General features: G+C 46.9%; 1 protein-coding gene and 1 long non-coding RNA gene across 4 annotated transcripts; both read right to left on the reverse strand.

Moving 5' to 3' along the window:
* Positions 1–1,045: 1,045 nt before the first annotated feature.
* Positions 1,046–28,394, reverse strand: EIF4B (eukaryotic translation initiation factor 4B). Of its 3 annotated transcripts, none has more exons than XM_075551646.1 (15): positions 28,272–28,394; positions 18,553–18,690; positions 16,924–17,132; positions 14,254–14,370; positions 12,295–12,349; positions 11,599–11,733; positions 10,103–10,231; positions 9,830–10,003; positions 7,849–8,077; positions 5,987–6,084; positions 5,012–5,225; positions 4,541–4,596; positions 3,793–3,895; positions 3,496–3,568; positions 1,046–2,958 (listed from the first exon to the last, which is right to left on the reverse strand). In XM_075551646.1, the coding sequence occupies exons 1-15, from the start codon at positions 28,282–28,284 to the stop codon at positions 2,878–2,880; spliced, it is 1,824 nt and encodes a 607-aa protein (XP_075407761.1). In that variant the 5' UTR covers positions 28,285–28,394; the 3' UTR covers positions 1,046–2,877. The 3 variants fall into 3 exon arrangements, with proteins under 3 accessions (XP_075407761.1, XP_075407762.1, XP_075407760.1); XM_075551647.1 differs by having other exon boundaries at positions 1,046–2,955; positions 18,553–18,693; positions 28,272–28,389; XM_075551645.1 differs by having other exon boundaries at positions 18,553–18,693; positions 28,272–28,389.
* A 28,624-nt stretch (positions 28,395–57,018) lies between these two features.
* LOC142450106 (uncharacterized) lies at positions 57,019–65,397 on the reverse strand. Its single transcript, XR_012784911.1, has 3 exons — positions 65,304–65,397; positions 64,791–64,929; positions 57,019–59,879 (listed from the first exon to the last, which is right to left on the reverse strand). It is a non-coding gene; the product is annotated as an uncharacterized LOC142450106 (long non-coding RNA).
* Positions 65,398–71,799: the final 6,402 nt, after the last annotated feature.

A 71,799-nucleotide genomic window follows, 5' to 3' on the forward strand; every position in this document is an offset into this window, starting at 1 on the left:
GTTCTGTCAGGGCTGGCCTGACTGGAAATGTTTCCGTGCTTTGGCCTCCTAGGAGGTCCACAAGTCTGTCTGTGTGCCCCTGCCAAGGGTCACACACAGCTGATTTTGCCTGGGCCTGAGGAGCTCCTGAGTGGCACAAAGGAGAAAGAGGTGCCAGCTCTCGGCAAACTTGGTCTTGGAGTTCCTTCTGCGCGTCACAGTGGCAAGAAGGGAGCTGCAACAGGGGGTGCATGGCGCAGACTGTTGGACTCTGGGGGTTGGACCTACCCAGAAAGAAGCTCTTTGGAAGAAAGGCTGGTGAGCTGCATCCAAGACCTGGCATCAAAGCCCTGGGGTGCCCTTCCGCTCCGACACACGCGCCGTGGCCACGAGCAGAGACGGACTCCAGGCAAACGGCAGCCATGGGTGCTTTCCTCCCTCCTGCGAACCCTGCACCAGTTTCTGCCTCCACCTGCATTGCAGAGGGCAGGAGTGGAGAATGTGCAGTGGCTCCAGGAAGGCTGGTGCTGCCTGGAGGCATCCATAGGACCCAGGGAGCTCGCAGAGCGTCCGGCACAGCTGCCTGGGTCACTGTACTCCCCTAGGGTTTCCTGGATTCCCTCCCAGGCTCCACCCTCACCCCGTGACCTGAAGGATTTTCTGCCGCTGCCCTAAGCCCTGTGCTGCAACAATGGACAATCTGCCCTGTAGTTGGGGAGATTTCTATCTACCAAGGTCTGAGGGATGGTTGTCCAGATCAGCTGGTCAGCCAGAAAGTCATCCCACCTATGGGGGCCGACTGAGGAAGATACGGGTTTGTCCAACAGTGCAGTACCCCAGATGTGAGAACTCAACCACAGAATGTCCCAGGACGCCACAAGGCTGGAAAGGGGGAGGGTGGGGTTTAAGAAGGCTGGGACATTCAGTTCTAGGGCTGCAGTAAGCACCGACGTGGACCACCTGCCCACAAAGGTGCCCACAGCTGCGAGCACAAGTGGGGCCGGGCATGGGAGGCCAGTAAGCAGCAACGGGGCAGGGAGCATGTGGCAAATAAGTCCGCATTAGATCCACTTTCAAGATCAGATTTATTCGGAGAAAACAAAAACCCCACAACCCAAAGGATGGGGATTTTACATCTCAAGATTATCTCCCAGGTATTAAGTCTACAGATTACAAATCATTTTCATAGAAGATATTTTGTACAAATTTTACATGTGTTCAGGAGCTGGACATCAATCCATCCCGGTTTCCGCTGTAACAGGAGGGCAGAGCAGTGGAATGGGAAAGTGCAGCTCTTTTGGACACAACTATTTGGAAGGAGTAGACAAGAGGATAAGCCCTACCATCTCATTCTCTGCGGCAAAGGGTTCAAAACAAAACCACCAACTTGCAACCCTGGGTATCTTTCTCTAAAAAGCCCAATTCCTAGTTAGCAGACAACCCGTGCCAGCTCAAAGTCCCTCACGTGGTAGAGCCTTGCTGTCCATCAGGTAAATGACTCATGTTCACTGCCGCAGCTAAGAAGCAAACGCCTACTCACGGCCAGGGCGCTTGCTTAGGTATGATGGGGGCAGAGCTTGCAAACAAGAAGCCAAAGTGTCACACCTCTGCAGACACCAGGGGAAGGACAGACACCACCTAGCAAGCTGATGCGTACTGAGTGAGGTGCACAAGAGCACATGGAGGCAGGCAGGCTACGAGAGAAGCCAAGACCCTGGTGAATAGTTCGCCATCATTTATCCCCTCAAGGGAAGCTCAAGAGAAAAAGACACAACAGAATACAAAACAAAATGAAAACACGCACGCACACACACTGGTCTATGCCACGTTATAAATCAAAATGTTTGTGTGGGATTATCAGTGGACAGAAGGAAATGTCTTAAAGGAAACTAACAAAAACCAAGATGCCCTGCTGAAGTGTCATTTATCTGTTCTCATTTACTCCCGGAAAGCACGAGTTCTAGTCGAGTTTTCTGACGCATTAAGGGGTACGGGTGCGCGCATGGGCGTGAGAGAAGAGAAAAGGAGCCAGTCGGTGGGTAGGAGAGTTCAAACACATTGAAGGGCCGGCTCACTGGAGGACAGTGGACAGCTCCCAGCAGCTGGCAGGCTGATGACCCTAACACCAAGATGACGGAAAGTTCAGACTTAAAGCTTCAGGGTTTTATAGAACATGAATGTATTTGAACTTTCAGGAAGGACCGTTTCAGAAAGGCAAAGCCAGGACACAAAAGACTAGGCAGCAATTCTCCCCATCATGTGTTGACTGGAAACACCTCCCTGAGGGTCTGGATTTCTTTTCCCCCTCATTTGATTTTCCCCACCCCCCGTCTCTCAGGAAGACCTGTCCTGTAGACTCCGGGAGGGGAGGGTGTTGTAACAATGAAGGAATCCCCCCTAGGCTGGCCCCAAGGACTAGCAGCCCCCAGAGCCTAAACCCACCTCAGAGACTATTTGAGCCCAACTTTCTAAAGGGAGAACATTTGAGCAGGGCATGTTTCAGAATTCACATCTGCCATAATAAGACAGGAGGAATTACAAGGTAGAACTCGTACACGCCTCCTTATTCCTGCCCAACCAGAATGCAGACATCAGTCCCAGTCCTACGGTCTCTGTGCAGGGAGACCCCTGGTACCACATAACACACAACTGGGCCCTGAAAGGCCGCAGCTCTCGCTCTCTGGCTACAGGGGCGATTCTCCACTTAGCTGAATACTTCAGAGGCTGCAGCAGCATGCAAAAGAATTTCATTTCATTTAAAATTAAGAACAGGGAAGAGAGGTCTTCAGGAGACGGCGCGTTTTATTGTGTGTGTGTGTGTGTGTGTGTGGGTAGAGGTTTGATTTGCCCCTCAGTGTCCTGGGTGGCGAGACGAGGAGGAAGCCCAGGATGCGAGGTCTACGCGGTGTCATCCTCCCCCTCAGTTTCCTCGTCACCGTCCACAGAGAGGGCAGCGTACTTGCTTGCAGAACTGAACTGCTGTAACAAGTGAGGGACAAAACAACACAGGCCTTGAATTCTCACCGCCAAACACACGCCAGCACAAAACCCCGACCATTTCCCACGGAAGCTTGCTGGGCTACAGACAGGCCTGTTCTCACTGTAGCCACTCCCGGGCCTACGTCAGGTCCTGCAGGCTCTGCTATAGAGTAAACATGGCAATGCAGCGAGGCACACGAACGCCTTGTTTACTCGTGCCGACTGAGCTACACAGTACAGTGCACACGAAGCCCGCGGAGGGCACCAGAGCATTACAACACGTGACAGAGCCAGGAAGCGAGCACATGCTGTCAACAGGCAGGATCAACACAAGTTTGCCGTAAACCTTCAGTTTGCCCAAACAAAACAGAGCGGAGGGTGGGAGCTGAGCTCGCAGGCGTGACGTCAAACCAACAGCACGGCCTTGCAGCCACTCTTGTTTGTTAGTCTCAAATGGGAAGGAGGCCAACTGCTGATCCTTCAAAAGCGGCAATTCAGCGCAAGTGGGCTGGGAGAAACGAAGCCGCGGACACTTACGGAGGCTGGATTTTCTTCGGCTTTCTTTGGCTCAGGTGCAGATCCGGAGTCTTGATCCTTTTTGCCATCTTTCCTGCAGAGGAGAGGACATGTGCTGACACCCGCCCACCTCTGAGGCACCCATTCAGCACCTCCGGTCGAAGGCCTTCGCCTAACTGGACATGCCATGATGCCGATGTCCAGAACTCTGCTGCTCTCACCGAGGGACTTTAGTTGTCAGGGAGGGATACGGCAGCACACAGACAATGCTTAATTATACAGACACCTGCACGTCACATCGGCAAACAGAAGACACACCTGTCCGACTCCTCCCGGTGCTCTCTGCTCCCTCCGTCGGCTGGGCCACGGCTCGAGCTCCCACTTTGGCCTCTTGGGAGACTCACCCCATCGACTTTTTCATCTGTACGAGAGAAAAATATACACCATCAAGTAAAAGATGCGCCCTTCCTTCTCCCGAAGCCAAAGAAATGTGTGTCCCTGTGTTCCCTGAAGGAAATGAGACACAGCCCAACTTGCCTAACACGTCCCTCCCAAGGCCTCTACATTACATACTGCCAAGCTACAGCTCCTGGAAAAGTCCCCGTGCTGGTACGTCATCATGAAAAGGCTGGAAATACGGGTCATGATGCTCTGGGACCTTGGCATGGCTGACAGTGACATTTCTAATCTGGACTGAGCCTGTTAATTTCCTTCACACACCCCTTTCCCCCCTCCCCTTTTCTGTCCCTTTCAAAGAAATGCTCTACCAGGAATGGGTGGGGCTAGAACTCCAAAAAGCTCACTCCTGCCCTCTGTTGGCAAGGAAAGGCAAAAACCACAGAACCGCAAACAAAACCCAAGCCCACTGCCAGGACATGGTGTCCGGTGCCTTCTCATGGAAAAGCGTGGGGGCTAAGGCTGGTGGCCTGTCAACCTTGATGGGAGTAGACAGCCTCATCTTTTTCCTGCGAGGGGATGCTGGGCTCGAATCATCAACTCTACCCAGACACACAGTCTCGACTGCTGTCATTTGATGTAGACTACATGCACGGGGGACAGGACTCACCTTTCCTTGCTGGTCCTTCTTCCGATGGTGGGACTGGAGCCACCTTCCCTCCAACACTAGAAGGAAATACATGCTCGTGCTCACCAGCTGTCTCAGGGAGGGGCCAGACAGGAAACCACCACCCTTTCCCAGGGCCGTCACCGCTTCCCGGGAGACACTCGCTCCCTTCTGGCAACATTAACATATTAGACACAACAAGGAGAGCAGTAACCTGAATGTCACATGGCAGGCTGGCATCGTTACTGTTTTACAGATGACCCTAAAAGCGACTCAAGCCCAACTGCCAGCCTTGAGAGACGAGGCGAGGCGAACTGGACCTGGCTTTGATTGATGGTGCTTCCAGTATGTGCTGCAGATTCCCCCATCGTGGCTCATTTCAAGCTACCAAGTGATTTTAGCCAGCCAAGTAAACTCCACAATGTCACTCTCCTACAGGAATGTTCTACCTGACCCCATAGTGCGCACACCCACCTTGTCGGGGACTGCTGCTCGGTGTCTGAGCTCGGAGACCGAGCAGGAGGGTTTGCACTTCGCTTCACCCAGGCATTCTCCTTTGGCGGAGGGGCCGGCATGACTTTTAGAGGCTGATCTAGTTTGGGAGGCTTGGAAGTTGGAGAGTGACAGTCTTCCTCCTTACTGAATGCTTCATTTTCCAGAGACTTTTCACTCTCTCTCCTTCGAGTGTCTGTGAAGTCAAGGTGGGGAGGGGGAGGGAAAGAGTTCATTGTACAAAAGCATCTCAACAGGCGTCCCACCAGAAGGAACTGGTCCACATGCTATCAGTATCCACAAACAAAGAATCTAATAGAGAGAAGTACCTCCAACCCTGTGGTTTTCACATAGGATTTATGAAGAGGAAATGCACGGAGACAGACAGACAGACAGACACACACACACACACACACACACACACACACACACACACACACAGAGACAACGACAGTATGTATCTGAAAAGGTGGTACACCGTTCTTGGCTATGAGGAGCTATCTTCTATTTTGGAATTTCAGCCTCTCTACATTTTTAAGTGTTAAAGCACTGTCTTGGAGAATCGCATGTGCACATGTGCGAGCAGGCACGTATCATGAAGTCCCAACTCAAGTAAGCCAGAGCTCAAAACATACATACAGGCATGCATGTGTGCACACAACATAAAACAAGACAGTCAAACCACATGCACATTTCTATACCACAACACAAACACCAAACACTTAACTAATTTTTAAAGGAGCATAAAACTTGGGTGTTTAATTAGATTCTTTTTACATTTCTAAAAGTGCAAGCTCTAATACAAAAACAGGCAAACAAAATCAACCAACCGTCCTAGTACTTTCTAGCTACAAAGACGCATCATCACATCCAGTCATACACACGTTGCCCCACAGAGCCTCCAGATAGGTTATGGGGAAGTGGCAATGCCTAACGCCCACCCTGATTTGTACTTACTTCTGCCAGAAGTGGCCGAGGTCCCGGTCTGTGATGACTCACTTCCTGTCCTGGACCTTTCCCGTTCCTGAGTTTCTTCACTTCTCCAGCTGGGGTGTCTGTAGATTTAACAAAACACAGTACACTCGATCTTTAGCTTGATGAAACCCACCCTGGACCCATGCCGACCTTTTAAGAAACATCATTTATCAATCTTTCTTTTAATTGTTAGGGGCTCATACAACTCTTATCACAATCCATACAGACATCCATTGTGTAAAGCACATTTGCACATTCATTGCCCTCATCATTCTCAAAACATTTGCTTTTCACTTAAGCCTCTGGCACCAGCTCATTTTTCCCTCTCCCTCCCCTACTCCCATATATCAGTATCTAACCACACTTGCATAATCTATGGGTATGTGTGTATAAAACCAGATTTATTGCTGTTGAGTAGACTCAGAGAGTCCCTGGAAGGACCCTTTATGTTTAAATGGATACAGTCAGTCCCATTTCAGGAATTCCATTTCCTTTTAATTTCACTGTAAGAACTATTCTAGCCTAACTTCTGAGAAAGTCAAGACGATTTTGATTATACCCCTTAGCCAAGTACTCTTTGTTAGACTCCTAAGTGACTCAAAGAGCAATGGGCCTTTTACTCTGTTAAATCCATCTCTTTACAAGAAACTTTGTAATGCTTTGTTATCCTGAGATAGGTGGTAAATTAACACAAACAAACAAAACAAAGAAACCCAAACAGCTGCTGCTGAGTGAATTCTGACCCATGCTATGTCTGAGTAGTATTTTCCCCCAAACAATTTTTTTTTATTCTGCAGTTATCTATTTACTTTTTTTTGGTTTGTTTTTTTAATTTTAACAATTTATTGGGGCTCATACAATTCTTATCACAGTTCATACATATACATACATCAATTGTATAAAGCACATCTGTACAGTCTTTGCCCTAATCATTTTTTTCTCTTTTCTTTTTTTACATTTTATTAGGGACTCATACAACTCTTATCACCATCCATACATATACATACATCAATTGTATAAAGCACGTCCATACATTCCCTGCCCCAATCATTCTCAAGGCACCTGCTCTCCACCCAAGCCCCCCGCATCAGGTCCTCTTTTTTTCCCCTTCCCTCCCCTTCCCCCACTCCCTCATGTGCCCCTGGTAATTTATACCTCGTTATTTTGTCCTATCTTGCCCTACCTGGAGTCCCCCCTCACCCCCAAACAATTTTATTGGCATATAATTCATGCATCATGCCATTCAGTGGCTTAAATATACTTAAAAAAGTTGTCCAATAACCACAATTAATTTAAGAATATTTTCTGCATGCGCACACCTGCGATTATTAGCTCCCTATAACCCCAACTTCGCAGAGCTTTCAATGGCGTAGTGCTGGTAATCTTTGGGTGGACTTGAACCTCCAACCTTCTGATTAACAGCCATGTCCCTCAATCCTGTGCCCCACCCTTAATTCACTAAAGAGCAGTGGGTTTGGCTATGGCTTTTATTATACTTGCTGCAACTGGATCCCACTCATGTTACCATGGAGTTATTGGCAAAATTCTTAAATTCATAGTCTATCACTACTAAACACTGTCTTAAGGCTAAAGCAGCCAAAAAACACAACTTACAAAAACAAAGGACTACACCTGTAGGTTCTGATTATAAAGTATTGCCACCAACCTCTGCTTGCAGTAGGCTCATTGACCACATCTTCACTGGGTAACTATTCCATTCATTGTAGATGGCCCAAATCCCCAATCCTCTAAACTCTAGCCCTTGGCACCCAATAACTCCCCACGTGCTGAGGGTGCGCCACTGCCACTCAGCACTCTCGAGCCCAGAGGGATAGACGCCCTACCTCTCCCGAGGCCGCCGTTCTAGTTTGGGCTCGTCCAGCTGCCGCTGCAACTTCTCCTGCTCCTTCTGCAGCCGCTCCTCCACTTCGCGCTCTCGAGCAGCCGTGTCCACAGGCTTGGCTCCTCCAAAGATGGAAGCTGCTCGGCTGGACTGGGAGGTGCTAGCGGAGGAATCATCTTCCTTAGGAGCGCTCCGAGGCTTTAGATTCAGTTTGGGTCTTTGGGGGGGACCTAAGTTAAATGAAACTCTAAGTAATAGTTTTCCAAGTCACCAGAAACTGATGGCCAACAGCCAGGGTCCCACAGCTAGCGAATGAACTGCGATCTGGAACTAGGTTTGTGGCCTGGCCGATTGAGCAGAGGGTGAAACGGGAGGCCAACGGAGGTCAGTGAAGAAACCTTCACACAGATGGCCCGACCCAGGGGCGGTCGTGGGGGTGTTGTGGAGAACCCAGCATGGCTTCAGTCTGCTGCACACAGGGCTGCTGTGTGCCAAGAACAAGCCGAGGCAGCCAGCGCCACAAAACGGCCTTTCCCCTAGCACATCTACGACAAAGACAAGCAATGTCTGACTGCCTCTGACCGCAACGACAGGTCAAGAGCATCTTGCAAACAAACAAACGAAACCACCTGGTGTGGAACCTTTAGTAACTTAACACGAGCTAGTAATGATACAACAGGGTACACCCCACACGAGTCTCTAATTTCTGAATCGTGACTAATTCTAAGGGCATCTGCTTTCTTTCGTAGTCTAAGTTGCCCGAAAGCCTCAAGATAAACATGAAGTTTGAAGAAATACAATGTTTTAATATCATAAACAACCCAGACATTGAAAATTCCCTACGTCCACATACACCTTGACGAGTTTCCCTCTCAGCACCACTCTATGGAGTTGGGGGTCATCAATCCCACGACAAGTCTTTACAGATCACTACGTAACTATGGATTTGCATACAAGGAATATATTTTGCAGAACCAGGTTTTACATTTTCTCAAGGGTTTCAAGCTAGCAGCTTGTACACAGCTTCAAAGAGACCCTTTAAACCGGTAGGACTCTGCAAAGTAGCCAGGACCTCCACTTTTAGGGGACACAGCACTCCAGTAATCCCTATTACCAATGTGCCTGCTGACTCCCACCATGGTGGCACACCAAGACATGCTTTCCTTTTGGGAGGTCCTTTCATTTATCCACTTAATGTAAACAATTTACAGAGAGAGACAGACCAGACTTAGGCACTAAACCCACTATTAAGGCCAGTTAGGGGAGCCAAACCCACGAGCTGTTTGGTTGCGCACAGGCAGCCTCAGCAGCTGCTCTCCCGTCTGTCGGTTATCCGACGCACAACTCTTAGCCACTTCTCTCCCTCTTCCCTCCCGTTCCTGGTAACCACCACAAACTTTAAACGCTATAGAAAAATAAAAACAAATTTATAAATAAAGCTATTTGGTTAAATCCTATCACAGGAACATTGCGTTACATCATTTAGTTCCTATTCACAAAGGAGCCCAATTGAGGGAGTGAAAAACACACCATGAAGTCCTAGAACACAGATTCATGCACATGAGCACACCCAGCCGGCCAGCGGTGCGGGGTAAATGCAGTCCGTGGCTGCTTACAATGCACACGGGCGACTGGGGCGACAGCATGGGAACCAGCAGCCCCGGCTTTTGTGTATTGAATCCGGCCTCCCGCCCTTCACTTGAAAAGGGGCTGTTTTAAGTGTTAAAGGCACCACAGCTGAAAATGAGCGCATGCCCAATGCCCCTTCCTCCTTTGTTTAGTCAGTCAACGTTCACGAGAAAACCAAGGTGCTAAGGTAGCCAGGAGAAGCACCGGGCTTTGCTTTAGTCCCATGTTGTCCCTCCTTAGTCAATGCTGTTCTGCTATGCCCCACCGTCTCCTTCAGTCGTAATACAACAGTTTGTGTCCACACGAGGCCTCCTCAGAGGTCTGCTCCATCACCAAGCCAAAGAGATGGTTACCTCGGTCATCACGCCGATACTCCTCTCGAGAGTAGTCATCCCGGGAGCCCCACGACCGGTCGTCCCGTCTCTCATAGCGGTCCTCGTAGCGGTCCCCACCTCCTCGGTAGTCGTCATCCCTTCGGTATCCACTACCAAATGCTCTTCTGCCACTGCCTACCCTGGAGTCGTAGCCTGTGAACACAGCCCCAGTTGCACCCTTCAAACTGGAGAGGAAAAGCCAAAAGGGGGTCTTGGGAGAAAGGCACGTAACTAGTTGTGTTTTAGAATTACCTCTCTCATAGTCTCTGCTACCTCGGTCGTCGTATCGATCCCGCCCCCCATATCGATCCATATCCCTGCGTGGGCCGTCACGGTAGCCGTCACGAAACCGGTCGGACGAATCATAACGGTCCCGGTACTCTAGAGGGGAAAACAAGGACAGGTAAGAAAGCCCACCGTGCACTAGATGAACTTGATTTCTATCTCCACTCTGCTCCAGCTTTGATTGTGAGCATTCAGAACATTCAGCACATGAAAACGTACAAACCACAAATCTGAATCACCATGCACCGTTGCTGACGGGTGCCACTGAGCCAGTTTCACCTCATAGCACCCCAGACACCAAGCAGAACCGCCCCCTCGATAGGGTTTTCTAGAACACAGTCATTCTGTGGGGTGGCTGTGCGGGTTTCCAATGGCCAGCCTCAGGTAGCAACTGTGTGCTGACTCAGTGAGCCGTGAGGGCTTCCCAGAAATACATACATGCCCATTGGAACAACCCACTTTCTAAGAATCTAGCCCCAGGAAATAACTAGGCGCCAAACAAAGAATTCTCATGTAGGAATGCTCCCTGGAATGCTATCCCTAACAATAAAACTGTGGAGTATACAAGAAGCTACAGATCAATCTGTCTCTAACATGGGCCAGCTACATTAAAACAAACACACCTTACAATCACTTAGCGGGCTACTTATTAGATGTACAAGACAAACATATGGGGACGACGTCTTTTAAAATAACGATTTCATTATATAAATGACACTATTGTCTATGTCACTAGAAATGTATTCTCTGGCATGTAATGTCTACAGTGTAAAGGACGTGCTCCTGTTATACACAAAAGAGAATCTAGCAGATCACAAACACCCAAACCCAGTCATCCAGTGAATTGGAAACACACTTTAAGTTTCTGGAAAGGGACATGAACTCTGTGTACATGTCTCTAATCGCTCAGACAACACACATCCTTAGTTTGCTGTGACTGGACAGTTAGCCAGGAAGCAAATATTTGCTGACATTTTACAGTTATTAAAGAGGCTTCCAAAAAGGTGTCTCTGACATGCCCAGAAAACAAAGATTAACCTCTTGGCATACAGTAGGACCTGTCAAAGCTGGAACTTTTCCATGGTGGGAATCTGTCAGAAGGAAAAGTGTTTCCCACTCGTGACAGTGATAGAAAAGTAGTGATAGCAACCTGCCACAGGTGACCCTGTAGCCCAGGAGCTCACACACCTGGCAGCTCTGGAAACCCACCATGCAGCTTCACGCTCGCTTGCAATCAATGTAAGCTTCCAGGGGAGAAAGGTGTCCTTCTGACTCAGAAAAAAGGGGGGAAGAAGGGACCCTAGGTCCAATCTTTTGCCTTTTCTTTTAAGAGTTATTTCTGAGTCCATTATCCTTATTTTAAGTCATTACCAAATCACTATAGCTTCACATCTATTGCTCTGACCTCTGTTTTTACTGTTACATTTGCTAAGCGTGAGAAATAGACTTCATAACGAACTTACTGTCTCCAAAGCTGTCGTCACCTCTCCTGGACGGGTAGTCGTCAAAGCTGTCCGTGGTGGGACGGGCCCTCCAGTCTGTGTCGGTTTTGTCAGAATCCCGATTTCTATCTCGGCCAAAAGAACGATCATCCCTGTCTGCATATTAAAACAGTAACAACAACAAAGCCCAAAGCAAACAAATTAGCTCACATGGTTTCTTTTTTTGCTTTTTATGGTTTTTTTTTTTGGGGGGGGGGCCTCTCATTAAAAACAACAACACAAAACCCACCACTGTCAATTCAGATTCACAGGGGCCCACACAAGAGCTCTACCCCACTGGCTTTCTGGGGCTCTGGCTTAACAGAAGCAGAGTGCTACAGCTTTCTCTCACGGAGCAGTGGGTAGGCTCCAAAAAAACCACCATCGGCCTGCAGTCCTGGACCAGCCTTTCACGGTTACACTGTGGGGCACAATCCTTTGTTGGGGAGTGGCAGCTATTCTGTGGGGTGTTTTGCAGCATCTACGGATTCGATCCACCAGATACAATAGCACTCCCCTCGCCCTTCACTATGACAGCCAAAACTGTCCTTTGATGAAAACCACCGCTCTAGAGGCAGGGCTTCCACTGTCCACCTTTATTAAAAACGTCTAAGGACATCCCTACTTGGTTACCCTAGGATTACAGCAAAAACAGGACATTTCAACCAGTGTCCTTACCTTTATCCTGTGCTTGATCAGCAACATCCACTCGAATTCTCCTGTTACCTAGAGACTGAGAGCATAGGACCATATTAACCAACCTTTCGCCCCATTATGCACAAATCCCATGAGTGACCTTGAACGTCTGGGCATAGCAGAAGCACTGGGGGAAGGAAAATAAAGGAAAAACACTGTAATCTAGCTAACACGCCTACCCATTAGCTAAAGAATCCTTTAAAAAGGCTTAAAAATGGAAGTAACTCCTTAGGTTGGGCTTATAGGATACTAAATTAGGGTCAACCATCTTACTGTTTTATAAAACCAAGTTTCATAAAATAACTATCCACAACATTGTGTCAAGTGTAATAAAAACAAGTCCCAGTGAAGGTCCCTTATAGACAAGGATGGTCAGATTTGTCGCATGTCCCTTGACATGTGCACGGGGGACCCAGTGCCTGGAGGAGGACACCGTGCTCGGAGAAGCAGAGGGTCACTGAGAGAGAGGACGCCCCTTTACAAGCGGATTGACACGGCTCCAACAACAGGCTGCGTCAGTCAGCAAGGGATGCGCGGGGGGTACAGGACTGGGCAGGGCTTCAATCTGCTGTACTAACAACGACTATGCACGAGGCAAAGTTGTACACAGCATGGTCTCTAGTCAAAGAACTAGAGGAATGTTGTGTTTCGCCGGTGCTATACTGCACCGTGGCTGGCTCATCCCTTCCTTGTGACCCTTCTGTGAGGGCGATGTCCAATTGTCTACAGGTAGGTGTAGGGTCTCCATTCTGACCCCCTTGTCCACATAGAAATGGTTGTTTGTTTTGGGTCTTCTGATACCTGATCCCATGGACACCTCATGATCACATGGATTGGTGTGCTTCTTCCATGTGGGTTTTGTTACTTCCCAGCTAGATGGCTGCTTGTGTAACTTCAAGTCTTTAAGACCCCAGATGTTATATCTTGTAATAGCTGGGCACCATCAGCTTTCTTCACATCAGTTTATACACCCGTTGTGTTTAGCGATCATGTTGGGAAGGTGAGCATCACAGAACGCCAGGTTATTAGAACAAAGTGTTTTTGTGTTGAGGGAGTACTTGAGTGGAGACCCAGTGTCCGTCTGCTACCTTAATACTTAACCTATAAATATATGTAGACTTATATTCCTATCATTGTATATTAATATATTTACATGGATACATGCCTATGTTTATACCTCTATGATTGTCTTTTGCCCCCTAGTTCTTTCCTCTATTTCTTTTTACTTTCCTCCTGTTCTACTATCACGTATAGCCTTCATTTGGCTTTCTTCTTGGCTACATATTCAATAATTTTTCAGCAGATGAAAACTTTTCTTTTTGCCTGGGTCAGGTTCTGTCTGAGGGGTGGGGGCTATGAGACGTGCAGCCAGGCTGTGCATAAAGGAACGCGTGTTAGTGACTCTGCTAAATGACTTGGTGTGCTGAGTCTCTGCCACAGGTTTTCCCGGGAGCACCTCCCCTAAAGCATCAGGGTTTCTGAAACTCAAAAGTGAGCTATGATTTGCTGGAGGTTGGGTGCAAGTGATGGAATAAAAACAAAAACAACAGTCAGATTAGAAAATGCAAGTTTCATCCTCTTCTATGCTCGAAAAGGCTTCCTGAAATCAATGATTAGCCAGGAGTGAGGCGCACTCAAGTGTCCTGCACGGAGGGCCGAGATGGAGCGACGGGCTGCTGGGGCACAGCAGTAAAGGCTAGGGCCGCAGAGAGAGACAGCAGTCAGCATAGCCCAGAAGAGGCACTGCTGACAAAAAGACTCTATCCTTAGTGTGTTTGTTTTAAGTCAAGACTCGTGGTAACTTGTTAATTTCCTCAATAAACACCATGATTGTGAAACACCCGCCTCCCCCCCAAAAACCCAGGCTTTTATGAGTTGAGCTTATGTGGGTCTTTTAAAGAGAAGTACAGACCCACTTCAGCACGCACTGGAGCTCTTTACCTCTTCGTTGAGGCTCAGGGCGCTGAGCAGGGAGTCCAGGTCCTCAAACTCGGCATAGCCAAAACCTTTTAATCTCTCTGGATTGCTGGGTTCCCGAGGTAAGCGCACAGCACTGATCTGGAAGAAACACAAAATATTTGATAAACCACCCTGTTCACTTCTTTGTTACACTGTGCACAAAATGCATTTCCCTGAATACATATGTCCTGGTTGTCTTCCAGGGGAAATCAATAAAGGGAGAACCATTTGAGCACACGCCACTTATGCCCTTCCAATGTGGAACCCTATGGATTTAGCCTTAGGACACAGGTGACGCTTTCTACTCTTGTAAAGAGTCAAGTCTCGGAAATCCACCATCGCGTTTCCCTTCAGTTAAGAGCAACTGTCCATTCCCTAATTACTTTAGTGACCTCTTCACTTATTTATCTTTTTAGCTGGCTTTAATATATTTCCAATTCTCATCTCTCAAAAATTAAAGCTTTTTGGCCCAAGTTTCCTGGGCAGTTCATTTCTCAAACAATTTATATATCTGAGGAACTTTACCACGGTTGCTGCTGGGTGCATATTTCAAGTGATAGAACTACCCCACAGGATTTGTGTGTGTGTGTGTGTGTTAATCTTTGAGCAGATCACCAGCAGGCCTGTCCTGTGGCATCAGTGGATGGGATTGAACTACCAACCTTTAAGCCAAGTAAGTGCTGAGCCCTTCGGCACCACAGTCTATTTATTAACAGCTGGGGTGAATCCAACATTGGCCCCCACCACACTCCCAACACCCACAAAATTCTGAGGTGGCAAACCAAGAATTCTCACGTGTGTGAAGTGGGGAAAATTCACACTAATCAGGTTTTAATTTGAAGTCAACATGTGTTTTGTAACAAAGTTTGCACTTTTCCCTGGAGTCTTTTCACACCACATTCCCTGGTACTCTTCTTTAATTCTTCATCATCTACAAACCAACAGGTTTGCAATCTCCATTTGGAATTTCAAGTCTCCCTGCCCCACACTCCTATTTTCTTTCCTTTTTAACATTTTTCATGTGTTTTCTTTTCTTGTTTGACTTCATTTCTTCAACACCTTGCATATTAAGTTAATCTTCTGAATCACTGATTTGATACTTTATTCTGGCTTCCAAGATACAAGGTTTATTATAACCCAAAGACTCACAGCTATCAAGTTGATTCTGACTCACATGGACCCTAGAGGACAGGGTGGATCTGCCCTTGTGGGTTTCAGAGACTGTAACCCTTCATGGAGTTGTAAAAGGAGCAAGAAAAAAAAATTTTTTTTAAAGGGAGCTAGCCTTAGCAGCCAACCAGTTCTACAACAGGTGAACCATCGAAACAGGCCAAAGGTTAGTCAACGTTGTATGTAAAAAGCCACAAGAGTGAACTAAAACACAGGCCACCCTTGTGGCTGTATTCAAGGTTTATACAGAGATTTACAGGCAGTAGTCAAAATAGCCAATCAGAAATGTAGATGACAAAAACTGGTGGTCCACGCAGAGAACATGATCTAGGGTACAAGGCTTACAAATTTGTTGGGCCAACTGCCCTGTTTTCAGGAAACATATTACTTAGCACCCCCCTGGCAACTAAACATTTTTGTACTATAGCGCACAGCCCAGGGTAGTGCAGGACTCTGCTTTCCTAGGGGTGTTATGGGAGAAAGTGGAGTTAGTCTCCGAAGTCCGTAGGGGCAGCTCCGTCCCACCCGTCCTGCAGGAAGGATCACTATGAGCCGGCATCCCCTGGTGACAGTATTTTGGGATCACCCCAGCACCCCAGTCGGTAGTATCAGCCACCTTGGAACAAAGATCTCAAGAATCAAAAAACACGGGGAGAGTAAAAATCAAAGCCGATTCTTGGGGGAAGGGTACTTTTAAGCATCTCATCAGTGGTAAAGACCCCAGAAAAAACCACAACAGAATTGGAAGCAGGTTTATTGCTTTTGTTCTCTGGTTTCCTAAGTACTTTTTAATGAAAGTTAGGCAAAGGGAGCATCTGAACACCTCTATATTCACTTTCCTTAACATCTTTTGCCATCTTGGAAACCAGTTTCCAAATAGTCTGCCTCGGGCAGAATAAACACTGTGAATATCCTCCTGTAGGCCACTAAGCTCTCAGCAAGCACTCCAGTTAACAAACATACAAAGAATCAAGCAATTTAGACACAAGTTTGAGTATCCGTAGCAAAACAGTTAAGTTCAAAGAAATCGTCTTTCCATTTTTGGACAGTTAGGCATCTTCACCTTTATTGGGGAAGGGGGGATATTTACTTCTTACCCCCCCCCCCAATGGTCTTACTGGGCGCTAATACAGGAATCATATCAATTGCATCACGCAGTGCTGCACAGTTGCTACCACAGTTTCAAAGCACTCTTTTCCTTCTTGAACTCCCTGACACCAGCTCCTCCACCTTCAAATTGCTTTATGAGAAGACTTAATAGTTTTCCAAGAGATCCTCTCTGTAACAAGAAGCTATTTAACTCATGCTAAAAAGGCCCACTGGTGTAGGTCAATTACATTCTCAAAGGCCCGAAATGCCACGGACCCACGAACACATTTCTTCCAAATGCAGTCACAACCCGAGTCTGTTCCCCACAGCACTCCCGAGACAGCCACTACCCCTCCGCCACCGTCCAGTTCATGGCCAAACTTTTACACTTACATTCAGTCCTCTGAAGAATTCCTTAATTGACTCTTCTGTCACATCGTAGGGCAGATTCCCTAGAAAAGCAGTGTAGGGAGGCGATTTGGGAAGACGGCTCCGGTCGATATTGGGTTCCCGAGCAGCCCGTGGAGCAGTGGGCAGGATGGAACGGTCAATCGGAGGGGCCCTATATGCGTCGTCGTCATTACTGTGCCAAGTGGTGGAAACTAGGATAGAAAGCAGATACAGGAGATCAGAAGAAACCTTCACACCAGCACCAACAGCACAGGACTCCGTGCTACTTGTCAAGTATTAAAACAAATAGGGCAATTTAAAAGAAAAAATGCTTCTGGACTGTTAATAGTCTAGCAATGTAGTCATGTCTTGTTTTTTAATTATTTCAAAGTCTTTAACGGCTCAGGCTTTTGTTGAAAGAATTAAATAATGTTAACTGCCACTACTAATTATGTGTCAGGTACTTTATAAGTTATGACTCAACCCGGCCACCTCTAATGTATTTAACCATCACTGACAACTAACTCAAATTCCTACCTTTAGGCTAGATAAGTATTTTTGTAAAGGTTTCTCTGTGCCACCCCCACCAAACAACCCCATTCACAGCAGTGCACATCAATGTACAATTCAAATATCAACAGGATTATAGGAAATATTTATTTTCATTATGAACAATAGGTCACAAAAGTAAAAAGCATTCTTCAGAATGCAATAAAAGCTTTTACTAAAAAATGATTGCAGTAAGGTTTCGGTCATACGAGCTAATTACAAAGAATGGCTCCTGTCTGGTTCCCTGCTCCCTGAAGGCACAGAATGTGTCCAAATGACACTCCAGGGGCCCCTCTGGGTCCCCACGTGAATGACTACCCTGCCTTCTCTTCCTCAGACCACTGTGGTCTGACTAGGTGCTTGCTAGGACAGACGACTCCTCAGCTCTAGGACACTTCACTTGGAGGCTGTACCGCCACAGATCCTTCTGTGGAAAGGACACACAATTTTAGGCCAGGAAGGAATTTTTAAAAAGATACTCTCCACTGAATCATACATGTAAAAGTTGTGGAATTGGAGACCATTTTTTGGATATATATATATTTTTGCCACAATTAGAAAAAAATATGATCATGCCAGTAACAATGAGTACAAGGTAAAATATGTTCTAGAATTGAACGTGGTGATAATTATACAACATGTGGATGCAGTGCTAATAAAACTGTGAAGAGAAATGTGAGAAAAGCCTGCTACTAAGTCAAGGGCTAGAATCACTAAAAGTTCTTGTTAATAACTTGGGACCCAATCAAGTCTTCTAACATAAACTTGAGACCAAGTCTGACTACAGACCCACACAGACCCTTTCTCCAAAACCCAACCCCACCCATTGCCCCCGAGTCTGCCTCACAGCAACCCGAGGAGAAACTGAGCACTGCTTCCGGGGTGCCAAGACTTTACCAGAAGAGCAGCCATGGCCCTCTGAATGACAACCAATCCCCAACACGGGCTGTCTCCACCCTATGACACATGAACAGTCAATGTGCACCTTGAGGAAAACCCATTTTAAGTGATTTGCAAGTTACTAATGAAATAGATTTTATCTAGAAGATAATGATGGGGAAAAAAAAAAAGGAAACAAAGTACCATCTCCTTCCAGGTCATCTGTCTCATCAGCCCAGCTGACTGGCTTGGGGACATAGGTGCTTCCTCCACCGCTCCCCCCGTCCTCAGCCAGGAAGTCCGTGAGGGAGATTGTCTTCCCCTTCTTGTTCTTCTTTTTTGCTGCTTTCAAAGGCAAAAGAACCATTATTTACCAATACTTGGGCATTTACAGAATTGTACAACAAAATAAGTGCTGAAGGCAAAAAGCCCAAAAAACAAAACACCCACAAGAATCAGATGAAGTAATACTACGCAGCGATCACTCAGAGAATATATGCTATAAAGGCAAAAAAGAACCCCACAGTGAGTTAGTTACAGGAAACAAGCCGCCCCTTGACTCGGGTGAGGACAGCCTTTCATTTCTTACTATAATCATTCATGATTTTTGAAAGGATTAATTCAGCAACTACTTTTGTAAGACTACATTTGCTGCTCCTGGGACACAAGAATAAATAAAACAAAACCCCCTGTGTACCACTTCCAAAGACTCATACACCTTAGAGCAGGGGCCTCAAACTTTTTAAACAGGGGTCAGTTCACTGTCCCTCAGACCCGTTGGAGGGCTGGACTATAGTTTAAAAAAAACCAAAGCTATGAACATATTCCTATGCACACCGCACATATCTTATTTTGAAGTAAAAAAAACGGGGCACAAAGCCCCGGCGGGCCGGATCACTGTCCTTGGCGGGCCGCAGTTTGAGGACGCCTGCCTTTAGAGTTTATTGCCCTTCCAGTAAAATATGGTCTTCTCTTTAAAAACTCATTTTATTGGGGCTCCTACAACTCTCACCGCAACCCACACACCCATCCACTGTGTCGAGCACATTTGTACATCTCTTGCCATCATCATTCTCAAAACATTTGCTTTCTACTTGAGCCCTTGGGATCAGCTTGTCATTTTTCCCCCTCGCTCCTTCGTGTAGTATTCTCTATTGTAATATTCTCTGTAGGATGAGCTATACTAGAGGAAAATACAAGAAAACTCTCACAACCAACACATTTAAATGTTTTTTTCCTGATTAGTCCTCAGAACTCTTTCTGGGTCTCAGGAACCTTAGGGAACACAAGGCACAAGGTCAACAGGCATAAAGTCATCCAACTCTTGGTCTCTTCCTGTCTGGAGGAAAGCAAAGTGATGGAAGTGGACAACAAGCAGAAACAATCAGTCTAAAGGACGAATGGACCATGCACACATCGGTCTCGTTCACCTTGAGACCAGAAGAACGAGAATGGTGCCCCAGTGCTACCTCTACCAAGAGCTACGGAAAGAACCACATTCGAAGGACAGTAGGCAAATAACTTAAAACCCTAAGCCTACAGCCACCATTTAAACTCAACCCAGAATCCAATTTAGGTCTATAAGGGAATCCTGGGGCACTAGATCGCAAGGCAGTGATGAGCAAGCGTGCCACTGAAGACTAAGGCACATCCTACCCACGCCATGGTACTTGCTTCCTTTTTCCTTTGGAATGTTATCAGTTTATTTTTTACATTTTTTATCGACACCGAATCTATATTTAACACAACTCAATAGTTGTACAATCACCAGCATCGATGTTAGAACATTTTCTCCCCATGATTAAATTGCCTTGAGTTGTGTAATCACAATTAGTTCTAGTATTCCCTCCCTTCAATGCTTATCCCCAAATCCCCTCAAGCTTATCTCCAGCCCCTGGCAGCCCTTGTCTCAGCTATCTCCATGCATCCTTTCATTCTGTGCCCAATGTTCAATGGCCTCGTGTGTGTGTGTGTGTTGGACAGTGGGTAAGAACACAGAACTGATGCATCGGAATGATGACATCTGTAAAGGGCATCGAAAGTACCACAAACGAACTAACCTGCTTGGGAAGAAAAGTACAACTAGAACAGTGCTGAGACCCCAGTCTGTGTATGTTCGCAAGAGATCAGGCCTGGAAAAGGACACCAGGCCTGCCAGAGTGGAGGGTCAGCAACAAAAGGGGAGGACAGCCCTCACGGAGGTAGATGGACTGACACACTGACTAACGTAGCTTCGAGGGAGAGGATGCGGATGGTGTAGGGCCTCGCAATGTTTGGGGCTGTGTGTGCACAGGGTCACAATGTGTTGGGTGAGACTTAAAGGCATCCAAGGAAGGAACAACAACAAAAGGGAATAATCAACCATTTGTGATTACCCAAGGACAAGGTCAGAAGGCTCAGGGAAGGAGGAGCAATGGCGCCAGGAAACAACAGAAAGGAAGTGGAATAAGTGATGCTATAGTGAGGGGATGGCAATGAACGAGACAAAATAAAATGCCATCACCAATGTAAACCTGATGATTTGTCACTAAATTCATAAAAGGTTAATGCGAGGTACTGTTATTTCAATGTTCAAGGCAGGTGAACGTGTAATAATACAGATAAAAGATGGTTTTGGGAATGTAACGTTTCCATATATCTTTCAAGTGAGAACCTTAATTTTGCTCCAAAATATCATTTATGATCAAGTCATATTTAATCTATTTACAGCTTTGAAATAAAACTATTTAAATGTCAGGCCTATAGCAGCAATGGCATTGCGGCCTAGGTCATATGCAAAAGTCTAGGGCAGTGGTTCTCCACCTGTGGTTCCACCCTTTTTTACCTTTTTTTTAACAGGGGTGGCCTGATTCATAACAGTAGCAAAATTACAATTATGAAGTAGCAACGAAAATAATTTTATGGTTGGAGGGTCAACACAACATGAGGAATTGAGGCATTAGGAAGGATGAGAACCACTGGTCTAGGGGAAATGTTAAGCTAACCAACACAAATTTGAACAAGACTAAGTGAGAAAGTGTCAGCACAGGCTACTGAGTTTGTTCCACACCCTCTCAGCAGAGGGGATAAAACACATCAGCTATCGCCTCATGGGGCTTAACTGATTATCACCAGCTAATAGGAAACTATCAGCCTGCTGTCATTGGTAGCCAGCCCATACAATGAGGTCAAGTTCATCAAAAGAACACTCTGGTCTAAGATTTAGGTTTTCATCAACTTTATAGATTAGGGTTTCAACTTTTTACCTTTGACTATTTGAAAAAGATTAAGCCATCTTTCTCTCCTGTACCATCCCTCAACCAGGGTAAAATCTTCAGGGAGAAAAATAGAAACTTATGTTTCTTAAAATCCAACAGCAACATTGATTCCATCAGAATCTAAGCAGCAGCTCGAATGAGTGGCCCTTAAAGTGTAAGACCACAATCCAGAGGGCGCCAATGTCTGCAGCAGCCTTGCTGTTATCTAAGCCTCCCTGCCCTTTGCTCCAACATCCAGCCCTGACCATGGCGTAGTTTCCACAGTGCTGCCCCCTCCATTATAAGTAAACATTTGTTTAGTGCTCCAGGGCGTTTGGATGTCCCGCCACAATGATTAAACTGGTTTAGCCTCAATTTCTTTAAATCTTATGGGAATTGGTCAAAAAGCTAATTCACCATCTCATGGATTAAACGAACCCACCCACAAGTCCCAGAAATTAATTAAACTTCTGCCTGCTGCCTTAATTATTAGTTGTTATCAAGTTGATTCCACTTCATGGTAACCCATGTGTGCACAGAACCGCTTCCAAGGGTTTTCAGGGAACAGCAAACACTTCTATACCAGCCACCTGTTAAGCTCTTTCCATTCAGGTATGTGTTGCTTTGTGAGACAGCATTTATGCCCGTGGCCCCCAAAGATTACTACCTTTAAAAAAAGACAAGCAGCCCTGTTTGTTTTCTCCTAACCCACTCTTGCAGCACTGGAGCAGGAACAGGATAAAGCTGACTGGAGACCAGGGTTGGGGGTGGCAGGGCCCAGGGTTCTTCTGGGGCTCTTGTTCCACCCCCACCTGATTCCTCTCAGCTCCCATCATCCATCCAGCCACCACCACTGCCAGTTCTTCCAGAGGGCAAATAACAGCAGTTTGTACAAGGTTCCCACACATCCTGTTTCACAGAATGTATTGTGGATAGACTTCCCAAATATCCAAGCCCCCGACCATAGAATTATTTCCAATTCATGGTGACCCTTTACAACAGTTTCTGAGACTGTTAACTCTATGGGAGCAGAATACCAGTATCTTTCTGCCGAGGACTGGCTGATGAATGGATTCGAGTAGCTGAAGTTGTGGTTAAGCAGTTGAACACGCAACCCACTGCACCATCGGGGCTCCTCTACCTGTACTTACATAGGTTAAACCAGAGCTCTTTTTAAAGCTAAGCTATTTCTCCAAGCATTGTCTGGAAGTCTTAGAGAGAAAACTTTTGTGGCCTTCTTAATGATGCATGTAAAAATAATTATCAGTCTCTAAGCTAGGATTTCTCCACTTCAGCACAAAGGATATTTTAGGTAGAGTAAGTTTGTTGTTAAATGCTGTCTCATGCATTTTAGAGTGTGCATCTGTAAGACAAGTAAAATGCCCCCCCATCTCCTTGAGTTTTTGAGCACAAAGTGCCATCCTTTCCCCTTGCGGAGTAGCTGCTGGGTTCGAACTGCTGACCGTTTCCAGCCAATAGCTCAACTCACCGTTTTACCTACTGTCCACCCTTTTTTTCCTCTCTAAGTGGCACCAGGATTGGACATATCTTTACTTGTCAAAAACGAGGACTCGCACAAAATTTCATCAAGGTATCTTCCAACACTTCATATGCATGTGAAAACCAGACACAAATAAGATCAGAGATGATGCACTTGAAGCAGAGTACCGAAATCATCACAGACTGTCAGAGAACAAACAAGTAGGTCTTGGAGAAGTAGTCAGAACGTTCCTCGGAAGAGAGGCGTCTCAGGAAAAGGACTTGGGGTACAGCAGGGTCAGCAGGGAGCAGAGATGATCTTGGTGAGATGTAGTGACACAGAGGCTGCAACCTAACAATTGTTGAGCTTGGGCAGGACCAGGTCTTGCGGGCACATAGGGTCTCTGAATGGACTTGACCAACAGCATCATCTCTGGCCTCCTATCCTCTTCTTGATGTGACAACCAAAATGTCTTCAGATATTGCCAAATGTCCCTTAGAGGTTAAGAGTCAAGGTTATCCCTAGTAGAGAACCACTGTTTTAAATGTCATTTTCAGCCAATAAATAAAAGGAAATGCCTATCTAAACCATGGTAACAGGAAAGCAACAGCAATAAACAGTGGCACAGTTGGCGAAGTGGTGGTCCAAGCTCATCAGCTGTTCTGAGAGAGAGAGAGAGAGAGAGAGAGAGAGAGAGAGAGAGAGAGAGAGAGAGAGGAGGCTATCTGCTCTGGCCAAGTCTCAGAGCTCGGAAACCCACGAGAGCTAGAATCTGCTTGGTGGCAGGGGAAGCACATGTACAGAATATGCTTCCTCAGTTCTTCAGTATCAGGGCACCTCCTGATACTCCTCTAACAGAAACACTAATCGACAGGCTGTGAGATGATACAATCCATAGACTAGATCAACTTTTGGAATAGTTTAATAGTAAGTCATCAAAAACTGTTATCATAAACCAGCAGAGCAAATGTTGAGAAGTGGCATTACAGCCACACAAAAAGGACAATCCAAATATCTACCTGCTGATGAACAAATAAAATGTGGTATATTCACAGAGGTTATCAAAACACTAAGTGCAGTGATTTATCTTACAATATAATGATCCTGGAAATGCACTAAATAAAAAAGGTTAATTACTAATGTCCAAAAACCAAATTCATTGCCATTGAGTCAATGCTGACTCACTGCTACCCTATTGGACAGGGTAGAATTGCCCATGTTTAAGTGTTGAGATGCTAACTCATATATATGCGTTTTTGTTAGCAGTTAAAAAAAATACTACTTTGCTTTGTGTTATAAATGGAGGATCAAGCAAGAACTTTTCTTAAGGTGGGGGTTATAGCCACTTTATTACGAGTTTAATCTTGAGGCCAAGGCTTTTTGAGATGCTAACTCTTGACGGGAGTAGTAAGTCCTTTCTCCCTTGGAGATGCTCCTGGTTTCAAACTACTGACCTTGCAGTTAGCAGCTCAACACATAACCCCTACACTACTAGGCTCTTTCCCCCAATGTCCAAAAACCCAAATTCACTGCCTGGAGTCAATGCTGACTCATAGTGACCCCCTGTGGGTTTCCAAGACTGTAATGGTTTAAGGGTGAGATAGCCCAGTCTGTCTCCTACAGAGCTGCTGGTGGTTTTGAACAGTCAACTACGTGGATAGCACCCCAACTTGTAACCACTGCGCTACCAGAGCTCCTTCCAAAGTCCAGAATAGGCAAATCCATAGAGCCAGAGTCCAATCGTGGTCACCAGGAGCGGGGAAGGAGGAAATGGAAAGTGACTGCCAACATGCCTGGGACATCTACTTGATTTGATTAAAAGAATGTTATCAAATAGTGAAGTTTTTGGAGAATGAAACGGCTTAAAAACTACGTTATCCCCAATGCTCCACAAACTTTTCGCAGCTCCCCAATAGTATACACATTGATGCGACCCACCCAAATACTAGTGGACCTCAAACTGTACAGCGCCTACAAGACTGCCCCACAACGATGCACTATCAAGTTAAGATGCTTTCCATCTTTCCTGCACTATGCAGTTTAGTGCAAGAGAATAAAGACTTAGGTCAAGATTTAGAAACTCAGCTCCTGTGCTCACATAACCTCCCACATGCCCAACTTCTTCGTCGACAATTTAAAGAAAACACGATACTGCATGTTTGCCAAGGACAAGGTCTCTGTAGGTTTCCAGGACTAAATGTTTATAAGATCAGAAAGCTTCATCTTCCTAAGATGGTAGTTTCAAAAGGATGATGGACAGGAAATCAAGGGCTCCTTTATCTCTGCGGAGACACTAAGGGAAGGCCTGGTTGCTTAGGGGGCTACCCACTGGGCGGCTGAGCACACCTGCAGCAGCTCTGCAGGAGGAAAGCGAGGCACTCTCCTCCAGTTGACACTGCAGTGAAGATTCAGACTGGGAAGCTCACAGGGACTGTGCTGCCCTACAGGGCTCAGAGTTGGAATCCACCCAATGACAGTGAGCTTTTATTACTAAGGAACGGAACCTGTTTGTGTACTCACAAATGCAGACATGCACTCAATTAAAAACAAGTATCTGGGTCTTGATATATTCCGATGTTATTTTCATCCCGCAATCATGAAAAGATAATGGTTAAATCCTAAGTATAATAGGGCTTTTTATCGCAAGGCACTCTTTATAGGTATTACCCAGAAACAATGTTTTACTCTTACTCTGCTCTCTACATTTGGCTTAGAATTTCCCTAAGTTTTAGTCTTCTGACTCTAGGGGATACTACTTGGTTAACTACATGTTAATGAAGGTATCAGGTACACTATAATTAATCAACGGGAAGATCAGCACCATTTGAAAACAATCATTAGGAACACCACCTTTCCCGGTAAAAACGCCACTTTCAATAGCATTTTGAAGTGCTAGGTAAATAAATGACTCATGCATAGGTACAGTTCCCAATTTTACAGCATTTTAGCTGTAAGGAGAGTCTTCACCCGAATCAAGCACTTTCTCTTCTACAGTAAAGGAAAGCAGATAAACTATGTCCATTTTATAGATGCCATAACTGACTCAAGAAGTAAAAGAACTAGAACAAAGTAGGGTGTATTCTTAAGCCAACTAAGGAATGAAAGTGAACTGGTTCAAGGGATCAAACTCCCTAGAAATCCAAGATTTTCCCAGGGAATAAAGACCTGGGGTATGTTCTGTTCTTGGAGGTCAATGATGGGTCATACTGGACACTGCTATCGCTGCAAAGAATCTCCAGCCTTAAAAGAGGCCTATAAAATTGTATCACGTATTTCCACAAAGTGAACAAGATCTATTTTCAACCAGACAGTAGGTACCACCAGGAAACATACTGAAAAGTGGTTTAGTCTCATAGGCACAGCCACATCTATAAATGCTGACCCATCCAACAGTCAACGAGTGCAAAAATTTATAAAGGCAAAAAGAAATCTGGTAACGCTAAAATTTCTCCAGGGCATACTGTCAGTTGTATTCTTGAGCAGAACTCAGCAGTGTCCCTAGTCAAGAGGACATGATCGAACACATCTCTTCAACCAGTGTGAATTTCACATAACATGGTGTAGGATCAAAGACATAAGCTAGATAATTGCTAACGTGCTCTCCCGCTAATTTTGCATAAAAGTACAGATATGAATACAGATTCAATTCTTTCAGTAAGTCATGAGACTGAACACAATAAGCATGCAACAGATGTAGGAATTTACTAGTTCACAGGAGGAAAACATGTACAATCTCAGAGCATCTTAAGAGTGTCGATGAGGCAGCACGCCAACCAAGATCCTCCCAACTAAGCAACGGAAAAGAGCAGGCAAGGGGGTGACAGATTTTGTTCTTGCTCCACCCATCTGTAAGCAGAGTGACCTTGCACAAATAATTTCATGTTCCTCAGCTAAGGAACGTTGCCATTTATCTATACTTCTTCACAGGATTAGAGGCAACATATAATAAAATGTTGGACCAACTTTCAAAGCCTATAGTGAAGAATTCAATGAAAGGTACTATGTTCATAAGCACCCCAAACACTGGACACACCCTTAACTTTCTTTGTAAGAGGAACGATAAATCCCTAGAGAGAAGACATAGCAAGGGCTCCATAAACTTTAAAAAGACTATATTCCCTCCCAAACAAAAATTAATGTTACAAGATACTGCAGTTTACTGCGGCTTCCCTTTAAGTCCATTAAAAGGATTTGCAAGGTAATGAAATTCCCTTGAAAAGCAAACCAATTTCTGACCACTAATTAAAGTATATTAACTGTATCCCTAGCAGTTACATATTTATAAGAGGGAGAGGAGGTAAGTTTGGTCCCTAAGAGCAGGGGCCCGACGGTGCTCACAGATATCTCCACGCCTTGCAACAGGGCATAACGTTTCCACTCGGTGAAAACGTGATGGAACAAGAAAAAAATCCTAGAGGGAAATCTAGGTTCCCACCCCTACTTCCTTTCCCAACACGTGGGCGCACCACACTGGGCTCCCCACCCCCACCTAACTGCAGGGGCTTCAACTTCCCATCCAAACGCATGCACACTTTGAACAGAAAGCCCGGGTCACACGCATTCTAAGGGTAAAGGTACAGAAAGTGGGAGGACTTAAAAGGGGGCAATAGAAGCACGTAAAATCATGCCATCTGGGCACTCGCGCGTGCTTCCAAGGCGCGCCGTCTCCACTACCCTGGTCCCTCCTACCGCGCACGCGCACCGCAACCTTACCCCCCCTCCCGCCCCTCCACTGACACGCGCTCGCGTTCTAACTGTCCCCCCTTTATTCCCCTGCCCCCACTCCAGAACGCAACGGCCTCGCGCCTCGGAGACCAGGTCTAGCGTGCTCCCATCCGCGCGCCAACCGCCTTCCTTCCTCCACGCCTTCACACGGGGTCAGTGGATCAGGTCCATGAGGTCTCGCGCCTCCCGCAGGTCTTTCTGTGCTTCCTCCTCACGCCAACTCGTCAGGTCCACCTTTACCCTCCACTCCAGCCTCGCGCAGATGGGGTGAGAAGGCCGTGAGGGGGAGGGGAAGGGCACCTTCCCCTCCCCCCTAAACATCCCGGGGCAACAACCTAAAATGGCCAAGCCGCCAGCCTGCCGCAGCCCCCAACTCTAAGGGAAACGGTGCCGCCCGCTCCCCGACTCCAGGTAATCACTGGATCAGGTTGGTAGGGTGGTTTCGGAGCCCGGTTCGTCGCCGCGCTCGGCCACTCACTCACCTGAGGCCGCCATGTTGGGAGAGGGAGAGAGAACGCAAAGGACCCGGATGAGGCAGTCACGTGATTATAGCGGGCGCGTCCGGCTGGAAGACGCGGGGCGGGGAGGGCGGGAGGGCGGCCGGAGGCGGGGCGGGGCGGGGCGGCGCGGCCCTGGGCTCGTAAAGCTGCGCGAGGAGGTGGCGCTGCGTCCGACGGAAGACCAGCGCGACATGTGGCCAAAGGGGTGGAGCCTGGGCTGTCGTGAAGCTCCTCGCGCTTTACGTAGGGGTACGCGCGGACGCGAGGCCGGGTGTGCGCCGGGGACGGGTCCGCGTGCAGCGCTGACTTCCGGCGGCTGGGTCGCGGAGTAGGCGGGGCCGCGTTTGCTACTTCCCCCGGTGGGGACCGAATCGAGCGCCCTGGAACCTGGAATGGCAGTGCCACAATTGCTTTTTGAGAACATTCTGAGCTGCTTTGCAAGGCGTTTTAAGTAAAAGGCCCAACAAACGCACAGTCCTGCCTCCAGATGGTTTCTTTAGACACGATCAGGAATGAGGTGAACCAATGTGGAGCATTATTGGCTTTGGGCTCTGTTTAATCCTCACAGTTGAACCCAGGCTTCTCTGATTCACTGCTGAGTGTTAACCATCTCTCCTTTAGCTCAAGTTCCTTTTTATCCTACACTTTCATTCGATGAAAGTTTCGGTTGAGCACCTACTGTGTACCAGGCACTGTTAAAGACATCTGCAGGGACAACAGAGAACAAAATTGACTAGGTAGCTGACTGCAGGAGGTTTTATTTCGTGAGGGAAAAACAGACATCAGCAGATGAATACGTATTAGAAATGATCAATGTTCTGCAGGTCATTAAAATAACCCATCCAAAAAACCTAACACGAAGTTGGTCCCAATTTAGGAGGGTCCTGTGGGACCTGACAGGACTGCGCCTTACCCCCTCCCCACCAGTTTACTAGGTTGTAAATCTTTGTATAAATAAACTGTCAAAGTCTCTCTTGGAGCTAAGTGCTAATGGCTTGGTTAGCCCCCAGGCACTTAGACACTGCCTCCCTAAGGCTTCTTAATTAAAACAAGGCAGGGTAATAAACTAAGTGGGTGCAGCTCTACAATATGGTCAGATAAGGCCTCTGGAGAAATGACATTAAAGCAAAGATCACAATTACAAGCAACTTATTCTGCAGTTTGTCTAAACTGTGGACTTTGGACATGTTACCAGGAAAGACAAGTCCCTGGAAAAAGGACACATTTGATAAAGTGAAAAAGACAGTGCCCCTGGGCAAGATGGATTGCCACTGTGGTTGAAATCACGGGCCCAGGCATAACAGTTGTGAGGCTGGTGTAGGGCCAGGCCGTATTCTGGTTTGTCATCTGTAAGCCGTCTCCCTAAGAGGCTGAATCAACTCCACGGTGCACAGCAGCAGCCTGCCAGCCAGCTCCGCTCTAAGGGGAAGCACAAGAGCACAGCGACAGCAAAGCCCCACTTGAGGAATGTAAAGGCTAGTGGCATGCAAGTGATCACGAAGATGGTATAACACCGCACATTTGTCATTCTGTTACACATAAACCTGCTGTGCTAAGAGTCAGAGCCAACTCATTGGCAACTAAGAGCAATGACAACAGCTGGAGTTGCTGCAGAGAATAGGGAGCGTGGTACAAGATAAAGTGTGAGAGGGAAGCCAGGTTCACAGTTGAATGGGAAAGCATGGATTTCTTTTTTCAATTGTGGTAAGACATGGACGCCAAGTTTGCCATGTTAGCCATTGTTAAATACAAATAAGTAACATTCATTATATTCACGATGCGGAACCATCACCATTCTTCCCAAAGCTTTTCATCACTCTGAACAGAAACTCGGTAACCATTAAGCAATAACAACCCTTGTTCAGCCCTCAGTTCCCACAGTCCTGGCAACTACTAATCTATGTTATGTGTATTTACCAATTCTGGTTATTTCATGTAAATGCAATTATACAATATTTATCCTTTTATGTCTGGCTTATTTCACTTAACATACTATCTTCAAAATCCATCCATGTTGCATCAGAAATTTATTGCTTTGTTACTGTCGGTTTGGTTCTGACTCATAGAAATCCTGCGTACAACAGAACACAATACTACCCAGTCTGGGGCCATGTGGGAAGCAACCAGGAAGAGAGTGTTTAAGGACAAACTCTGCAAGTTCATAGTTAAGGAGTCTGGGAGGCGGGGGCTTCTGTGGAGGGAGACCTTCACTTCGTGGGTTGGAGATATATTCCAGTCACATTCTCCTAAGTAAAAGTTATTCCCCACAATGTCCCCCCATAATAATGCCTTTAAAAAAATACTGCCAATTTTAAGGTGCTACTTGTAAGCACATGGTTGCTACTATATCTGCTGAAGGTCAACTGCTTAAAGCAGTGGTTCTCAACCTTCCTAATGCCAGGACCCTTTACTACAGTTCCTCATGTTGTAGTGACCCCTAGCCATAAAATTATTTTCATTGCTACTTCATAGCTATAATTTTGCTTTGGTTATGAATCGTAATGTAAATATCTGATATTGGGGGCTCTTACATCTCTTATCAAAATCCATGCATTCATCCATTGTGTCAAGCACATTTGTACAGATGTTGCCATGATTTTCAAAGCTTTTTCTACTTGAACCCTTGATATCAGCTGCTCATTCCCTCCCTACCCTGCTCTCCCTCATGAACCCTGGATAAGTTATCGATGATTATTTTCATATCTTACATCCTTCTCTGTCACCCTTCACCCACTTTTCTGTTGTTCGTCCCCCTGGGAGGGGGTTATAGGTCGACCCTTGTGATCACTCCTATCTCTCCCCGCTCCCTATCCTCCTGATATCTCTGTTCTCCTGGTTGGCCCTGAGGGCTTTATGTATCCTGGGTTCCCTGTGTTGTGGGCTCTTGTCTGTAGCAGTGTCCATGCTCTGGTCTATTCTGATCTGTAAGGGTGCCTTATTTTTGCTTTGAGAATGCAGTGGGCCATGAAAGGACAGTGATCGACTATGTAGAAGAGGTAAAAAACAAAACAATAACAACAACAAAAAATGAGGGTGGTGCTGTCAGCCATCCAAACAGATGAGTTTGAAAAATGTTTCCAAGAGTGAAATTGCAGACTGGACAAATGTATTAAGTGTAATGGAGAATAATTTGAAGATGGTAAGGTTGTTTTGTAAAGAAATATAAAAACATAGCTTTGAAGAGAAAAATCTTTCGGGGGGGGTACCCCTTCATATGCTGCTAGTATCTCTCCTTCTTATGGCATGCATATACCTAGCTCACCCCCTCATATTTCCTGTATGCCTCGAATACAACCCCTTCTTGTTTATATATATGCTTACTGGGGCTTGCATGCACGAGATTATATGCTGGTAAGCTCAAGTGCGAATACATTGTGGCTCTGGTCTCCGGTCTCCATTGGAAGAGGTGAGCCCTTGCATGCCTTCTCATGTCTCTTTCATGTAGCCCTCAATTATGCAGCCGCCCCTTAGGACTCATCCAGATGGGGGCCACACAGCGCCATCCTCCAGATTGCTATGTTTGAGCCTATTGTTGAAGCCAGTGTGTCCTTCCTTTTCATTGAGGGTTTTTGTTGTTGTTGTTGCTGTCTTGTACTTTACCGAAGGTGATGTATTTTTTCCAGGGACTGCTGATACTTTTTCCAGGGGCTTATACTGTTGTCACATGATCCAAGTACATAAACCGAAGTCTTGTCATCCTTGCTTTTAAGGACTCATCTGCTGGACTTTTCCCAGACAGATGTGTCTGTTCTTCCAGTCACCCACGGTGCTTTCCAGTCACCACAACGCAAACGCATCATTTCTTCTGAAGGGTTCCTTATTCCGTGTCCAACTTTCCCCTGGGGATGCAGTGATGGAAAAGCCTTTACGACCGAATCATACTGTTTTGTAGGTATATGCTCAGACCTTGACGTCACATAAATCCACACAGAAGAAACACACCAGCCTGTGTAATCCAGAGATGACAGGTAACAAAATCCAGACACGATGAAGGAAGAGCATCCGGGTTTAAATTGTGAACACCCAGTCCCTAGAAGGCTATGGGAGCCCAGAATCCACCTGCAGAGTACCTAGTCAGGTTCAGCCTCTGGCAGGTCTGCCTCTGGCCACAGTCAGGGACGAGAACAGCCTTACTCTTAGAGATTATTGTAAACTCTCTTATGCTGGATGGCACTGTGGCAGTGGTTTTCAACCTTCCTCAGGCCGCATCCATTTCATACAGCTCCTCATGTGGTGGTGACCCCCCAACCATAACATTATTTCTGTTGCTACTTCATCACTGTCATTTTGCTACTGTTATGAATCATCATGTAAATATCTGATTGGCAGGATGTATTTTCGTTGTTAAAAATTGAACATCATTAAACCTAGTTAAAGCATAGTGATTAATCACAAAACAATATGTAATTATATCTTATGAAATATGTATATGTTTTTTGATGGTCTTAGGCAACCCCTGTCAAAGGGTCGTTCGACCCCCAAAGGGGTCTTGGCCTACAGGTTGAGAACCACTGCTCTTTCGTGTAATATGATGCTTTGTCAGTGGACCTCCCTCTTGAACACCCTGAATTTGCCCTAGGTTTAAGTATTTCTCACTTGTTCCATAACAGAAAATTTCTCTCTGGCTTCTTTTAATATTGCTGGTGGTCTTATGTTTCTTCCTTTTTGTCTCTTTGGATTTTCTTTTTTATTCTTTTGCTATGTTTCCCAGTTTCTGAAGCACTGATGTAATTGCTTATCAGGGATACAGGAAGGGTGAGGCTGAGGAGCAAATAATGAGTCCTGGAGGGATGAGTGTGCACTTGAACTGAGTGTAATGATGAATATGCACCTCTTTTTAAAAGCAACTGAACTATGAAAGTGCATGATAGGTGAATTTATATCAATAAAACTATTGACAAAATTTAAAGTGAGTATAGATATATATAGAGAGAGACTACTAAAGAGTATTTCAGGCTAAAAACAAATGATTCTAGATAGTCGTTTGAACTAACGAGAAAAGTATAAGAGCGCTGGTGTAGGTAACTATAAGACTGCAAATGCTTGTTTCTTTTTACCTGTTAACTAAAAAGCAATTGAATAAGACAAAATGTGTACAATGTAAAAAAGATCAGGATAAATTCATCAAATTCAATAAAAAGTAAAGGGAGAGAAATGCTTGAACTAGATGTCAGAAGAGACTGCAACTTGGACGTAGAATAGCCAAGGAAAATGGAAGAGATGATAAACAGAAGGTTTCAAAGGGCTTCTTGAGAAGACACAGTAAACTATTACCATGCAAAGAATTGGAATTAGAAAACCAGAAGGGAGGATCAGCTCAGCATTTCTCAAGCTGAAAGAAGAGAAGAAAATATTCAAGACTCTAATTGCAAAACTGAAGGATGGCCTAAATGTTGAATGGAAATGCCAAAAGGGAATGGAAAGAATACACAATTACTGTACCAAAGAAGAATAGGTGAAGGGCTAACCATCTCATGAGGTGGCTGTGTTGGGTGAGTGCCCATCATGGCTTCTCTGGAGAGGTCTGCGTTCTCCCGTACACACCCTGTCAGAACAGCAGTTTTTACATACCCCAGGTGTTTGACTGCACTGAAGCAGGTCAGGACCCTGTACTTGCTTCCCTGCACGTCCAGAAGGCCAGCAGCAGAAGGCTCCAGATAAGATAACCCGTGAGACCAGATGTCCTGCGTTCTAAGAAAGCCACTAGGAGTGGACAAGCAATTCTCGGAGTTTCCAAGTCCCCAGCTGCTGACCTCAACTTCCCTGACCTGTTGGCCTAAGTCACGGAACCTCATCCGGGAGCTCCCACCCTAATAAAGTTATTTCTGTTTCTGCTCTCCCTTGACCTGTCAGTTATGTCTGTCTGTCTCCCTGTACCTCAGTTTCACCTTTACATTTGGTGTCCGAAACCCAGGAGAGGTAGGGACACGGGCTCCGTGCTGTTCTGGCCCTGCTTCAGCTGGGACGCAGCCCACCCCTCCTCTCCTCTAGAACCTTAGGAGCCTCTCTGAATGAGTGAGTTCTGCTCAGTATCTCTCTGTATGTCTGTTCTGTCTTTGTGCTCTGGACACCGAGGACCAGCAAACTCGTACAGGAACTTAGAGTCCACGTGAAGCTAAGTAGCTGAAAGTCCTGACAGGTAAGTACGCTGGGAAGCTGAATGTGGCACCGCTCCAGGGGTTTATGCTGCAACCCCAGTACCAACAGGAGCTGGAAAGAACTGCCTTTCCCCGAAAGGGGTGCAACGATAAGGCCAGTTTCTCTTGTCCATCTTTTCTCTGTGTCTGTCTTCTCTCATGTGGCCGCCAGCCTTTTGTCTCTGTGTTTACCTCCTGGGACTCCTGCTGACAACAGGACTCCTAGCACTAGGCCAGGCGGTCACTGCACCTTCTGCCTGGCCTGGAACACAGAGGGTGCCTGAGCCTTTTCTACCTGTTTGTCTTTGCAGCTCTGTGGTGCTTTCTCTAAAATCTGCTTTCCCTTCTTCTCACCCTGAATAAAAGCCAGGCCCCCCTCCCCCTCCTCGGCTTCCATTGTGCCTCTCTCTGATCCGAGGTCCCTGTCTGCTGGACAAAAGCCGAAGATCTGCGCCAGGGAACCTTCCTGTTCCGGAGAGTCCAGGACTCTCCCCTGGGTCTCTAACTCTGATTGGGACGCCCTCAGGGTTACTGGACTGCTTTCTGACTGATGGGTGTGAACAGGGACCAGGGGACACCCTTCTCTGTCCCCACCCCTTGCAGCTTGAGACACAATGGGAAGTCCTATGTCCTAACCTCCTAAGGACAGTCCTTTGGGGGTGCCTACTGACAACCTTACTGAATTGGGTTTGGCTCCTGATCTCCGCCCTTAGCGCCTGGTCTTTTTCTGGAACCAAGTTTGGCCTCAGTACCAATTGGACGAATCATGCTAGCCAGAAAATAGCACTTTGGATTTTAACTTTCTCCACAACCTCAACAACTTTTGTCAACAGACTCACAAATAATCAGAAGTCCTATATGTTCAGGTCTTTTTCTTTCTTTGCTCCCATCCCTTTCTACTGTGCCTCCGACACCTGTCCCCTCCCTGGAGCCAGACCCCGCAGACTCCCTGGAATCTTTCTCCTCTTTGCAGCTCCCTCCCTGCTCAGCCTCCTCTGAACCAATACCCACAGCCTCTTACAGGCCTCTCCCAGACAGGGAAGCAGGGCACAAATCTGTGACCACCCCCCTGAGACCAGCAGGAGGGAGGGGTCAGAAAGCTCTTGGAAGTAACAACTTTAATCACTTGATTTCAATATCTCTGAAATCTCCACAATTTCTGCCAGTGTATGTAGGAAACAGAAGGATTTCTACCAAGTTGTCTCCCCCAAATATATGCCAAACTTAGCTGCTTGGGACTGACTATACGCTTGGAGGTCATCAAGAGTAGGTCAGGGGTTATTTTCCCTAAGAGCTATCAGCCATCTAGAGCAAGCAGACACCACTGTTTATCCCACACAAATAGGGCCCACTCCCTTCTGATAAGCATAGTAGTCTGTTTCTTTGTAGGAGACCACAGAGAGGTCAAGCCCACCCAAGGGTGACCAAGGTTAGGCCGCCATCATGAAGCTAGGGTCCGCCCATCTTGTCACATGTATACTCCTAGACCTTCCCATTCCTATGGGCACACCCCTAGTTCATCCCCTTCCTGTCACACTTATGCCTATCATACATCCCCTTCCTACGATGTGTGGTTACCTGTAATCATGCCCCCCTAAGGAGATATAACCCTTGGTTAGCAATAAAGTGGAGGCTCTCTTGCTCTCGTGGCCAGGCTCCCCCCACGAGGACCACCAAGCAGGGCTGAGGTGAGCATGCTACCATGAATTGTGTCTGACTCCATTAATCCAATCTCTCCTCTATCTCTAATGTTCTCGATGACTTTAATATAATTTTTATATATCTCAACCATACGATTGTGCTTACTGAACCCATGATTAGTGGTGGAGGCTGGCACCCCCAATTCAAACCACAAGTGAACTCACAAATAGTCTGAGATTCTGTACATGCAGGCCGCCTTTTCTCTGCGCTCCCGTCCCTTTCTCTGTATTTCCTGCTCCCCTTCCCAAGTCATCTTGACTAAAGAAAATTCCTCCTCTCCTCCTGCTTCTGCACCCCCTCTGATGTCTACCTTTTCAGACCTGCCTGAATACCTTGTCTCCCCTCCTACTCACCCCTCTCCCTGTTCTGGTCATCCAGAGAGCCCCACCACCTAAGTCCTCCTCTCCCGATCTACCCACCTCACTGGAGGAACCCAAGTCTGCACTCATCCTGCCAGTTAGCAAGCACACGAGATCGCAGAACCCCCCTCCTCCTCTGTCCGCTCTGGAAAGGGACGGGGCTGAGAGAGTGGTACGGTTCATGTTCCCTTCTCTCTCCCTGATTTATCTCGGATTGAAAAGCGTTTAGGCTCCTTTTCTAGTGATCCCACCACCTGTATTAAGAGTTTTGATATTTAACTCAAGCTTATGCTTTGTCCTGGCACCATATTTTTGTCATCCTTTCCTCCACCCTAACCACAGATAAGAAAGAATACATTCTTCTCGCTGTTCCGCAGCACTCCCACCAGGTGCATTTGACCGACCCTGACCTAGGGGGTTCCCAGACAAAAACCTGGTTAGAGTTACCAAATTGACAAGCAAGCAGGTAGGGACAGACGTGCCCGCTGTAATGCTTCAGTGTGTCCTGCCTGGGCTTCAGGCCATCTCCCATATAGAAGTCAATTTTAATAAACAAGATCACCCAAAAGCCAGACCAGAATCCAGCCACCTTTTCAAGCTGCTTAACTGATGCTTTACATTAAAAGCTTAACAGCGGGGAGAAGCAGGCAGAGTCAGCTTGTGAAGCCTGGTAGCAGCAGAAGCCGTAGTAGCAGCCCTGCGGCCGGTGATTGCAGCACAGAGCAAGGGTACATGGAAACAGTGACCGCCACCTGGCGCCTGCTTCCAGTGCGGAGAAGAAGGGCACTGGTCACCGGAGTGCCCCAGACTTAGAGCTCCAACCAAACCCTGCCCAGCATGCGGTTAAAGCGGGTACTGGAAGTCCGACTGTCCTTGGAAAAGCGACAGGCCCTTTGCATCTCCGTGCAGGGGGACTGTCCCTCCAGTTCCTGACCTGCCGTTGGCCCTCCTGGGATTGGCCAAAGACTGAGGAGACCCAGACTGGAACCCCATCACCCTCGCCAAGTCTGGGGTATTGCTCAAAGTATTGGGTGAGTAAACTTCCTTCTTACCCAGAAGCCCTCATTTCCAGGGCTAAGCAGTCCTTCCTCAATCTCAGTCATGGGTATTGATGGCAAGCCTACCTGCCCCAGGCGTACTAGCCCTTTAACTCATTCCTTCCTTGTAATCCCTTCATGCCCGGAGCCTCCTTACACCTCACTTTTGTTCTCACAGCACCTCTGCTCCTTTCCCTTCTTTCACCCGACCTGGAAGAACTGGCCCGTTGCTTCCTGATGTGAGCCCATCATACAGTGCCTCCTTCCTAACCACCTCATTACTCCTACCTACTCTCCCTGCAACACTCCAATCTTAAGAAACTGTGTGGTACTTATCACTTGGTCCAGGACCTGCACCTCATTAATGAAGCTGATATCCCCATATACCGGGTAGTTCCCGACCCCTATACTCTTTTGTCCCACATTCCTCCCTCTATTATGCCTTTTCACCACCCCCCTTAACCCAGCTTGTCAGCATTCGTTTGCCTTTACCTGCAGCCCCTTCTGAAACAGTTCTAAAGCAAACACAGCCCAACTTCTCCCTCCCTCCAAGGCACCGTTATCTCATTCCTAGGTTATCGATTCAGGCCTGTGCGTCACCCCCACCACTCAGGGTTTACTCTAGACAGACACTGGGTTATAAAGGACCTCCAACCACCAACTTCAGCTGAACAAATAACTAAATGTGTAAATTTTCCCACAGAAGGACCTTGTTTTCCAGTTACTATAATGTAGTTCCTCAGCTCACATAGCTACTCCCCACCCCAAGGTGGAGAAGAGCAGCATTCTTAATCCATCACGGTCTCTCTAGCCTCCCTGCAGCAACAGTTCAAGAGTGCTGTTATCATGATAATAAATCGGGGCGAGTAAGGCAAAGTGTAGCTGTATTCCTACCTGTCCTGGTAAACCTTAGTTTTGCCTCCTCCCTTAACAGCTGACAAGGAAGGTCCGTGCATGTTTCTAAGAAAAGTGTGTTACTATATTAAGTCGGGAGTGATTGAGCAAAATGTTAAACCATGGCCAAAGAAATCTGAAGTCGCCGCTTGGGTAACGCCGCAACCACCTCCTGGTTTCAAAACCCCATTATGTCCTGGGTCATGCCCTTGGTAGGACCCTTGGTAATAATTTGCTTCCTGTTACTTTTAACCCCTTGTCCTTTTAAGTTCCTTCCAGAATGAATGGAAGATATATCCAATCTAACTGCTAACTAACTCTTGTTATATCCTTACAGCCCTCTCTACCTGCCAATGCTGGTCCAGACCATGCCAGCCCATAGCCCTCCCCCACCCCTGCTCACCATCACCTTGTACCAGTAGGAAGTAGTCAGATCAGAAATCGACACCTCTTTATCACTAAAAAGACTGGAATGTTTGGACTAAACTGAAGCAGGTTAGGGCCCTTCACATGCTTCCCTGCACATCCCCAAAGGTCAGTAGCAGCAGACAGCGTCAGATAAGATAACTGGTGAAACCAGATGCTCCCAGTTTGGAGAAAGCCACAGGAGTCGACAAGCAATTCTCAGAATTTCCAGACCCCAAATGCTAATTGCCATAATTGGCATACATTGCTCACCACCCCTTTAAAAACCCGAGCCCTCAGCTGCTGAGCATGACTTCACTGACCTGTTGGCCTAGGTCATGGAACGTTCTCTGGGAGCTCCCCCTAATAAAGCTATTTCTGCTCTCCCTTGTCCTGTCAGTTATGTCTGTCTGTCTCCTGTACCTCAGTTTAACCTTTATACCAGGGACTCAAATTCCTTTTAAATCTTATTTGATTTTAAGGAATGAAAAAAAGTCTGAAAGGGCAAAATCAGGACGCTGGGGTGGATGGGATATGATTTCCCAATGAGATGCTCACCGGACAGCCCTTGCTATTCTCAGAGAATGAACTGGTGCATTGCCAAATGGGAGAAAAGTCCTTGGAGCAATTTTCTTGGCCTTTTCCTCACCAAAAGATCCAATGCAGTTTTCAATATTCTGACATTTTCTTCATAATATGTCCTTTGTCTTTTGCGATCATTGATTATGCTCACCGCTTCCAAAACTCCAAACTTCAAAAAAAAATAAAAAAAACCAAAAACTCCAAACTCTGCCATCTAGTCGATTCTGATTCAGAGCAATCTCACAGGGCAGGGTAGAGCTGCCCTTGTGAGTTTCCAAGACTGTGATTCTTAAAGGGAGTAGAAAACCTCCTCTCCCTCAAGTCGTGGCTGCTGATTTCAAACCTGCTGACCTGTGGTTGGCAGCCCAACCCCGTAAAATCAGTCACCGTAGCCTTCTGAGTTGACCTCCTGCTTTGCATTTGACTCTCCTAGCAGATCCCCTCCTTGGGCTCATTCACAAGAACAATTGTGAGACTGGCACATGACTGGACTGTGCTTTTCTATGGTGCGTAAGGTTGCGATTGGTTAGCACTGACTTGATGACAACAACAACAACGGCCGAGCCTCCCGCCACTTGTCTGCCGGTTTGTCTACTGTGGTGGCTGGTGTGTTGCTGAGATGCTGGAATTTCAGATGCCAGCAGGGTCACCCAAACTCGGCAGAGCTTCCAGTGTAGAACAGACTATGAAGAAGGAAGAGGCTTTTCACCTTATGGGAAGAATCTAAACATTGCACAACAATGTCAGAGACAGTGCCCCAAAATAAGCCCCTCAGGTCAGAAGGCACTCAAAATATGGCTGGAGAAGAGCTGCCGTCTCACAGTAGAGTCGACCACACTGACGGGGATGGAATAAAGCCTGTGGGAGGAAGGCCTTTGGGATCTCTCTTTGCTGATGGGGGCACAATTCAAAATGGGAAGGAACAGCTGTAAACATCTATTAACAATCAGAACTAGGAATGTACTAAGTAGGAATCTAGGAAAATTGGAAGTTGCAAACAAATGAAAGGAGTACATAGACATCGTCATTCTGGACATTAGTGAGCTGAAATGGACTGATGCTGGCCATTTTTTGCACCAGAAAGTCATATTGCTTACTCTGCGAGGAAGGGCGTTGCATTCATTATCAGAAAGGACATTCAAGCTCTGGGTTACATGGAGAATGTGGCATCCGGATGAGAGGAAGGCTCATTAACAAACTGCAAGATTTGAATCATACAGCCTTGCTTGCTGAAAGTGAGGATCAATTGAAGCACTTGCTGATGAAGCAAGGATCGCAGCCTTCCGTGTAGATTGTGATTTAATGTAAAGAAGACCAAAATACTCACAGGAGACCAATAGGTAACATCATGATACATGGGGAAACGGTGGAAGTTGTCAAGGATTTTTGTCTTGCCTGGGTTCACAGTCAATGCTCATGGAAACAGCAGTCAAGGCATCAAAAGAGTTGTGCTAGGCAAATCTGCTGCACAGGACCTCGTTAGAGTACTGGAAAGCAAGGATGCTACTTTGAGGACGAAGATGTACCTGAACCAACCCATGGTATTTTCCAGGACTCATAGGCATGTAAAAGTTGGGCACTGAATAAGGAAGACTAGAGAGGAATTGGTGCATTTGAATTGTGGTGCTGGAGGAGAATATTGCAAGTACCTTGGACTGCTAAAAGGACCAACTGTTCTGTCTTGGAAGAAGTACAGCCAGATCTCCCCTTAGAGGGAAGGATGGCGAGACTTCCTACATATTTTGAACACGTTGTCAGGAGAGACCAGTCCCCGGAGAAGGACCATGTAGAGAGGCAGCAAAAATAGAGGCAGGCCCTTGACAAGATGGATGGACACAGTGGCTGCAGCCATGGCTCAGGCACAGGGACAGTGGTGAGGATGGTGCAGGACCGGGCAGTGTTTTCTGCTGTTGTTTTAGGGTTGCTATGGGTCTGAACTGACTTGCTGCCGTCTAATGACAACAAGAACAGATTGCGTAAACATTAAAACAACCAAAAAAACCTCACTGCCATCAAGTCAATGTTGACTCAGAGCAAACCTACAGGACAGGATGAAACTGTCCCTGTGGTTTTCTGAGACTCTAACTTTTTACAGGAATAGAAACCATGTCTTTCGCCCTTGAAGTGACTGGTGGGTTCAAACTGCTGACCTTGTGGTGAGGAGCCCAATTCACAGCCACAACACCACCAGGGTTCCTCATTGTAAAAATTAGGAAAACCGTGAAATTTATAAAATACTTCTTATACAGGAAGCACAAAACATTTGAGATGGTTAAGGCTGATTGTGCCAACCTGCCCGATAAACACATGTGGGATTAAGTGAAGGGCAGAGAGATAAATGGCTCGGTGAGCCTCGCCTTTCTAGTTCTCGGATCTCTTGTTTGTGATGTTCGAGTCAGGGTGTAGCTGCCTTAGCCAGGTCCCTGCTTCCACTGGCAAGGCTCACTTCCTGCAAGACATACCTGAGGAGAAGCCACATGGACCTACCATGATGCAGCCCTGGGTGCTGGAGCAGCCATGTGGAGAACCCTGCCAGCGCTGAGATGCTTACAAGCTCATCGACTTGGCTTTCCTCCTGCAGTTGGCATCATTGTGTGTGTTTTGTGAGATTGAGGGGGACTTTGTAGATGGTGTCGGACATATGGGTTAATGCTGGACATGTGGGCTTGGACAGCACTGGGTTGGGATGCTTTCTTAATGTACACTTACCCTTTATATAAAACTCTCCCTTCGGGAAGGGAGGAACAAAATGAGGAGCTGATGCCAGGGGCTTAAGTGGAGAGCAAATGCTTTGAGATTGATGAGGGCAATGAACGTACAAATGTGCTCTACACAATTGATGTATGTATGGATTGTGATAAGAGTTGTATGAGGCCCTAATAAGATGATTTAAAAAAATAAAAATAAAGCTCTCCCTTACACATATGAGTTTCTGTGGGTTTGTTTCCCTAGTTTACCCAGACTAACACAACACTTATGTAGGAATTAGGCCATACCCTGGTGGAAACCTCCTTTCAATTGCAATAGGGCTGTAACCAGAGTAAAGGGGTTATACTGCAGACCAAACTTACAACTACTTGGCTGCAAACAACAGATCCAGTCACGGAACTGATTGTATAATGTCAGGTCACGTCAGGGGGATTACTAGACTTCACCTGCTAAAGCACTGAGAATATTGGCTCGGCCAAGTTGACACAAAACCTAACTATTGCACTCCATCCCTCTTAAAAATTTTTATTTATTAAGTGGAGAGCAAATGCTTTGAGAATGATTGGGGCAGGGAATGTATGGATGTGCTTTATACAATTGATGTATGTATATGTGTGGATTGGGATATGAGTTGTATGAGTCCCTAATAAAATGTAAAAAAAGAAAAGAGGAGAAAAAAATGATTAGGGCAAAGACTGTACAGATGTGCTTTATACAATTGATGTATGTATATGTATGAACTGTGATAAGAATTGTATGAGCCCCAATAAATTGTTAAAAAAAAAAAAAGACATCAAACCATGCGCTGCATTGGCTGCATCTGCCAAAGAAGATCACTTCAAAGTGTGCAAGAGCAAGGATGTACCTCCGAGGCCTAAGGTGCCCCTGACCCAAGCCATGGTGTTTCCAATAATCCCATATGCATGTGAAAACTGCACAAGGAATAAAGATCATGGAATTGATGCATTTGAAAAAAAATTATTTATAATAGTTTTATAGACATAGCTTACACAATCCAATATATCCATTCACACACAATTCTGTTATTCAATCCCATCGCACACTCGATCTCCTGAAATGGCTGAGTGTCAACCAATTCTTTTCGGTGCAGTGACTCTGTGTATTCCTCTCATCTTGTTCTGATGCTTCCTGCATCGTCCAGCATTGTCCCCCTTCAAGGAGTCCTTCACTGATGCCACTTGAGACTTGAATGTTTTTCATTTCTTAAACTTGCAATATGCCGAGTGTGTACTTCCTTGTCAGCTTTTTAACAGCAGGCCTTTGCACATTTCATGATAATACTCTACTTTCTCTTCTGAAGTTGTCTTTTGACATTTTCTGTTCAGACCTTTTCATTTATTTTATCTATTCATTCTTCCATTTATTTCAGCTCTTCTACATCCAAGAACAAGCATGAGGGCTTCCTTTTTTAAAAATTAATTAATTTATTTATTTTAACAATTTATTGGGGCTGATACAATTCTTATCACAGTTCATACATATACATACATCAATTGTATAAAGCACATCTGTACAGTCTTTGCCCTAATCATTTTTTTCTCTTTTCTTCTTTTACATTTTATTAGGGACTCAAACAACTCTTACCACAATCCATACATATACATACATCAATTGTATAAAGCACATCCATACATTCCCTGCCCCAATCATTCTCAAGGCATTTGCTCTCCACTTAAGCCCCTTGCATCAGGTCCTCTTTTTTTTTCCCCCTCCCTCCCCATTCCCCCCTCCCTCATATGCCCTTGGTAATTTATACATCGTTATTTTGTCATATCTTGCCCTATCCGGAGTCTCCCTTCCCCCCTTCTCTGCTGTCCCTCTCCCAGGGAAGAGGTCACATGTGGATCCTTGTAATCAGTTCCCCCTTTGAGGGCTTCCTTTTTTTCTGAGGAAGATTTTTATTAAAGACACAATTATCATTGTATATATATCTAAAAATGAGTTGTCCTCAGTTTCAGAAAAGGACACTTTTCTAAAGACAAATGTTTAGAGTTAAGGTACTAAGACTTCACTAATTTCAGTTAGTATCATCCACAATTGTGATTCATTGGTGTGTTAGTTTGGGTAGATTAGAGAAACCGATTCATAGACATTCATGTGTGTATAGGTGAGAGTTTTATATACAAGAACACTTGAATATTGGGAAAACATCCCAGGTCAGTCCAGATAAAGCCCATAAGTCCGATATTAACCCATATGCCCAATACCAATCTGTAAAGTCCTCTTCAGGCTCAGGAAACCCATGCAATGATGCTGAAGGTAGATCACTGGCCATGGCATTGTAAGCATCTCAGTGCTGGCAGTGGTCTCCACATGGCTTGTCCAGCTCAGGGTACCAGTGGAGTTCTGTGTGTCTTGTTAGCTGCAATGTCTCCTGGGTTGTGAATACTGAAACTCCCAGAATCCTCAGGAGAAGGCCACACCTACACAGAGGCTGCATTGGTTATGACCTGCTTGACAGGCTAGACCCCACCCCTTCACTCTGAATCCTCCAGGTTGTGTAACTACCACAATTAGTAACCACTGTTTTAGACAACAAACATCCTGATAATATGAGAAGCACAAACTGGGATTTCTGAGTCACAAAAATGCTGAAACAGAAAAGGCAAAGTGACTAAAATCTGTGTAATCCAGAAAAGAAGTATTTTTACCCAGCTCTGCTTAGTTTCAGTGATTCTTGGTCAGGCATGCTCTTTGTGTCATCCAGTTACTTGTGTTCTTTCTTTTTTTTTTTTTTTTAAATTTTAACAATTTATTGGGGCTCATACAATTCTTTTCACAGTTCATATATATACATACATCAATTGTATAAAGCACATCTGTACAGTCTTTGCCCTAATCATTTTTTCTCTTTTCTTCTTTTACATTTTATTAGGGACTCATACAACTCTTACCACAATCCATACATATACATACATCAATTGTATAAAGCACATCCATACATTCCCTGCCCCAATCATTCTCAAGGCATTTGCTCTCCACTTAAGCCCCTTGCATCAGGTCCTCTTTTTTTTCCCCTCCTCCCTCCCCCTTCCCCCCTCCCTCATATGCCCTTGGTAATTTATACATAGTTGTTTTGTCATATCTTGCCCTATCCAGAGTCTCCCTTCCCCCCTTCTCTGCTGTCCCTCTCCCAGGGAAGAGGTCACATGTGGATCCTTGTAATCAGTTCCCCCTTTCCAACCCACTCACCCTCCACTCTCCCAGCATCGTCCCTGGTTACTTGTGTTCTTGTAGGAGTGCCGATACAGAGGGCATGGCTTCTGAAGAACAACCTCCTCCATTGGGAGGTTTGATAAATTGTTGAATGGAAAATGAAGATCTGATCTGTAAATTCTCATTCACAACGAAAAGTTCCAATAAATAACTAAATTAAAGCACACACACACATACAACCAGAAGAGGGAGGATCATGAAGGATCCAGGCTTAAAAAAAACAAAAATCATGGCACTGAACACCAATGACCAAAGGCCAGATGCATTGTGGGATGACACTGAGAACATCATGCACGAAGAAAGGAAAAGGCCATTTAAAATATAGGAGCGTAAAAGTCAAACTGGATGGTGGTTGGAAGGGGTGCCAGCCCCCCGCCCCTAATTGTACGGTTTATATATATAATAAAAGTCATTGAGAGCATGAGAGATAGAAGAGAGATTGAAATAATGGAGTCAGACACATTTCATGGTAGCCATGCTCACCTCAGCCTCACTTGGTGGTCCACTTGGAGAGGGGGAGGGGAAGGAGGACAAGGGGAAAGGAACAGGGGAGCCAGGACAGGAGAGGAGAGGCCAAGGAGGAGACGAGAGAGGGCTCTTTATTGCCAACCCAGACCTATATACCTTTGGGGGGAGTGCAAGCCCACTAATTACAGGTAAAGACATACATCACAGGAAGGGGTTGCACTATAGGTTATACAGCAATGAGAGGGGGGCAATCTAGGGATCTACACGCAATAGGAGGAGGAGGGATTGGGGGTACACATGTGACAAGATGGGCGGATGCTAGATTCAGGATGGCAGCCTAACTTTGGATGTCACTGAGCAGGTTTGATCTGTTCTGTGGATCGCCATAGAAACCATTATTAAAAAAACGAAAGAAAGAAACCATTATCAGAAGCATGTAAACCCCACCAACAGGAGCCAAGCTAATGGTTACAAGCCTTTAGGGAGAAGCCCATTGTCCTGAACACCAGGGAGTGGACTACCTGTCTGGCAATAGAATGCCTTCAGGGAGGATGTCTGTGAGCATCTGACATCCCCCATATGCTGGCAAACAGCCCTAATGTTTGGCATGTCTTCGGGGGAGACAGAGCTGGGGCAAAGTCTCTTTATAATTCCACACTTGATGTCAGAGGAGACTATGAAATTTGCTCTTGAATACAGAGAAGCTAAAGCAAAAGGAAGAAGTGAGGAAATACAATAATTGCCAATAAAATTCCAAAGGGCTGGGGGCGGGGGCGGGGAGGGAGGGGAAAAATGAGGAGCTGATACCAAGGGCTCAAATAGAAAGCAAATGTTTTTTAAATGATGATGGCGACATTTGTACAAATGTGCTTGACACGATGGATGGATGGATTGTGATAAGAGCTGTATAAGCCCCCAATAAATGATCAAAATAATAATAATAAAAGTAGCTACTTCCATTTAAAAAAATAAAAGAGGAGCCCACAGAGCCAAAAGAGTCCCTGAACCCGAAACAGGAAGGAAAGTCGGGATAGAACATGAGCACGCTCACAGGAGAGATCCCGTACTCCGACCTGCGAGTTTTCAGCACTCCCCTGAAGCGGCCATTGTTGGTCGTGGACTTTCCCACTGGCCCCGCCCAGCGGCCTTGCAGGCATTCCAGCGATGGCATGTGCTGTCTGAGACTGTATTTCCCGAAACTTCCCTCTGCCTCCCAAAAGTCACTTGGACTTATGAAAGTGCTTCTGCTGCGTGAATTCTTTTAGCGTTGGGAAGGAAGAACGGAGGTAAACCATCCCAGAACCCTAACATCCATATTCATGCCCATTCCTAAGAAAGGTGACCCAATAGAATGCAAAAGTTATCAAACAATGTATATAATTAGTAAAATACAAATTTGGGGAGGATAATTTTAAAAAAATGATTGCCGCTATATGGAGACAGGAAACAGTCAGAAATTCAAACTGGATTCTGAATAGGACATGGAATGAGGGGTATGCAGATGACATACCTTGCTTGGTAAAAACCAAGATGACTTGAAGCACTTACTGATGAAGATCAAAGACTATGGCCCACAGTCTGGTTTGCACCTTAACATAAGAAAAACCCTAAGTCCACCTGTAGACAATGGAACATCCCCCCCCCAGAGGGGCCACAGGGAAGGGATGAGTCAATCAGGGTGCAGTAGAGCACCGATGGATCAAGCAATATACCTCTGGTTCCTTGAAGCCTCCTCACCCCCAACTATCATGACCCCACTGCTGCTTCCCTCTCTGGACTGGACAGGAACATGTATATAGGTATAGGCAAGAGATAAAGCTCACGACACAAGGAACCCAGGAACGGGAATGGGAATGGCGATACCAAAAGGGGAAGGGGGAGGGGGTAGAGAGAAGGGGAGAAAGGGGGTACTGATCAAAATGAATGGCACATAACCACACACACCCCTCCATGAGGAAGAACAATAGAAGCCAGAGGGGAAGGGAAATAGTTTGTATGAGATATGAAAATAAGATCTATAATCTATCAAGGGGCCACGAGGGTTGTGGGAGAGGAAGGGGGGAAAAAAAAAGGAGTGGATCCCAAGGACTCAATAGAAATTAAAAGTTTAGAAAAGAATGATGGCAATATATGCACAAATTATGTCTGATACAATTGATGTATGGATTGTAACAAGAGTTTTTTTCCTCTGTCTTGTTTTTGTGCATGTTATTTTCTCCACAGGTCTGTCTAAATAAGACAGGCTGGATGAACTATTTGGAGGAAAAACAACGGGACTGACAGTTCTGGGAGGACTTGGGATAGAGGGAGGTGGGGGGGTAAGGAAGTGGTGTTAACAAACCCAGGGACAAGGGAACAACATGGGATCCAAATTGTTGGTGAGGGGGGAGTGGCAGGCCTGGTAGGGAATGATGAAGGGTAGGGTAACCTTAAGAGGTATAGCTGTAACCCAGGTGGGGACGGAGCATGATAGTGGGGCAGGAGGAAAGTCAATGGAAATAGAGGAAAGAGCTAGGAGGCAAAGGGCATTTATAGAGGTTTAGACAAAGACATGTACATGCAAATATATATATATGAGGATGGGGAGATAGACCTATGTGCCTATATTTATAGGTTAAGTATTAAGGTGGCAGAAGGACCTTGGGCCTCTACTCAAGCACTCCCTCAATGCATGAATACTTTCTTTTATTAAATTGGCATTCTATGATGCTCACCCTCCGACACAACTGCTGAAGCCAAAGCGGGTGAACAAGTAAATGTGGTGAAGAAAGTTGATGGTGCCCAGCTATCAAAAGAGATAGTGTCTGGGATCTTAAAGGCTTGAAGATAAACAAGCGGCCATCTAGCTCAGAAGCAACAAAGCCCACATGGAAGAACACACCAGCCTGTGTGATCACGTGGTTCCGAAGGGATCAGTTATCAGGCATCAAAGAACAAAAAATCATATCATTGGCTGCACACCTCCATGATACGATCGCCAAGGACAACGGGTGCATAAGCAAATGTGGCAAAGAAAGCTGATGGTGCCTGGCTATCAAAAGAGATAGTGTCTGGGGTCTTAAAGGCTTGAAGGTGAACAAGTGGCTATCTAGCTCAGAAGCAACAAAGCCCACATGGAAGAAGCACACCAGCCTGTGCGATCACGAGGTGGCGAAGGGATCAGGTATAAGGCATCATAAAAAAAAAATTCTTACCATAGTGAATGAAGGGGGAAGTGCAGAGTGGAGACCAAAAGCCCATTTGTCGGCCACTGGAGATCCCCTCACAGAGACGTCTAGGGGAGGAGATGAGTCAGTCAAGGTGCGATGTAGCACCGATAAAAAACACAGCCTTCCCCCAGATCCTGGATGCCCTCCCCCCCAACTACCATGATCCGAATTCTACCTTGCAAGTCTGGATAGAGCAGAGGTTGTACACTGGTGCATATAGGAGCTGGAGGCACAGGGAATCCAGGGTGGACGATACCTTCAGGAACAGGGGTGTGAGTGGCGATATTGGGAGGGTAGAGGGTGAGTGGGTTGGAAAGGGGGAACCGATTACAAGGATCTAAATGTGACCTCCTCCCTGGGGGATCGACAACAGAGAAGGGGGTGAAGGGAGATGCCGGATAGGGAAAGATATGACAAAATAATAATCTATAAATTATCAAAGGCTCATGAGGGAGGGTGAACGGGGAGGGAGGGGGAAAAAAGAGGACCTGATGCAAAGGGCTTAAGTGGAGAGCAAATGCTTTGAAAATGATTAGGGAAAGAATGTACAGATGTGCTTTATTCAATTGATGTATGTATATGTATGTATGTATGTGGTAAGAGTTGTTTGAGCCCCTAATAAAATGTTAAAAAAAAAAATAAAGGAGGGGGCTAAAACCCCAGAGCAAACATCTTTACAACTGTCATTTGGGGTTAACTGCTGCACAAGACCTTGTTAAAGTGTTAAAGAACTCAGATGTCATTTTAAATACTAGGGTGTGCCTGACCCAGAGCTGATTAAAGAAGAAGAAGATAAAGACAAATAAATCTACATAAATAAAACAAAGGAAAAAGAGTGGAGGGTCGTGAAGAAGAGGAAGACTCCCAGTGAAATGGCTGGAAGGATGGCCTCACACATGGGAAAGGGTGCAGTGCTGTGTTCTCCTGTACGTGGGATTGCTGAGTTGAAACTGACTTGACAGGATCTAGCAATGACAACAACAACAACATAGGGTTTTAATTTCTTTTTAAATCATTTTATTGGGACTCATGCAACTCTTATCTCTTTTTTTTAACAATTTATTGGGGCTGATACAATTCTTTTCACAGTTCATACATATACATACATCAATTGTATAAAGCACATCTATACAGTCTTTGCCCTAATCATTTTTTTCTCTTTTCTTCTTTTACATTTTATTAGGGACTCAAACAACTCTTACCACAATCCATACATATACATACATCAATTGTATAAAGCACATCCATACATTCCCTGCCCCAATCATTCTCAAGGCATTTGCTCTCCACTTAAGCCCCTTGCATCAGGTCCTCTTTTTTTTCCCCCTCCCTCCCCATTCCCCCCTCCCTCATATGCCCTTGGTAATTTATACATCGTTATTTTGTCATATCTTGCCCTATCCGGAGTCTCCCTTCCCCCCTTCTCTGCTGTCCCTCTCCCAGGGAAGAGGTCACATGTGGATCCTTGTAATCAGTTCCCCGTTTCCAACCCACTCACCCTCCACTCTCCCAGCATCATCCCTCACACCCTTGGTCCTGAAGGTATCATCCACCCTGGATTCCCTGTACCTCCAACCCTCATATGTACCAGTGTACAGCCTCTGTCCTATCCAGCCCTGCAAGGTAGAATTTGGATCATGGTAGTTGGGGGGAGGAAGCATCCAGGATCTGGGGGAAAGCTGTGTTCTTCATCGATACTACCTCACACCCTAATTAACCCATCTCCTCTCCTAAACCCCTCTATGAGGGGATCTCCATTGGCCGACACTTGGGCCTTGGGTCTCCACTCTGCACTTCCCCCTTCATTTAATATGATATATATACATATATACACATACATATATACATATACACATATATACACATACATACACACACTTATATCTTTTTTTTTTGTTGCATGATGCCTTATACCTGGTCCCTTGGGCACCTCGTGATCGCACTGGCCGGTGTGCTTCTTCCATGTGGGCTTATTTTCTTCTGAGCTAGATGGCCGCTTGTTCACCTTCAAGCCTTTAAGACCCCAGACACTATCTCTTTTGATAGCCGGGCACCATCAGCTTTCTTCACCACATTTGCTTATGCACCCATTTGTCTTCAGCGATCCTATCATGGAGGTGTGCAGTCAATGATATGATTTTTTGTTCTTTGATGCCTGATAACTGATCCCTTTGGGACCACTCGATCACACAGGCTGGTGTGTTCTTCCATGTGGACTTTGTTGCTTCTGAGCTAGATGGCCGCTTGTTTATCTTCAAGCCTTTAAGATCCCAGTCACTATCTCTTTTGATAGCCGGGCACCATCAGCTTTCTTCACCACATTTACTTGTTCACCCACTTTGGCTCCAGCCGTTGTGTCGGGAGAGTGAGCATCATAGAATTCCAATTTAATAAAAGAAGGTATTCATGCATTGAGGGAGTGTTTGAGTAGAGGCCCAAGGTCCTTCCGCCACCTTAATACTTGACCTATAAATATAGACACATAGATCTATTTCCCCATCCTCCTATATATATTTGCATGTACATGTCTTTGTCTAGACCTCCATGAATGCCCTTTGACTCCTAGCTCTTTCCTCCATCTCCCTTGACCTTCCTCCTGCCCTACTACCATGCTTCATCGCCACCTGGGCTAGAGTATACCTCTTCTCTAAGCAACCTTACCCTTGATCATTTCCCACAAGGCCTGCCACTCCCCCTTCTCTACCATTTGGGGTCCCATGTTTTTCCCTTGTCCCTGGGTTTGTTAACACCACTTCCTTACCCCCCCACCCCAAGTCCCCCCGGAACTGTCGGTCCCGTTGTTTTTCCTCCAGATAGTTCATCCAGCCTGTCCTATTCAGACAGATCTGTGGAGTCACTAACATGCACGAAAACTAGACAGAGGAAAACAAAGCAACAGTATACAACCAGACAACAAAACAACAAAAACAAACCACTGAAAAAGAACAGAACAAAACAGTTCACAAGAGAAAAGCTTGTAGTTAGTTCAGGGATCATTTGCTGGCCCTTAGGAGGGTTTTCCAGTCCAGTCTGTTGGGGCACCACGCCCTGGCCCCAAAGTCCACTTTCAGCATTCCCTGGGGACCTTGCCACTCCATTCCCTTGCTGTTCCGCTGCACTCCCCCAGTGATTTGCCTCGGTGTGGTGGGATCAGGTCAGGTGCAATTCCCACACTGTGTCTCCGGTGCTGTCCCCTGTATCGCCCTTAGTCACTGAGGGGCATCATGTCTCATAGTAGATTGTGTAAAGCACATTTGTACATTCATTGCCCTCATCGTTCTCAAAACATTTGCTCTCCACTTAAGTCCCTGGCATCAGCTCCTCATTTTCTCCCCTCCTTCCCCACTCCCCACTCCCTCATGAACTCTTGATAATTTATAAATTATTATTTGTCATATCTTGCCCTGTCCGACGTCTCCCTTCACCCACTTTTCTGTTGTCCGTCCCCCAGGGAGGAGGTTATATGTAGAGTCCTGTAATTGGTTCCCCCTCTCTACCCCACCCTCCCTCTACCCTCCAGGTATCGCCACTCTCACCACTGGTCCTGAAGGATCTTCTGTCCTGGATTCCCTGTGTTTCTATTTCCTATCTGAACCAGTGTCCATCCTCTGGTCTAGCCAGACTTGCATGGTAGAATTGGGATCACGAGGATTTTAATTTCTTACTAACCCTTTTAAGTCTTGGATTATTTCATGTAAAAACCCATACTTGGGTTTGTTTTGCAAAATCAGAACATTCTTCTCTTGGTGGACTGTCATCTCACTTGGTAGCAAGAGTCTGGGGTGGAAGGGTTGCTGCCCTTGAACACAGTGTGTGGGCTTGGTTCGGCCCTCACAACAACATCTCAGTAGCTTAATACACAAGACTTACTGCTTATTCAGCCACAGTCCAGTGTGAATCAGGCAACTCTTCCCGCAGCGCTCTTGCTTGTAATGCACAGGCATCCAGGTGGCTTATATCTTACAGTGCAAACAGACATGCAAACTATCCGTTGCCATCGTCATTCCTGTCAGAGTAGAACTGGGCTGCATAGTCTTCACGAAACACTGTGACTTTCCAGAAGCAGGTGACCAGACCAGTCTTTCAAAGTAACTCTGGGCAGGTTTGAACTGCCCACGTGAGGTTAACAGTCAAGAGCTTAACCAAGAGTTCGTTCCACCAGGTCGCACTGTTAATCAAGCATAATAACCATGTGCAACAAAAAAGACCTGATTTGTAGCAGACAGGGGACTGGTTTTGCCACCACAACAATGCACCTGCTCACGTAGCCATCTCAGTGCGCCAGTTTTTGGCAAAAACCAGCACACCTCTCCTGCCCCAGGCGCCCGACTCACCGGACTTCACTCCATGTGGCTTCATTTTGTTTCCGGGAATGAAGAGGGACATGATAGGACAGCAGTTTGACATCGTAGAACAGGTGAAGAAAAAAACGAGGGAGGTGCTGCCAGCCCTCCAAACAGATGAGTTTGAAAAATGTTTCTAAGAATGGAATCACAGATTTGACAAATGTATTCAGTGTAATGGAGAGTACTTTGAAGGTGATAGGGTTATTTTGTTATAAATAAATAAATAAACAGATAAATAAAATACACAGCTTTGAAAAAATAGATTCCGGGTTTTGGGGTGGGGTACCCCTTCATTCATCCTTAACTTTTCATAATCTCCTTAGCATTAATGTGACATGTTTTCTTATTAACTCATTGCCATCATGTCAATTCTGACTCGTTGAAACCCTATGGACAGAGTGGAATTATCTCTGGGAGTGTCAGAGGCTACAATCTTTACTGGAACAGAGAGACCCCTCTTTCTCTCAAGGAGTGGTTGATGGGTTTGAACAGCTGACCTTTTAGTTAGCGGTCCAACTTGTATTCCACTACTTACAGGGCTTCTAATGATTTTATAGAATAAAGCATTTCAGAACAAATTTCAGAACAAAGCAAAGCACTTACCTCACTCTCCTCCAAAGAAAACACCCCAAACTCCTGATTGATTCCCACGCACAGTGACTCTCTAAGGCAGAATAGAACCGCTGCTGTGGATTTCAGATATTGTCACCCTTTACAGGAGTACAGAGCTGCATCTTTCTCCAGAGGAGTGGCTGCTGGTTTCGAACTGCTGACCTTGTGGGTAGCAACCCTCTGTAGCTCTAGGGCTTATATAGATGCAGCACAGGAATCTTGAAATCATTGTACAGCCTTTTATGGTATGGTTGCCATGTGTGCATTACATTATAAGTCTCAAGACTATGTTGTAGGGTTTGTCTTTAACAGTCATATGTATTTTAGAGAAATTAAGAGGGAAAAATTATTCTTCTATGTATCTGGCCCTTAGTTACTTCTGATGCTCTAAATTCCTTCTTGTAGAGCTGAGCTTCCCTCTGTCATCATTTCCCGTCAGCGTGAGGAGTTTCCTCTAGCTTTGATGTAGTGTAGACCTATTGTGGATAAACTCTCGTCTTTTAGGTGAACATGTGTTTATTTGGCCTTCATTTCAAAACAGTTTGATTGAGATATCATTCTCGCATCACTCACGCAGAATTAATTCACACCACACGCAATTCAGTCAAAGTTTCCAGCTCAAAGTGCAGGCCCTTGCTTTTAGCATGTTCGGAGTTGTATCACCATCGCAATTGTGTTTAGCACATTTTCATCCCTCTAGAGGGAACTCCAGACCTGCTAGCAGTCCTCCCACACGTGTCCCATCCCCCCAGCCCTAGGCAACAGCTTGTCTACCTACTTTCTCTTCCTGCAGATTTGTCTATCTGGGCATTTGATATGAGCGGTATCAAATCATCAGTGGTCGTCTCACTTTCACTTAGTGTCCTGTTTTCATGGTTTGTCCACGGTCTTCTCTTTATGGCCAAGTAGTATTTCATTGTGTGAGTACCTGTTTCCCCTCAGCCTACAGCTGTTTGGGCTTGGGCATTGCTTCCTCCTTGGGCTGCTGTGAACGAGGGTGTACACGTGTCTCTTGAGTGACTTTGCCTTCCTTTTCGAAGGATGTTTTCACTGGGTATAGAATTTAAGGCTGGCAGAATGATTTTCTTCTGGCACTTTGAAAACGTTGCTTCTCGGTCTTCTGGCTTCCGCCGTGTATGCTCCGAAGTCCACAGTCACCGGAATCACGGTTCCCCTCGATGGGAACAAGCAAATCTGTCTGGGAAGAATGGTCCTTAGAGGCAAGAATGGTGAGGCTTTGTCTCACGTGTTTGGGCATGTGGTCGGGGGAGACCAGTCAGTCCCTGGAGCAGGACATCCTGATTGGTAAAGTGGAGGGGCAGTGACAAAAGAGGCAGGCCCTCCACGAGCTGGCTCGACACCGAGGCTGCACCCAGGGGCTCAGGCAGAGGCACGACTGTGAGGCTGGAGCAGGACCGGGCGGTGTTTCCTTCTGTTGTGCACGGGGTTGCTGTGGGTGGGAACTGACTCGATGGCACCTAACAACAACAGCAACAATAACAGCAACGACAACATGTGACGTGAAGGGCCCCTGGCGGCCCAGTGGGGTAAGGGTTGGGTTGTTAACGGAAAGTCCAGCAGTTGGAACCTCCCAGCCTCTGAGCAGGAGAAAGCGAGGCATCTGTTGGCGTCCCAGTTTAGTCTCCGAAGCCCTATGGAGAATCTCCGCTCTGCCCGCACCATCTCTAGGAGGCAGAGTTGAGTCAGTGGCAATGGGCTTGCTCCCTTGTATGCGTGTCATGCAATGAAAGGCAAACCTGCTGCAGGAGAGCCGATCAAGGATGAGATGTTGAGGACTCAGGTGCCCCGACCCAGGACATGATATTTTCAGTGGATTCGTGAACATGTGAAAGGTAGACATTGGATAAGGGGGCGGGATACCAACCGATGCACTGGAGTGATGGTGTCGGCAACGTGCCCTGAAAGCACCATGGCACGTGATAGGCAATTGCTCTTTGAATGCCTTCAAGAGCCTTGTTGTCATTAATTTTAACCTTGCGCATGCCCTGGCAGCGTAGGAGGGTATGCCTTGGGCTGCTAACTGCAAGGTCTGTAGTTTGAGACTCTGTGCTGTTTCATGGGAGAAAGAACTGTTCCCATGAAGCAGCTCTACTCTGGCCTGCAGGGTCCCTGTGAGTCAGCGTTGACCAGAGCGCAGTGACTTTGAGCTTCGAGCATGGCTGCCATGGTTTTCTTCCTATTTAGGAACTTCTTGAATCTTAACCAAATGTAGAAAATTGGTGGTGGTGGAGGGGGCACATGATTATTTCTTCAAATATTATTCTACCCTGTTCTTCCTTTTCCCCTTTGAGACTTCAATCGCCTGTTAGATATTTTGCCGTCATCCCACAGATCCTTGAAGGTCTGGCCCCTCCCCTCCCACCCCTCTTCTTCAGTCAGATAGTTCTTACTGGTCTGCCTTCAAGTACACATACTCTCTGGCATCTCTATTCCGCGACTAAACCCATCTCATGAGTTAAAAGACGCACTCAGATATTCTGTTATTTAACCCTAAAGTTTCTTTCTTTCTTCTTTTTTACGTTTTTTATTGCTCTGCTGACTCGCTTCTAAATTCTTTCACCGCAATTGTGTGTTGCTTGAGCTCAGTGAGCAGAGTTAGAATTCCTATACTAAACTCCTTGTCGGACACTACTGACATCTGGGTTAGCTCAGGGCTGGCCTCCGCCGGGTTTTTTTGCCCCTTGAGAAATGGCTCACATTTTAAAGCAGTAATGAACGTGACTTTAAAGCTTAGGTTGTGGGAAGAAAACAGAAAGCAACGGTAATTTGATTTTACCTACTGAAGCTAAACAAAAGATATATCCTGGCATGCGAACCATATTTGGTTATTTTCTGGGCTATCTTAGTCCCAGTTAGCCCTGGGCTTTCTCTGCCAGCTTTACCGTAGGAGGAAGGTCATAAAATCTACAATTCCCACCACCGTGCATTTACAAAAGATTTTTGACATCACCAGTTTACTGTCTTCATTGTATATTTACTGCTAAGGCCCAGAGAAGGAAAAGGAAAGGCTTTGTTTAATCAGAATTTACTAATTAGTGAGCTTTTCAGTATAAAACAAACTACCAAATATAATTAATTAAAAACGAACACATGTATTTTTAGCAAATAGGCATTTTTTCAAACAAAAGTTTGGATAGTTTCAACCGAATTACTGTAAAAAAGTCACACACTGTAAAAAACTCACTGCCACCAAGTTGCGTCAGATTCCTAGTACCGTCCAGGCCAGGGTGGAACTGCCCGTGGGCTTCTGAGACCGTGACTCTGTAAGTGGGTAGCAAGCCTGTCTTCCTCCCTCCAGGCGGCTGGTGGTTTCGAAGTGATGACTTTGTGGTTAGCAGGCCAATGCATAACCACTCCACCACCATGGCTCCTCTATACTAAGGTAAGCAAATATAAATTCAGACTTTGAAAGAAATACAGGTCGACGATAATTTTTTAAACTTAATTTCCAACGATTCCTCAGTTTCAAATAAGCCGTCTAAAAGGGGAAACCATTTTCCCCGTGTTCCTGTAAAAACCGCGTTTGAAGGCTAGACCCAGCACAGTTACAACACAAGCCACTGTGCACCACGACAATGTCTTGAGACTCTCTATGAACACGGAGTTGCGGACAGTCTGACTTCCAGCACTGACTTACGCATTAGTATTGAGCACCAGTGAGTCAGCGATGCTAAGGCATGCAAGGCATGAGGACAGCCAACAGGAATCCTGGCCTTCAGGAAGGAGCTGGTGGGCCCCAAAGGAAGACCAGTCAAGGTGGAGAGGCACGAAAGAAAGGTCCAGGCCCAGTTCTGGTGGAGTTCAGGGGAAAACGTTTCCGAGACAAGGAGACAGTTGCCAAGCCCTGAGAGAGGGGTTATATTGTTGGCTTGTGCAGCAGCGAAAGGAGGGAAGAGCAAAGGGCAATGGCAGACTCAGCTGGAACTTGGAATATAGGAGAGAGGGAGTGGGGAATGAGCTTACCGAGTAATCTGGGGCTGGATCATGCACAACCCTGAATGTCTGCCTAAGCCATGGAAACTTGTGCCAGCACTGGGATGTCTTCAGAACTGTGCCTCCCAAAATAAACCTGGCAGTCACGTATTCTATCGATGGAAGCAAGGAAAGACTGCAGGCAGGAAGACTGAGGATTCGAAAATGCTCTGGTCAAGTTGAAGAATGAATGGAGACAAAAGGGAAAAACCATCACAAAGCCTGCTCACATTGTACTCTTTCCCACCTTGACCTTGTGACCTTGTGGTCTCAACCCTGCTCCCCTTTCTTTTTAAAAAAATTTTAATAAATCATTTTTATTGGGTGCTCTTCAACTCCTACGACCCTGCTGTTCTTTCAAGGTCCTCTTCCTCCAGGAAGACTTCATGGTTGACTGCGGCTCCCATGAATGAATTGCCTTTACTGCGGTTTAGACCTCGAGCATCACGATGCGCTAAGACGCTTTGCTGTTGCCTTGTGTGATTTCTTAACTAAATTCTACATCCCTGGTGTCTGGTAAAAGCATGGACACCCTTTCCCCAGACTGAGTTTCCCAGAAACGGGCTAGCTCTGTGACCAACTGTATCCTCTAAAAGCACAGACCGCCCATATCATTGTTCCTAGAACCAAAACAGACTGACCTGTAAAACGAGCAGTCACGTACGCCCCACTGAGCAAAACCGCACCTTACATGAACTCTCCAGAAGCTTCAACAGGGGGAGGGGAGTATAAAAAACCCCTCAACCGCTCCCCTGGGCGGCTTCCACAGCTTCACTTTACTGTGGGCTGTTGAACCCGTCCGCTTGTCTCCAATAAAGCCTGCTTTTTAATCAGTCCTCGGCGAGTATGGTCCGTCTCTTCTCGCTTTGTGCCTCAGTTTACCTAACACCTGGAAGGATAAGAACAACGACGGCCATGATGAAAGGGCTAAAATGCACCCAGACTTTATTCTGAGTTGGGTCCTATGATGAGATAGCTATAGATTATGTTTGAATCCACACACCCAGCAGTGCTATGAGGAGATGCTATTCAATTGCCAATTTACAGATGCGCAAACTCTATTCAAGGATACTTTCCCCAAAAGGTCCGGTAACGACATTCCCACGAACGTAAAATGAATACATGCCAAACAGCTCACTCAACGCATGAATCATGAAAACCAGCCACTTGTTCAAAGCACTCGGAGGGAGAATCTGAAGGCCGGCTTTTTGATATGGAAATCGGAAACGGTGCAAAACTGATTGGCAGCGTTTCACAGAGACTAAAATGCAAACTTCAGAATGCTCTTTCCTACCGGGCAGGAGTGGACGTTATTGCTGTTGCAGTTGTTAGATGCTCTTGTGTTTTAGCTGCTCCTAGAGCCTTGTGCTCACACAGCAGACGGGCCGGCGCTGCCTGGCAGCCAGCTGTCTCCTGCAGGGGCTTCCTCTATGTCACTTCCTGCTACGTGTCCAGCAAGGTCTTCCCTGCTAATCTCATGACTACAGCGTGTGAGGAGACGTCTGGCCAGCCTCTCTGCTAAGGAGCATTGTGGCTGTCCTTCTTCCAAGACAGCTGCTTTGTTCTTCCGGCAGTCCATGGGATACGAGCACTCGGTGTTCTGCACCCACACCAGAATCCCAATGCGTACATTCTTTTCTGGACTCTGTTATTTTCTGTCCAGTGTTTGCATGTGCACGCGGGGAGGGAAAACGCCACGGCTTGGGTCAGATTCTTGTTGGGGGTTGAATTGTGTCGCTGTCAGAAGTATGCGTTCACGGGGCTAGGCCACTGTGCTTCGTGTTTGGTAGCTGCGTGATCGTGCCCATGATGTGATCGGTTATGAGGGAATTAGTGCCACGCCCTCAATCAGACCCCAGCCTTGATCCAACGTAGGGAGATGGCTTGCATCGCCTTTTCCCCTACAAGAGATGAAAAGAGAGGGGAGAGAGTTACTGTCCCCGAGAAAGGAGAGCACGTCCTTTGAATCAGGGTCTCGGCACTGGAAACCTCCCAGACTCGGAGAGGATTGATACCCAGATGCCTGGAGATCTCCAAGGGACGGCAAGTCCTCAGAGGGTGGAGGAAGACAAGGACCCGCCTCCAGAGCCCACAGTGAGAGAAGACCTTGTCGGGCTGGCATCCTGAATCCAGACCTGTGACCTCTTAAGCTGTGGGAGAACACAGTTCTGCTTGTGCAGGCCAGCCCCTGTTTACAGCATTTCTGTTACAGCAGCCATAGGTCACTAAGACAATCCTCAAGAGGACCTCTTTGACATTTTTAGCACCTCAATGAGGTCTTATGCAGCACCGTGGGAAACGGTGGTAGTGATATAATCGTTTGTCAATTTGAGAGGTTTAAGAGTGAAGGGGTGGAGTCTAGCCTGTCAATCAGGTCATAGCCAATGAGGCCTCTGTGTGGACATGGTCTTCTCCTGAGGATTCTGGGAACTCCTGTCTTCCTCCTTGGAGGTGGGAGACACTCTCTCTGCTGACTCCCTGATGACAGCCAGAGCCTAGGAGCTGGAGACGCCACATGGAGACCTCTGTCAGTGCTGAAAAGCTGACGACACCACTGAATCCACAAGACTTTCCTTGGTCTGTGATTGTCCTGCGTGCCTGAGATGATATAAAATTTCTTGAGAGTACATTCACTCTTCATTCTGGTTCCTGTTGGCATGGAAGAGGTGACCACTTCCATGACTTGTCTGTTGTTCCTCTAATTTACCCTTCAATTACACAACCGTCCCTTGGACCCAATTGGTTGAGGAGTGTGGGGCATAGAAAGATTTCTCCTAGTGTCTCCCCCAAATATAAGCCAAACTTAGCTGCTTGTTACACATGGCAAATAACTATACATTTGGAGGTAATGGAAGTAGGTCAGGGGTTATTCTCCCTAAGGGTTATCAGCCATCCAGAGCAAACAGACACCACTGTTTATCCCACAACAAGTAGGGATAAGGGTAGTAAATTGTTTCCCTGAAGGAGAGCCCAGGGAGGTCAAGCCCACTCAAGGGTGAGCAAGGTTAAGTTGCCACCATGTATCTAGGGTCCACCCATCTTGTCACAGGTATACCTCTAGTTCCACCCCTTCCTATCGCGTACACACCTAGCTCATCCCTTACCTGTAACGCCTATGCCCATTGTTCCCCCCCTCCTATTGCTTGTATGGCCTATTGTACAGCCCCTTGTGACGTGTGTGTGATTACCTGTAATCACACCCCCTAGAGAGATAGGTAAGCCTTGGTTAGCAATAAATGTCTCCGCGGCCTGCCGGCTCTCTCCCCTGCCCTCGGCCCACATTGTGTGCAGCCCCGGCTGGTAAGATCATGACCATCCAGGAGGTGAGCATGCTACCATGAAATGTGTCTGACTTCTTTATTTTACACTCTCTCCTATCTCGCTCATGCTCTGTGACTTTATTGTAATCTTTATATATCTCGACCGTACAATTGCGCTTACTGAACCCGCGATTAGTTGTGGGGGCACAACTACATATTATAGGGTATCTACATATTATAGGTTATTGATCAGCCGTCCTCCAATCCTTAGGCCAGGTTCTTCTTCACAGAGCCCAACCTCTCGAACGCTTTGGTCAGCACACCGATTGAATAAATATGGTGAAAGGACACACCCCTGAGGAAGTCCTTGACAACTTCCGTCTTCGCTCTCAGCTGCGAGGCTTTTTGTTTCCTTTACTTTAAGTTGTAATCCGTATTGAAGGCTGCAGTGCTTGATCTTCATCAGCAAGTGATTCAAGTCCTGATCAATTTCAGATGGAAACCACTGGTCATGTTCTTCAGTCATCCTCACTGGCTTTAATGGCTGATGCATGAAGTGGAATAACAGCTGCATTGACTGCATTTCCTGCTTGGGGGGACTCTCTGGCCCTGACCGTGAAGCTGCCGGAGCCCTGCCTCATTTCTATCGACCTTGGAGCCACAGGACTCTGCACCCACCGGCCTGTGCTCTCCCTGCATTCTGCATGTGACATGTGACTGCATGAGTCTGCAGAGGGCTTTAAAGACCAGTACTGGACTGATGGACTTGCATTGGACTGGGCTGGAAACCTTTCTTGATCCATGATTACTTCTTGATAGAAAACTCTTTCTTATATGTATATGAGTGTCATTGGCTTTATTTCTCTAGTTAACCCGGCCTAACGTACCGCACAATGGTTGAGTGCTCACCTGCTAACCTAAAAGTCAGTGGTTCAAGCCCACCAGCTGCTCTGAGGGAGTGATACGGCAGTCTAATTCCCTACAGATGACAATTGCCTCATAGGGTTACTGGGAGTTGGAATCCACTTGGTGGCAATGAGTTTGGTTATCTTTGGGCGGTGACAGTCTGGAGGGTTTTAAAGGGTCCTATGTGGCAGTTACATAATCTGTCAACTTGAGTGGAGGGGTGGAGTCTAGCCTGTCAGTCAGTTCACAGCTTGATGACCTCATTTGGAGGTGCGATGGAGATAAATAGCTCACTGGAGGCCAGACCCAGTCTCTCTGCCTTCCCTTTCCTGCTGTGGAGGCACTCAGAGAGCTGGAGGAGACACGTGGAGACCCGCACCAGCAATGAGATGCTTCCACCGCCACTGAATCCACAAGACCTTCTACCCACTGGCCTGTGATCTTCCTGCATTTGGCATCATTGCATGTGTTGCCTAAGTCCAAAGAGGAATTTATAGACTAGTATCGGACATATGAGCTAATATCAGACTTATGGACCTGATCTGGACCGGGCTGGGGTGTTTTCTTAATATACACTCATTCTTAGATATAAAGCTCTTTCTTGTACACATATGTATGCCTATGAATTTGTTTCTCTGGTCAACCCAGACTAACACATCTCATTTCGGCTAATATGTCTTTTCTAACATCCCATGGGCTGCCAAAAGAATAAACAAGTCCGTCTTGGAAGAAGTACAACCAAAATGCTCCTTAGAGACAAGGATGGCAGGACTTTGTTGTCAGGAAAGACCAGTCCCTGGAGAAGAACCTCATGCATGGTGAAGCAGAGAGGCGGTGAAAAGGAGGGAGGCTCGCCATGAGCTGTATTGACACAGTGGCTGCATCGATGGGCACAAATGTAGGAACAATTATGAGGACGGTGCGGGACCGGGCAGTGTTTGGTTCTGTTGTACACGGGGTCGCTGTGGGTCAGAACTGACTTAAAGGCACCCGGCAACCACACTCTACAGTACGATGTACTGTGTATGTCATAAAGGAGCCCTTGGGTGAGTGTTGGGCTGCTACTCTCAAGGCCAGTAGTTCAAAGCCACCAGCTGCTCCTTGGGAGAAAGACGAGGCTGTGGCTGCCTGGGGAAACCCTACACGGGGTGCCTGTGCATCAGCATCGACTTGGTGGCAGTGGGTTGGGCATGTTAGAAGGGAAGAATAATCGAAGGTCATGTGTGGGCTGCATGCACCACATTCACATGCCAATTTCCCGTCTCCTGGACTGTGGCCGGTTTGCCCCTGGCACCACACCCATTGGCAGGGCTCTCCAGAAGGGGCGCCAAGCACGGACGAGGCTCTGGGATGGAACCTAGTGTCCACGGATGTCGTTCGCCTCCCAAGAACCTCTGGTTCTAGAAACTGCGGATGGGAGCCCAGGCTGGGAAACCGGGAGGTGCACGCGGCGCAGCAGTCGTTGGTAGCACCGGGCGCGCAGCGGCGCTGTCGGCCAGGAAATCGGGGCGCAGCGAGCGTCTCCGGCAGGGAGCGGAGCGCGGCCTCCGCCGGCGGCCAGGGCGGAGGAGGCGCCGCGCTCCCTGGGGACTGCGGGCGTGGGCAGTCGTCCGTCCGCGCCAGGGATAAGACGGAAAGCCCCACACCGGGTGCAGACCTTGGCATCCAGTCCCTAAAGCGTTAGCGCCAGGTACCCGTCCCACTCTCTGCTGCGTGAGTCGCAAGAGGACTTTATAGACTGGTGTCGGCCATATGGGCTGATATTGGACTTAGGGACTTGATCTGCACTGGGCTGTTTTCTCAGCATTCAGCTGCTCTTGTATAGCAAGCTCTTGCTGATACACATATGGATGTCTCTGCATTTGCTTCTCTAGCCTTCCCGGACTAATTCAAGTAGGGAGACAGGGCACGTGCCCCTCACCTCTCGCCCTGCCCAGCTCAGCAGCCTACCGTTTGCTTCCTGTCAACACCTTCAATGGTTTCCCATGGCTGAAAGTATTCACTGTGGTTTCTATAGCCCACCTTCCATCCCGCCCCCATATTTGTCTCCTTGCTGAACTCACCAATCCCCCCCTCGCCGCCCTACACACACCTGAACTCCACCCACATCCACGCACCCCCTGCTGCCAAGTCCCACGGGACGGAGTTGAACTTCTCCAGAGAGTTTCTGAGACTGAAGTCCTCCTGGGAGCAGATAACCTCACCTTGTTCTCTCAGAGCAGCCGGTGGGTTTGAACCACCAACCTGGGCTCCTCTGCTTCCAAACGATGCTTTCTACAGCCTTCCCCTAACTCTGTGACCGATTACAGACAGTTTCTCGCCTTCCATACACCTCCTGTTAGCTTCCTGAGTTCAGATCGTTCTCTTAGGAAAAGAGTCATCCTTTCCAAGGAGGAGGGGAAAGTGCTGGGACTGAAGAGGGCAGAGAGGAATCCATGGGAAAGAATGTGAGATTTGTCCAAGAGGAGAGATGGCGGCTCTCTGGGATGAGTAAGGGGAGCCTGGCCCTATCTGATGTTTACATTCCTCCGAGCAGAGCCCCTCCTGTTTCTTCTCATCGTACTTAAGAGGATACCATGAGAATCTCTGCACAGGAATCCAGGCCCCGTTCCCCCGCCCTCGCCCCACCAGTCCTGCTCCCCTCACCTCTGACCTCTTGCTAGGTGGTCAACTGATAAGGAGCTATCTCCGTTTTCTGTTTCTTCATCGGCAGCAGAGTTATTCTTTAAACCGGATTCCTTGGGGGATAAGGTGAGAGGGTCAGGGACGTGTTGGGGATCCACTCCTGCAAGAAAAGGCAAAAGCAGCCCAAACTATCACCAAGAGAAACAGCCAGTCCTCCCAGTCAGCCTGCCATTCCCCAGTCTAAAGTCCGCCCTACCTCCCCCCCACCTGGGGGGCCTCAGCCATCTGCCCCACGGTCAGACATAGAGCAAGGGTACAGACACCCCTCGGTAACTTAGAAAAAAAGCTGTAACGGAGCTGTAAGTAGGGTGTATGTGGGTAGAGACATGCAAGTTTTGCCTTGTAAAAGACTCAGCAGAGTTTCAGGAACGCAGGCCATTGAGCTTGCTTTGGAGCCGCAGAGCAGTGCATCCAGCGCTCTACCGACTGACTGCTTGTCCTGATTGGTGCTGGGGACCTTAGGCTCTGACTCACTGCGACTTTGGCGACAGCAGTTGCCTGGCCGTTTTCCTGATCATGGGTCCATTTGATGGGGTCCGTTGTTGTAGTTCCTACATTCTGATTTAGGGACCGCCTCTCCTGGCACCAGGTCAGACCACAGTCTGATGTGATTCATAGGGTATTCATTGACTAACTTTTGGAAGCAGATTGCCAGGTGAGTTAGTCAAGAGAAACAAATTCATGTTCTGTCCACAATGGGGCTTGGACCTCCGGCTAGCACAGGACAGGATGAACTGTTTCCGCCAGAGGGTGGGCACCAAGGATCCGATCGCTCTGTGCCCCTGGGCACCTGCTCTCACGTCAGCCCGGCTGGGGAGTGGGGGTGTGGAATGGAGAAGCAGGAAGATAGAAATCCAAGAGCACAGAGGGTGGTTTCGAACGAGCGCACAGATGCCTCCAGAGAGCACCCCCTTCCCCTCCTGGTGTCCCCAGAGCCAGGCTTCTCAGCCCCGAGAGAAGAATCTATGCCAGGGAAGACCCATCCTGGTTCCTGGGGTCCGAGAGAGCACGTGGTCTCAGAGGCAGGTGAATAAAGTCAATGTTCTCTCAAAGATTGTTCAGGGTGGGGGGGAGGGGTGGTGGCTACGGCATTGATTAGGTTGTTGAACTTCTGTCCAGGGGTCATCTGCAGGAGTGCTGGAGAGATCCTTCGGAGGTGCTAAGCCAGCAAAGGAGAGAAATCCAGCAGGAATGCTAAGATCTCAGACCCTTGAGTTTTCTTTCACTCCCTCTTTGGTCCAGGGCAGGCCATTTGCCTTTCATCATGTCCTGGATTCGCCCACCCGTCCACCTCATTTCTCCTCCTGATCAGGGCTGGGAAGGAAGGGGATGCTGAACTCAGCTCTGAGCCTGGTGCAGGGGAGCTCCCTGCAAGCCCCTCCACCTTGGGGGGGGGGGCGTTAACCTGGCCTCTCTGTGGCTTAGGGGCCACAAATGCCTACTTTCAGGATATTCTATCTCTATATCTATCTCTATATAATTGGTTATGCTTCCACATGGAGCTATTTTTTGGGGGGTGTTATTTTTATATTAAACCAGTTCCTTTACTTCCACAATGCCTGAGTCCCTTCCCCCAAAGGCTCTTTTTTACAATGAGAGTTTCCATGGACAAAGGCAGGAGACTCTAAGTCTTACTCATGTTTCCATCTCCCCTCTGCCTCCAGTGCTCTCATCTGTCAGCATCAGGAACGAGCCATGTCTCTGGAGTCTTGAGACCTTTGTTGACTCGCTTTTGTATGGGAGGAAGCACTGTTCACCACGTGCTGGTAAGAGCTGTGTTGCTCCTTAGCCACCCTGGCTGGCTTGTCTGCCGGCAACACCAGTGTGGATACCCAGGAACAGCTCGCCTCTCCTCTCAGCCAACTCTAGTTGACGGCTGGTTTCCAACTCTCTAAAATCAGATGATGCCTTTCTTAAAGAAGGGCATACATGAGGTGCGACTTCACAGGATTAAGAGACTGCTCATAGTTAAAAGAAGTTTAGGCTAACTGACGGGTATAGTAGCCTCTGAAACTCCCGGTGGCGTATGGATAAATGTCTACAGTATACATTTGACCAGCTCGCTGTCGGTTTCTGAAAGACACGCTGTTCTTAGAATAAAAAGAACAAAATAGAACAATTATTCAAAACAAAACAAAGCAAAAAAACAAACACAAACCCTTGTTAATCATCCCCACAACCAATTTTAGGTCATTTTCTTTATTCTTGGACCCTTTACTGTTAGCTCCCCATCCTCTCCTCCCTCTCCTCCCCTCCCTGCCATAACCCTCACGAGCTCAAACCAAACGCACTGTCATCGAGTCGATTCTGACTTAGAGCGAGCGAGCCTGCTGCGCAGGGTACAACTGCCTCTCTGCGCTGCTGAGTTGGAGACTCTCTACAGGAGTGGAAAGCCTCATCTTTCTCCTGTGGAGCCCATGGGGTTTCGAACTGCTGATCTTGCAGTTAGCAGCCCAACGGGTACCCGCCATGCCACAAGGGCTCCTGCCATAACCCTAAGAAACTATTCATGCAGTGACTGTCTCTGTAGGTGCTTGGCTGCTAACCAAAAGGTTGAGAGTGAAAGTCGACCCAGAGGTAACTCAGGAGAAAGGCCTGGCTATCTACTTTCGACCGCCTAGCCACTGAAAACCCTGTGGAGTGAGTGCCCTTTGACTCTGCTTGGAGCCGGGGGTGGGGGGTCACTGAGTTGGAGCTGGCTGAGCAGTCACTGGCTGTCCAATCAGCCGTTCTCATGCTGGGCTTTGCCTGTGAGTCGCAAGGAACCTCTGGTTTTCAGAGCTCTCTAGATGCTGAAACTGCGAACAAGCAACGGGACAATTCTATGCTGTCTTTTAAAATGACCATGCCTTACCTAGTGACAGCATGAGCGAACCTCGAGGAGCTGCTGGAGAGGGCTGCGCTGAGGTGAGAGGAGGCTTGGAATGAGCGGCAGGTGAGAGAGCATTCCATGGGACCCACGGGAGGCTCAGGTTTGACTGTGGCTGTGGCTCTCCAGCCACCTTTGGCCTCGCCAACAGAGAGAACAGATGACCCCAGCCCAGGGGAGCACAGTGTCGTGGACCTGGTGGCAGTCCTGGCTTAAGGCAGTGCCAAGGAGGGCAGGGGGCCCTGGAGAACCTATGTTCTGCAAGCAGGTTGTCACCTCCTTATCTAGGCCTGGGGCCCTGGGGTGGCTGGAGGGTTGGCATCCCTGGTAATAGACAGGACCCTTTGTTGGTGCTTTTGGCTCAGCTCAGCCCCACTGCCTACTCTGCCAGCTCAGGGTTAGCTCCCTGGCCAGCTACTGCCTGAAGCCTGGCCTTTGTCCGCTCACGCTCTTACCACTGCTATCAGCGGGAGCCAAGATTCAGATTCTCACTTAACTGAAGTAAAGCCAATCATCATGTGTAATGGCGCACCTGCTACTGGGAGTACCTGCTACTGAGGAAGGCGAGATGGGTTGACCCTGTGGCTGCAGCCATGGGCTCAGGCACAGGGACAGTTGTGAGGGTGGTGCAGGACCAGGCAGTGTTTCCTTCTGTCGTGTACTGGGTCACTGTGGGCTGGGACCAACTTGATGACACCTGAGGTGGTTTATTGTGACAACCTGGTCGATAAACACATGTGGGGTTAATTGAAGGGCGGAGGGATAAATGGCTCAGTGAGCCTCGCCTTTCGAGTTCTCAGGTCTCTTGCTTTCTGATGGTCGGACCAGGGTGCAGCTGCCTTAGCCAGTTCCCTGCTTCAGCTGGCAAGGCTCACTTCTTGCAAGACATCCCTGAGGAGAAGCCACATAGACCTACCGCGTTGCAGCCCTGGGTGCTGGAGCAGCCGTGTGGAGACCCCTGCCAGCGCTGAGATGCTTACACATTCACTGACTCAGCTTTCCTCCTGCAGTCGGTGTCATAGTGTGAGTTTTGTGAGATGGAGGAGGATTTTGTGGATTGGTGTCGGACATATGGGTTAATGTTGGACTTGTGGGCTTGGGCAGCACTGGGTTGGGTTGTTTTCTTGATGTGCACTTACCCTTTATATAAAACTCTTATCTATGAGTTTCTGTGAATTTGTTTCTCTAAAGTACCCAGACTAACACAGCACAACGATGACGACAACAACAACAACAACAACACAGCAACTGTGAGGCATGTAGCCGAGCCTTGGAAAGTTGTTTCTCATTATTCTATCTGGAATGGACACTATCCCAGGTCCCCAAGGCCCAGCATCCCTCGGGTTGCTCTTCTCCGACGAATCATGACCACCGGCTCCCATCCTTCCTCGGAAACACCTGTGGCATTGTCTCCAGAGCCACGTTTCAGCTTGTAAGTAATCCCCAAACCTAACCGTGTTTGTCCTCCTGTCTTCTGTTTCACCTGACTTATTGTTAGACCGTTCTGTGTTTCACATTAATTAGGGGCTCTGACCGACTGAGCTCTGAGCCTGCGTCCAAAGCTGTCTTACCAGTAGGTACCTGCCCTTCCTGCCTTGGACATGTTTGGAATGCAGGAGTGACCCCAAAGGAGGACTGGAAAGCCCCTGGAAGGGGAGGTGGAGGACCGTGTCTGGGGCCCATGAATGCATCTGCACCGGGCTTTCTGAAGAAACAAGATCGACAGCGGTGGCATCTTCCCATTGCCAAAGTTGTTTGAGTGACGGAGGGAGGCGATGCAGTTTTTAAAATGGTAGATGTTATTTGACATGAATTTAGTGTTTATTCAAAAGGACTTTAATGTGTTTGGAGTCTTGAATACATGCCTTCTCTAGTCTTCGGATGCATCTCTTTTTGTCTTTCATGACGGCAGGGAGGTTTTCTTCTGGCGACTCTGACTGTTTCCCTCTGGGCTTTCTGATGCTTAGGTTTCTTCATCTTGGCGGGGGGAGGGGGGTTCTTTTAAAAATTGTACTGCTGCCTTTTTCCACCATATCGGCGCCTGTGGAGGCCTGCTGGGAACAGGACTTCTTAACAGCAAATATGTCTGGCAGGCTGTGGTCCAAGGCCACAGGGATGCTCTGTGAACATCAAAGAAAGAATTCCCCCTACAGTCCCCACAGGGGACTCCAGAACCAGAGAAGCACTCGGCTCTTCTTAAAATTGAAGGTGTTTACGCCCGAGATGAAATGGAATTTTATTTAGGTAAGAGATGGGGTTATGTGTACAAAGCAAAGAACACAGCGACTTCCGGCGGCAAACCTAACAAAACCAGCGTCATCTGGGGAGAGGTGACTCATGCCCACGGGAACAGTGGATTGTTCATGGGCCAAGTTCCGGAGCTACCTGCCTGCTAAGGCTATTGGACTCAGAATCCACGTGCTGCTGTACCCCTCAGAGATTTAAACTTAAAGAAAAGTAAATCAATAAAATTGTGCAAAAGAATAATTATACTGCCAGCACATGCGTATTGAGTTTTTTATCTCCAAGCTCATGAGTTTGGACTTCCATTGACTCAGTTCTACCCCTTTGCTCTCCCAACGCATCTCCGATTTCTAAAATCTTAGTATTAAACTTCTGTATTTCTCTTTGCGGTTTTTGCACGGTTTCCAATATTTCATTTTTTGGGTCAGTTTGTCCTTGTAATGTTTTCCTGAATTCTATTAACATTTTCTTCTTCTTCCGTGTTTCCTCTGATTTTGCCAATCTTTCTCACAATCCATTGGAAGAGTCTAAATATCATTCTTTTGAATTCCTTATCCAGTCTAATGCCCCTTCCCTGTAAAAGCCTTCTGGCTCAGCACACTAGTCAGGCGGGCCCCAGGTGCCTGGTTTCTTCATCTGAATGGAAATGATCGTCTCCTAGACCGTGGGGGTGGGAGGGTATCTGTTTAACTGATGCTTGTATGTTGGTGAGATCTTAGCTTCTCACCGCCTGGCCTCAGGTGGGTGCAACAGGGAATGCGGACTGTGGGGGGAATTCTTTCTTTGATGTTCACAGAGCATCCCTGAAAGCAGTTGGGCTGGTGTTTTCATCTATCCGTGACCTGCTGGTACAGGAGTGGGTAGTGGCCCTTTCCCAGCAGGGGTGGCTGTGTAACTGTGGCTGGGCTCTGTGGGCACGGTTGCTCTCTCCCATAGGGTGGGACAAGGAGCACAAAGAGAGAGAGAGAGAAAAAACAAAAACGAACAGCAACCCCCAAAGAAATAACTAAAAGTGAAACCAACAAAAACCCAAGCAGCGGGAAGCTGGTGAACGCCAGCAAGAAAAACAAACACGTTTAGGAGAGGAGATGGGTTAATTAGGGTGCGAGGTAGCACCGATGAAGAACACAGCTTTCCCCCAGATCCTGGATGCTTCCTCCCCCAACTACCATGATCCGAATTCTACCTTGCAGGGCTGGATAGGACAGAGGCTGTACACTGGTGCATATGAGGGCTGGAGGTACAGGGAATCCAGGGTGGATGATACCTTCAGGACCAAGGGTGTGAGGGACGAGGCTGGGAGAGTGGAGGGTGAGTAGGTTGGAAAGGGGGAACTGATTACAAGGATCCACATGTGACCTCCTCCCTGGGAGAGGGACAGCAGAGAAGGGGGGAAGGGAGACTCCGGATAGGGCAAGATATGACAAAATAACGATGTATAAATTACCAAGGGCATATGAGGGAGGGGGGAATGGGGAGGGAGGGGGAAAAAAAAGAGGACCTGATACAAGGGGCTTAAGTGGAGAGCAAATGCCTTGAGAATGATTGGGGCAGGGAATGTATGGATGTGCTTTATACAATTGATGTATGTATATGTATGGATTGTGGTAAGAATTGTATGGGTCCTTAATAAATTGTAAAAAAAGAAAAACAGACACACAACAAAAACTTACCTAAGAAGAAGAAAGAAAAGCAGGACAAGATAGTTAAGAAAGGGTAGGTTAAAAGGAGGAAAATCCAAGAAGCAAATCAAGGGATGGGGACAAAGCAAAGAGATGAGCAAAGAAAACACCACAAGAAAAACAGAAAGGAAGGAAGGGATAAAAGCAAGGAATGCGAAAGGGGAGCAGGAACAGA

This window comes from Tenrec ecaudatus, chromosome 6 (assembly GCF_050624435.1).
Source record: "Tenrec ecaudatus isolate mTenEca1 chromosome 6, mTenEca1.hap1, whole genome shotgun sequence".
Lineage (NCBI taxonomy): Eukaryota > Metazoa > Chordata > Mammalia > Afrosoricida > Tenrecidae > Tenrec > Tenrec ecaudatus.

What these genes read in the sequence shown, in the direction of transcription:
- EIF4B (XM_075551645.1), bottom strand. An exon ending in TGATCAAGCACAGGATAAAG is followed by an intron (nt 11,734 to 12,294) that starts GTAAGGACACTG and finishes TTTAATATGCAG; the next exon opens with ACAGGGATGATCGTTCTTTT. An exon ending in GAACGGCGGCCTCGGGAGAG is followed by an intron (nt 6,085 to 7,848) that starts GTAGGGCGTCTA and finishes TTAAATCTACAG; the next exon opens with ACACCCCAGCTGGAGAAGTG.